The 52,687-nt window shown below is 36.7% G+C and overlaps 1 protein-coding gene across 1 annotated transcript; it reads left to right on the top strand.

Moving 5' to 3' along the window:
- Positions 1-12,058: 12,058 nt before the first annotated feature.
- On the top strand, positions 12,059-50,904 carry EBAG9 (estrogen receptor binding site associated antigen 9). The gene is made up of 7 exons (XM_036742311.1): positions 12,059-12,395; positions 34,242-34,339; positions 39,354-39,432; positions 39,547-39,705; positions 41,345-41,452; positions 43,942-44,033; positions 50,118-50,904. Exons 2-7 carry the CDS (start codon positions 34,257-34,259, stop codon positions 50,236-50,238), a joined length of 642 nt encoding a protein of 213 aa, XP_036598206.1. The 5' UTR covers positions 12,059-12,395; positions 34,242-34,256; the 3' UTR covers positions 50,239-50,904.
- Positions 50,905-52,687: the final 1,783 nt, after the last annotated feature.

Below are 52,687 nucleotides of genomic sequence, written 5' to 3'. Positions count from 1 at the left end.
AAAAGGGAAAGCAATCTGTCCAGGTTTGGGAGGTAGAGTTCATTGAAACTTTCTAGAGATTTTTCCCCCTCAACTTTTTAGGCTATATAATTGAAACAAGAATTGCATAAAGTGATATTTTGCAATGATGAATTTATATGATTTTGACCATAAAAAAGGTATTGCAAGCACAAGTGATTGTGTGCTTTTGTCAAGGAACACTGGTATACCTGGTTTGTAAAATTAAATAAACAAGTCAATAAGTTAATTTCCTCAGAAGTTGACAATTTAATATCTGCTAAGTATAACATATAATTGACATTACAGAAGAGCTTTTGAAAAATCTTCCTTCAATACATTCAATAGAAATTAAATAGGCCAAGTATTTATACTATGCTATTATAAGCATGGAAGAAAATACTTCTCTCCAATTGATTAGTATCTTCTGCTGTGCTATGGTCAGATTTCTTTTAGGAAGTTTTACCTGGGTCAAGCAAAAATAGCCAGTGAAAAGGCCAATAGGCAATCAAAGAATACTTACTGAGAACTGAATTGAATGATTCAATTTCTGCTTCATTATACTTAAATCAGAGAAATTGCAAGTGTAAGATGTAGTTTCTGACCTTAAAAACATTATCACATAGGTGACAAAATATACAACAAGTCTAGCGATGTTCATATAAGGTATAATAACCAAGTGCTAGTCTAGTGCTTAGTACAGTCCCTGTGTTGAGGGTTGGGGAGATGAGGTCCAGGAGCCCCAAGATTGGAGTTCCCAGACAGGGTAGGTGATGTGGAGTGCCCCTCAAGGGCCTGAGTACTGGAGAGGGTCGGGGCCATCCGGAATGAATTTGCGGACCCAAGCATTCTTCAAGTTAAGGTGTCAAAGATTTATTACGCTTTTCAGTGGGCAAAAGTTCTTAGGGAACCTGAAAACTTGCAGGGGTGCAGGTAAAGTTTTTATAGGATATTTGATCATAAAACATGTCAATAAGGTGTTTTGGGATGGGATTAGGGAGTGGTTAAGGGGTGGTCAGTACTTTTTTTAAAATTAATTTTTCATTTTTTAAAAAATAAATAACCAAAAGGTGTAAAGTTACAAAAAATGTCATTATAGTATAATATTTTAAACTGTGGGAAAAAAGGGAAAAAAAGACACTTCACAATCTTAAGATTAATATGGAAGAATCATATTTTTAAACATAAAAGAATATATTCTATGGATTTGTCATCCCGATAAATAAGAACAAAATTAACAAAAAAAAGCATAGTTCAGCAATAAATATGTTTTTTTGATAAGTTAAATAAGCTTTTTTTATATTGTGTGCAGTGACAAGCAAAATTTTGCTCTCCAATTTCTGAAAGTTATACAGTTAAAAACCCAGAAAAAGAAAAGCATGGCGTGAGTGCTATAACAATAGTCCTAACATAATGTACTCTAGAGCAAAAACCATTATAGCTACTTCTACTGGAAATTGTTTTACACAGAAATTGTATATGGAATGAATACCATTCACCACTCACCCCTTATACTTTTTCCTTTTTTTTTTCCTTTTATAGATGTTACATATATACTGAGGAACTTTTTAGCACCAAAATCAAAAGTCTTTCATGGTCTACCTGGCATTCCCTTCCTCCCTCCCCACTAAAAAAAAACAACACAAAATATAAAATAAAATTTTAAATCGTTAAAGCCCCACTTATGTTACAAATCTCTGTCCATTCTCAGCCTTCCTTCCTGCTGACCTGCATAGATCCAGGCAAGATTAGTCAACAAGGGGAATAGGAGGGATGGGAGGGGAAAGGATTCAAATGCTGCCAGCTTTCTACATGCAGCAGGCCTGGTGAGAATTGTCCCAGGGAGAGGAAGGGAAGGGAAGGAGGTTGGGGGGAGAGGGGGGACTGAAATAGAGGTCCAGTTTCTCCTGGCCAGTGGAGGGAGCTGCTGATTCCACTCCCCAAAGCCTTCCACCCCTCCTTCCCCTTTACATTTGAAGGGCAGAGTCAAGAAGGCCCCCTGGTGCCCTCTGCAGCTAGAGGTAATGTAGTCACAATGGAAAAAAAAAAGTTAGGTTTAAAGGCACTAAGTTGTTTTTGTAAACTATTACTGCTGACTGGGAATATCCAGGCTGCTTCCATCAATGTCTTGTTAGACAAGATAAATGTAAGGGATTATACATATGACTATGTCTGGGATACATATCAGTAAGGTCAGTAAGTAGTAAATATTGTTATGGCCCAGTGCACAGCCAATTTAACAAGTACACAGGGAATCAAAACTAATAAATTCTATAGGTGCAGCTGGCCACAATATCAGGAAGAGAGAAAAGTGTTTTGCTAGGGCATGCTGCCCTTGAACTGGAGAGGAACTGCCTGAGACAACATTTTGAGGCTAGGGGAAAATGTGATTTTAGAACTGGATGTGGTTTTGGAATTGGGGTCCAGGCACAGGCACCCAAGCAGAGGCTAAGGAGAAATGTGATGTTAGAATCAGGGTCCAAGCACAAGCACCCAAGCACCCCATCACCTGGAACATAATAGGTGTTTAGCAAATGTTGATTGAATCATGTTAAAGACAATTAGAAATAAAATAGAAATTAACACTAGAAGGCAAGAGATCTGAGGTCTAGTTTCCCCTTCACAACTTATGGCAGGTAGACAAGTCTTGTATTGGTAATGGATTCAGGTAGGGTCATTCCCCAAGAATGAATTTCTGGCATTTGGTTTGGGAAAGAGTAAGAAGGTTCCCATTGTACTCGGTGATGAATATTCCCTGATTGAACCAGCCTATCTTTTTGTGTGGTAAGGTACAGAACTGAACAGCCAAGTACGGGAACTGAGGATTTCCTTATCATTTCTCTCTGCATTTGTTTTGTTTTGCCCTGGCTGCTGAACTTTGGAGGATGGCAGTTTGGACTGTGAAAGACATGCCAGTTTCTCTCTGGTGTGTACCAGTCAAATAGAATCTTAGAATGTCTGAGCTAGATAAGACTTTAGAGATCTAATCCAACACCTTTATTTTATAGCTAAGAAAACTGGGTGTCAAGGAGATCAAGTGATTTGTTCGAGATGACATGACTCCTGTAGTTAGCAGCAGAGTCAGAATAGAATACAGGTCTCCAGACTTCCAGCCCAATAAGATTCCGTTGACTTCAAAAAATTCTTCCCTTCATTTGAAATTAACTCTGTAGCTGGCTGCTTTTGTTATTTAATAGCTTCCTCTTTTGAATACAACAGGAAGAGCAAGATGAGCCTTACAACAGAACCATTCTTCCTGGGACTACTTCTCAAAGCCCTGAAAAGCTGTGAATGAGTTGTTAATTGATTTGAACTTAGAGGCTTGAGAGTCAGTTTGTGAGAAGGAAAGAAACCAGGAGCCTTAGAAAATCAGTGTTGTGAAATAGCACAACTCCATGTATTAGGCTAGAAAGAAAAATCCATAGTGGCTTCTAAAATGTTGCTTGTCCTAAAAGCACTGATATTCTCTAGGCCTAAAAAGTAAACTTCAAGAATTCAATTCAATAAATATTTATTAGTGTGGCATTTAAAAAGGTTTAAGAGACATAATTTTGGGGTAATTTAATCATCTTATTAATAATGCCAACATCTTAGTAAAAGGATGGTCATTTGGCTGTCTCTTAGACCAAAGACATTCATGGTGGTGGGTTCACACCTAATATGCCCAATGGAAGAGGGGGTGTTCCCAGGGTGGCAATCAACTCTGATTGGTTAACAATTAATGAGAGAATGAATATTGGAATGAGGGGTTAGACCTGAACTTTGTGTCATTTACTTCCTAAATTAACTCCAACTTTAGGCAATCTATTCAAAGAATTTATCCAGATCCAAACCTGAGTAGAACACAATGGCTATCCCACCTGGGTGGGGTCTGAAGAAGAAAGTTAGTTCAATCTCATTATCAGTAATGTCCTTCAAGAGACTGAACTTTTAAAATCAGGCCTTTAGAAAAAGGGGGGAACTCAGGATCTCCCCAAATCATGGGCTATTAATAATCATTTTTCCTATTAGGAATCTATTATATGTAGTGCGATGTAAGCACTATGGTAAATAAAAGACATCCCATTCTCATGAAACTTGTAGTCTAGTACAAAGAATGACAACAATAATATTTGGGTTCTTTCCATGTTTTTCATGCTTTGTGCTTCCCCCTTGTATCTTCTAAGACATCTTTCTGAGTTTAAATCTGGACTCAGATACTTACTAGTTGTGTGATGCTGGAGAAGTCACTTAACCCTGTTTGCCTCAGTTTCCTCCTCTGTAAACTGAGCTGGAGAAGGAAATGGCAAACCACTCCAGTATCTTTGCTAAGAAAACTCCAAATGAGGTCACAAAGAATTGGATATGACTTAAAACAACTGAACAATATTTATGCACACACACACACACACACACACATATATTTCACATGTAATGTCATTTCTTACTCATGCACAATGTTACATTCATCACATGTGTGATGTCACCTATCACATGTGATAAAAAATCCTATTCTTCATCCACACCAGGACCTCCATTCCATTGATCCCTCAGTTCTCTCCTAGCCTATCTCCCCTGAACTAGCCACTTTTCTTACTGAACCAATTCAACTCTATACTGTCTCTCTCTCTTGAATACCTAGTCCCCTACCATTTCACCAATTATACCTTGCTAAGCTTCAACCTTGCCATTCATCATCTTTGCTCCTATACATATACTGCTGTGATGGCAAGCAGGGTGGGACTTATTGCCTTTGTTTTTTCTTTAGGAGTGCTTCTCAGCACTAAGACAATCAAATACCTTTGATGAGTCTTGTCTTTCAAATGCAATGACAAGCAAAGTGGGACTTTTTGTTATCTTTTGTTCTGGAATGCTTCTCAGCACAGAGGTAATCAGTCATTGGAAGAGCGGTCCTGTGGTTTAGCCACATGAGACTCTGGGTAGCCATTAACCCCCCCCCCTTTGTTCCCCCCACCTTTGAAAACCCAGATGTTGGTTATTCTCTCTAGTAACTATGTATTGTGATTTAGTCAGACAGATAGAAGTCTTTCGATGTTGATTTGTGTTATTTTGCTCTGTTTATAATTCCTGTTTGTAATTTCTGTTTGTATTTTCTCTGAAAGTTCAGGGTGCTGACTTTTTCCCCTGAACTAAGTGAATGATATATGTATATTTAAATAAAGTGAGATTGTAAACCCCTTAAAGTTGCTTTCCTTAGAAAAGCAGATCAAAGAACCTGTGCTAGCAGTCTTCCTGTATGCTGGTGTTATTGGTCTTACACAGCCACAGTAGTGGCAAGTAACATTGATGTTACAACTGCTTAAATGAGAGTGAAAAAATGGTGAAACTTTTCTGACTGGATTCACTACAAATTTATGTCATACAATCTCAACAGGGCCTTCACTGTTGCTAGGCAATCCTATACCTGCCTAATCATCTCTCTAACCCCCACTTAACAGTTGTTCTCCCAAACTTTTTAATCTCTCCTCATACTTCCTATAGTTCCTTCTCTCTGTACTTCCTCAGCTAAGAACCTTACCTTATATTTTTACAGGAAAAAAAAAATGAGGCCATTTGCTGTAAGCTCCCTCTTCCTCATCTCTCATTCAGATGCCTTCTGCCTCTAACTTCTCCTTCACTCCTGTCTCACATGATGAGGTGGGTTTACTCCTAACCCCTCTACCTGTTCAAGAGATTCCATTCCATTCCATCTTCTCTAGCAGATTGCCCTATCATCCCCACTCTTTCACTTATTTTGAATCTTTCCCTAACTACTGGTTCAATCCTTACTTCCTACAAATATTCCCATCCTCAAAAAAACCCTTACTTGACCCTTTCATTCCTGTTATTGTCCTATATCTCTTCTGCCTTAGGCAGGTAAATGTCCACAAAAAAGCCTTCTACAATAGGAGCCTCTACTTTCTTCTTAACTCATTAAAATCCAACTTCTAACCAAATCATTCCACCAAAACTGTTCCCTCCAACATTACCAGTGATTTCTTTAGTTGCTAAATCCAATGGCCTTTTCTCTATCCTCATTCTCCTTGACCTTTTGGCAGCCTTTATCATTGCTGATCTTTCTCTCCTCCTTTGATATTCTCTTCTCTCTCGGTTTTCAGGACACAACTTTCTCTTGGTTCTCCTATTTATCTGATTGCTTCTTCGCATTCTCCTTTAGTTGATGGTCATCTAGATCAGAGGTTCCCAAACTTATTTGTCCTACTACACCTTTTTAAAAAAATTACTCAGGGGGGCAGCTAGGTGGCACAGTGAGTACAGCACCAGTCCTGGAGTCAGGAGGACCTGAGTTCAAATCCAGCCTCAGAAACTTGACACACTTACTGCTGTGTGACCTTGGGCAAGTCACTTAACCCCAACTCCTTCCCCTCAAAAAAAATTTACTCAGGACCCCCCAGGAAATCTGCTTTCTCTAACCCTTCAACTTTTTTAAAATTTGCATCATTTAAAAACATATAAAATATATTTTTTAAATGATGCATCTTAAATTTAATAATTTATTGTAAATTTATGGGCTTTTTCCTGCATTGAAACTTTGATGACACAATATTGTGTCATGAAATGATATAGTATTGTATTGTAAATGAGTCATTAGGCACACATATTCCTGCCAACGAATGCTGGACTTCCTAACAATGTGGGACACACTCACCTGCCAACACTTGCTTGTTAAGACTTGTTGGCAGACTTGACCACTGATTGGTTTTAACTTTCATTTTGTATGTTTATTTGGAAAATAATGTAATCACTACGACTTTAACTCTGTTACACAACAGATGAAACATATATGAATGGTTTTTCAAAATTTTCTTCTCTTCTCTTCTTTTCTTATGCTTCCACTGTCCACTTATTTTTATTTAATGCCTCTCAATTGCACCTGAGGCTACTACTGCCCCCTTGGATCATTCCAGTGACCCCCAGGGGCAGTATCATTCACTTTGGGAACCTATGACTAGATCAAGACCTCTAACTATAACTGTCCCTCAGGGTTCCATCCTAGACCCTCTTCTCTTTTTCATCAATACTGCTTCATTGGGTGTTCTCATAAGCTCCCATGGATTTAATTACTATTTCTATGCTGATGATTCTCAGATCTATCTATTCTGCCTCAAACTCTCTGCTGGCTTCCAATCTAGCATCTCCAATTGTCTGTCCAATAGACATCTTAAACTCAACATGTCTAAAACTGAACTTGTTATCTTGTCCCCTGAAACATCCCCTTCCTGCTGTAACAGCAACCATATTGGCATACTCAGGATGGCTGCTAGCACAGGTTCTTTGATCTGCTTTTCTAAAGGAAAGCAACTTTAAAGCGGTCAACAATCTTACTTTAATTAAACACACACACATACATACATATATATATATATATATATATATATATATATATATATACACACATATACATTTACATACACACATATATAATATATATGTATATATATCATTCACTTAGTTCAGGGGAAAAGTCAGCACCCTGAACTTTAGAGAAAATACAAACAGAAATTACAAGCAGAGAAAATAGCACAGATCAACAGTCAGGGCTTCTAACTGTCTGAGAAATTAGCACAGATCAACAGACAGATCCAACTGTCTGACCACAGCAATACATACATACTTACCAGAGAGAAGCACCAACATCTGGATTTTCAAAGTCAGGGGGCTCTTTAACAGCTACCCAAAGTCTCATCTAGCAAATCACACAAACGTTCTTCCAATGATTGAGCCTCCAAAGCAAAATGCTAACCTCAGAGTATATATATACTTCTCAGAGCCAGAAGGCATCACAACCCTCCAGACCCAGTGCCTAATTAGAAATTAGCAAAAGGTATGGGCCTTCCCAGAAGCAAGCTTCCCCCTAAAGCAAGTTCCTTCCCCAGTGGGCTCCATGTGAGGCCTATTAATGGGAGAGGAAGATCTTCAAATCTCATTAACATTGCACTTGCCTTCCCTGTTACTATTGAGGGCAACACCATCTTCCCAGTCCCTCAAAATCTATCAGTCACCCTGGACTCATCATTATCTCTCATCCCTCATATCCAATCTGTTGACAAAGCCTGTATACTTCACATTTGCAAAATCTCTGCAATACTTCCCTTCTCTCCTCTGACACGGCCCTTATCACCTTATTCCTGCTGGGAGGTTTGCCTGCCTCAAGTCTTTCCCTACTTCAATTCATCCTCCATTCAGCAACTAAAGTGATTTTCCTAAAGTGAAGATCCTACCATGTCACCCCCCCATCACTCCCCTACTCAATAAACTCCAGTGGCCTCTAGGATCAAATACAAAATCCTCTGGTTTGGCATTTAAAGCCCTTCTTAAGCTAACTTCCTCCTACCTTTCCAGTCTTCTTACACCTTACTTCCAGTCATATACTCTTCAATCAGTTGGGATAGGCTGTTCTACAACCAAGATACTCCATCTTGTGCCCATGGGCATTTTCTCTGGCAGTCCCTCATGCTTGGAATGAATTCCTTCTTCAACTCTGCCTACTGACTTCCTTTAAGTTCCAAATAAAACCTTGTCTTTACAGGAAGCTTTTCCCAATAATTATACTGCCTCCCCTCTGCTATTTCCTAGCCTATACATATAGTTTGTATATATTTGTTTACATGTGTCTCCCCCATTAGATTGTAAGCTCCTTGAGGGCAGGGACTTTTGCCCCTTTTTGTATCCTCTGCACTTAGCACAGTGCCTGGCACATGGTACATGTTTAACAAATATTTATGGATTGATGTGCTTTATGGATCACATGTGTGATATGCTGCATATATGATACCACTTATCACATATATCATTCATCTCATACATTAGTCATTTGTTTTATATTAAATATATAAATGTGTATAAATGTACGTATATGTATATGGTACATACATGCACACACATATACTTATCATTCATGTGCCATTACAGAGCCAAAGGAAGGGAAGGAATATGAGTAGTGATGACATGCCATCCAGATTTGGCTCAGGAAACAAGTGCATGTCCCTCTACAATGGGTCATAACAGAGCTAAGTCAACTCAATAAGCATTCATGCCAGGCACTGTTTATCTCTGGGTGGTACAAAGTCCTGGTCATAGAAACACATATTCTTATATACAAAAATCAAGACAGTCCTTGTTCTAAAGGAATTTACATTCTAATGGAGGAATATGACACAAATAGGGGAGCCAAATAGAGCCAAGGAAGAATATGTTAGTCTGACAGGTATCAAGGACGGTAAGTGGAATCACAGGACAATTGATTAAGCTGTCCTTTCCAGGAACAGGAATGTTGATTTGATAACTGTTCCTAGAGAAAAAGGGAGAAAGAGTTTGTGGTGAACTCTCACCAATCAAGAGTTTATGCTTCCAGAGTGCTGTAGGAGTGCCAAGTTGTGTGCCTATTCTGTAGCACAGCAAAATGGTAGGTAGTAGGCCAGAAACTCAGTATTGTATATCTGGGACTTAGTAAACACAAGGGGTGATGTTGGCACAAAATAAGTATTGTTGGTCCAATTATTTTTCAACTTAAATCTTGCTTTAAAAGAAAAAAAAGACCTCCAATCTTAGAGTAGGAGAAAAGCTTTCATTTTAAAGTGGTGCTTTAATAAAAACAGTTGCCATCTTGCTAAGAGGTTGTGTTCCAAAAGCCGATCAGTTGTTGGGAATCTTAAATATATTCCCCATATGTTAAAATACTGGTTTTCTAGGCATCTCCCATATAACCTATTTCTCCTATATAACCTATTATATGTAGCCCCCATCAACTATACTTGAAATACCTACCTAGGCATATTGGCTTTAGGTAAGGCAGAATAAATACAAAGTGATCTGAAAAATTATATTCTATGGCTGAGGAGTTGGGCAGTAGTAATAGTGATATTTTGAGGAATGCCCAGTCCAGATGGGAGGGGTAGGAATTTTAGGGTTGGAGGGAACTTTTTCCTATCTCAAGGATGATTTTGTGAAAATGCCTTCCATGTAAGTGGGAATAGGGCATAAAGAAGTGTCTATTTTGCGGAGGGACACAAAATAAAGCTTTGGAAGGTACGTGAGTATGCAGAAAATGGTGGAATTTTTTTTAAAAAGAGGAACCTCTGGTCTAGAACTTTAGAGCTATTATGACAAGCTATAATCAAGAGTTGAATACCCCAGGCTTTTCTTTTCCCCTTATACTACTTCCCAGCACAGCAATAGATGACTATAATGTTGGAACTATGGAGAACACTTCCAGAAAGGTGTCTGATGAAGTGGTAGCAAATCTTCAAAGAGGATGCCAGCTGAGGATAACAGAGATCAGCAGCACAGCAGAGACCAAGTCCTTCTTTGAGATTTTCTGTAGCGACCCTATATGATGTCCCTAGAAAGCATATATACAATATGGTTTTTTAAACAAAGAGTTGCTAGTATGGTTTTTTCAAAATTTCAATAAAACAGTCTGGGATATTATGAACTATTTGTAAAAAGAGGGAGTTTTCTGCCTTTTGGGTTAATGCCTACTTGAGGGGAGGTCAAATGAAATGCCTTAGGGATTTGTCTTTGGTATTTTAACATTTTTTATCAGTGACTGGGATGATGGCATACTGATCAGATTTTCATATGACACAAAGCTAGGAATGTAATGAATGTAATGAAAATATAAAAATATATCCTGAATGGCTAATGGGCCAGATTCAATAAAATGAAATTGAATAAACATTTTTTCTAACTAAAGTTTTAATAAATGAGTTTCACAAGATGAGGGGCAAATGATCAGATAACAGTTTATGTGATAAAAGATTTAGTAGCCTACAAGGTCAATGAGTCAAGATTATGTCATCACAACAGTAAGCTGATGTAATCTTAAAAGAACACTGAGTTGATAATTGCTATTGCCCTGGTCAGACTTCATTTTGAGCATTGTTCCAATCTGGATGCCACATTTTAAGGACACTACTAATAAACTGGGGTATTCCTTAAGAATAGTGAGGAAACTTGAGATCACGTCCTAAAAAAGATTATTTTAACTGAAGATATTCGGTGAAGTTAAGCTGTCTTGAATTTCATTTGATCCAGACAACCCTGAAAGGCAGGTGTATTATAACTCTCCATTTTACAGATGAGGAAAATGAAGCTAAGAGAAGTTAAGTGACTTGCCCAAGGTAACCCAGTTAATAAAGGAGGCATATTTTAAACTCAGGTCGGCCTCATTCCAAATCCAGTACTCCATTGCAATCGACATAATGCGAAGTTGGAAGTTGCCGGGTCCTTTCAAGGTATTTTAAGAGAAAAAAATGAAAAATATGTTCAAAGTGAAATGAGGAGGCACGCAAGGGGATGGAGAATAGGGGTTAAATGCTATATTCCCCAGGTCTATGTGGTTTGGTCCCAGAGCAATCAAGGTTTTCTCGCTCGAGAGAAGCAAGGTACAATATTTAGTCAACTGTGGCCACCAATTAGTCCTATCAGGAACCTCAGAGGAAATCTCGGTGCGCCACCCAGTGATACGGAGTAGGGTGGCAGTCAGTCTTCTAAATTCAGTCTGTGGCTAGCCAATACACGAGGAGGCGGTGGGTTAAGGGTATCAGACATGTAGATTTTAGAGATCAATGAGGCTGGTTTTTACAGAAGGACCATAGGCTGGGGGAGGGAGAGATCTTGAGGAGTCTGCGATTGAGAAAGGGGATGAGGCTGCATCAGCCGGAGTGGTTAGCGACCAGCCCAGAAAATAGTTGACACCACAAGCTGGGTTTGGGTTGGCTAAAGGCAGGGTCGTGAAGCGTAAGGTTTCCGACCCAAGCCCACTCCCGGGGACAGAGCGGCCAAGCCGACGCCAGCCGGTCTCAGAAAAGGGCTTTTAGTTTCACTCTTCGTCTTCGCTTCTCCACCGTCTGTGACACCGCTGAGAAGCCTTTGAGGGGTGTGAAGGAACACAGTGTCCAGAGAAGCAGCCCGACCAGAGGACGATGCGACAGCCAACCAAGCACTGCCCAAGCCGGAGGAAGCGGCAGACGACAGGCGCAACGGTCACAAAAGCAACACGCGACAGAGCAGGCAAACGTCCCACCCCGCCGCCCAGGACCGCAGTCTTCATTGGCTCGTGGTTCTGCCGCGTGACCAGCGGACCTGAGCCAATTGGTCTAAGTGAGTCAAGGGGCGGGGTGAGGAAGTGAGGAAGACAAGGCTGTAGCTGTAGACTAGCGATCCGGGGAAGGGAACGTGGGGAGGGGTAAAGGGGGGGGCGGGAGGAGGGCTTCCCCGGAGGAGGCGGAGGGCCATGGCAGCCATTCGGCAGAGACTACGGCGGCGAGCCCGCGCGTGGCTTTGAATGAGCCGCTGAGTAAGGCCGAGGACGAGCGCACGCGCGCGTGCCTGCGTGCGCGCGGCCCGCGGCAGCTCGGAGCCTCCGCCGGGCTGGCGGGGAGGGGGAGGGGCAGGTGAGTGTGCGAACCGCGCGCGCCCGCGACTGGGGGGGTGGTCCCCCTCCCCTCAGTCCTGCGGGCTTCCCCTCCCTCTCCTTTCCCCACCATCCCCGCACGCCCCCTCCCCCAACTGTCCTTTTTCTCGGTCCTTCCCGCTCCTTTATGCCTTTTCGCCCCCTATCCCCTTTACCATCGCAAGCCTGGGGACTGGTTCCGGGTCAGGCTGACCCCCTCCCCTCCACCTTCCTCCGCCACCCCTGGGTGAGGGTGGCTATGTCCAGGTTCTCTGCGGAGAGGTGCTAGCATTTTAGCTCATTTACGCAGCCCTGGGGATGGAGGGAGGATCGTTCTTTAGGGGACACCTCACTTTGCTCCCCACCACCCCCATAACAAAACACATGCTCTGAAAAATGTGGGGCTGCTTTTCCCAAGAGCACCCGGTGTCCCAGGACTAGCTCTGTCTGTGCCCTCAGCCAACTGGTCTGGCCCCTGCCAGCTGTTTCTAGTTGTGCGTCCCCTTCTTCCCTTAGCCGGGCATTTCCCCTCCTGGTGCGTGCACGGGCATTGATTGACTTGCGTGGACCTGAAATGTCACTTTGTCTAGCTTCCCTGCTGATAAAGTAGCTACAGTAGCTCCTCAGACCCTCTGTTCTTCCCCTCACCCGCCCCTCAGTTCAAGGTGGGTTGTTGGGACTTAGGGGTTAAAGCAAGTGGAGCTCCTGGGAGTAAAGGTGTTACTAGATGTTAGGTTTATGTTTTGCAAATAACCACTTCGGAAAAGCTTGAAGTGCTCTTTGACTTTTGATTAAAGAACTCTAATGTTGAGGTCCCAGACTTAAGATCCCTGAAGTGCCATTCAGTGCCTGACTCCCAGTGTGAGTCATGGCCAGAAACGTGGCCTGGACTAGAACACAGGTCTTATGAATCTACTTCCGGGAGATTAATAAACTCAGTATTTCCCTACGTTTTTGGACTTATGTAGCCTATTTGATTTCTTTTTTTAATACTTTTTTTCAATTTTTATGATTTTCCCCTTCCTCTCTTCTCACCACCTGCTTGAAAGAAATGAAAATAATGACAGAGAAAGAGAAAAATACAGAACCCTTGTATCATAAAAACAAAGTCAGCCAAGAAATTCTCACGTTGACCATGTCCAAAAATGCGTTTCAAATTCTAATCTTAGGTAGCCTATTTAATTTCACAATATTCTACTCCCTTTTCTCCTTGAAGCTGTAGTAACGATTTTTTTTATTTTCATTTTTTGACACATAAAAGGAGGGGCATGTATGAGTGCCACAAAAGTAGAAATGGCTATGTTGTGCATGATCACATAATTTCTTTAATTTGCACAAAGATTACAAAACCATAATATTAGAAACACAGGACATAGTGTCTAATTTGTTTTATACTAAAAGTGGATTCTACTTAATGCTTCTTTAACTGAATTTTGGGTTGGTAAATGAAGATGGAAAATACTCTTTGAAGTGATATTGACAGCTTAATTCTAGTTATTTTATGTGTTTGCATTGATTTCTGCAGGCTTACCTCGTCAAAAGATAAATTTGAACCTTCAACTTGTAATGCCATTTTTTTTGTTGTTTTGGAGCTGAACTTCCTTTAGTGTTACTTTCTCTGTATAACATTCCTATTGGTTTCTTAAAAGTAGAAGTGTTAATGATTTCCTAGGTGCCTTATTACAGTAAACCCTTCAGAAATTTGATTAGTAACTTTTTTTTTTTTTTACAAAGTGGTCTAAGACAAAATAATTTAGTTGGCCTGTTTTTTGTCTCATTTTATAACTGGATTTCAAAAATTTCTGTAAAACAGTGAGCATGATTTTAAAGAGATGTGCTGATTTGAATGAGATTTAATAGTTGCATAGTTTGTGTCTGGCATTCACATGTATGAATGACATGCAGTACTTGCTGTTTATTAGGGCTATTACTTGGAAAAGAAAACAGTGCCCTCTTTAATCAAGTATATAGGACTTTGTCAAGGAAGCATATGCTTTTGATGGGTTTCAGTTTGCTTTAAATGTTGGGTTTTTCATAGAAATTACGTTAAGAAGTATCCCGGAAGAGTGAAATAGAGAACACACTAAGTAACATCTTGAGTTGTTCTTACACTTTTGTGGCCCTGATAGGTATGCTTATTGTGTGGCCCATTTAAAGGAGATAGTTAGAAAATAACCCTGTCTGTCCATGCTAGCTTCCTACAAATACCAAAGCAGCTATTGAGGGATTTTAAATCCTATGGATTTATTAGCACAATTCTGCTGCTTCTACTATAGGCAGGATGTCTGTGTACATACAAGTAGAATAAAATTTTGTTTCAGCTTAATTCAGAACATTTTATGAGTGTCAACTATATGCTTAATATCTGTTTATATATATCTTATTGATTGTGGAATGACGACAAAATTTTTCCCCTTTGTTTGCCCAGTCCTAAATTTTAGAGTTAGTGCTAAAAAGTTTTAGAGCATAAAGTTATACCATGGTATATTTTAAAGAAAATAAAATTCTGTACCTTTAACGCTAGCAAAGAAGTATGAATGGGTAGCACCAACCAGAGTTTCTTGAAAAGGTGCATTGTGCTGAAGTATTCACAGACCATATGATGCTTTTGTTATATTGCAAAATTCAGTATACCAAATATATTAGAGATAGGGACTTGATCTATGATTTCATTGACTTAGGGAATTCTTGTATCTGGAAGGAAGCTACCTTAACCAATGCAGGTCAGCAACTTTGATATGACTTTTATTTAGAGAGCTGTCTAGAGCAATGAGAGGCTAAGTGAATTTCTAGGGGTCACTTAGGCAAGACTTGAACTAAGTTGGTCTGCCTTCCAGACCAACTCTATCCACTCTGCCACGCTGCAAATATGTTATGACCAAATATAAATAATATGAAATTAGCATGGAATGAGGAAATTCTTGATAGTTCCAGAAGCAAAAGATGAGGAAAAAAAGGTACCTGTATTTTACCATCAGTAACAATTGCCATTTCCAAACTGGTTTCAGTAGGTAAATACAATTTAGTTATATGTCCACTTCACTCTGTAGTTCCAATTATTCAGTTCATCAGATATTTCTTGAATATGAACTAATAGGGAGCAGTGAAACGGTATAGTTGCAAGATCACTCAGTTTGAAGTGAGGAATGACTTTTTTTCTTATCTAATTCCATATCTAATACTCTTGTGACCTGGGCAAGTCATTTACTATCTTTGTCTTTTACTTCACAGGCTTGTTTTAAAGCAGTGCTTTTTGATTTTTGAAGTACAGAAGAAAAGAGTTGTATTTTTATTTATACGTATCAGACCTATGAAGAAGTAGGGGGTGCTTTTCATTTGTAGGGATTACCAGGATGGCTTTGTAGAGTACAGGTCATAGGATCATAGATTTAGAGGTAGAAGGTACCTTACTGTTCATCAGGTCGAATCCTCTCATTTTACAGTTGAGGAAACTGTGGTTCAAAGAGGAGAAATGAGTTGCCTTGGACTATACAGGTGGTACATGGCAGAGCTGGGTATTTGAACATATTCTCTCCAAATCCAGTGCTTTTCCTGAAATGTGATGTAACTTGTCTTTGTTATATGGCCTCTTCTATAGCCTCCTCAAAAATCATGAACATTCCCTCACCCCCTTTAATTCTTGCTACCCAAGCACCTAGTGCTCTTAATTGGCTTTCTGTTTTTTCCAAGGCTGCCCTGCTCTAGCTGTAGCCCTCTCCCTCATTCAGAATTCCATTTCTTTGTCTGGAGCTGCCTTCTGCTAGCTTTCATCAGGTGAGCAATCCCACGAAAATAGTGGATTTAAGATATGGCAGACTCTTAAGCTGTTTTTTCTTTCTTTCTTTTTTTTAAAAGCACAGAGACATTTTTTTTCCAATTCTAAATTCTCTCCCTCCCCTTCTCACTCAATGAGAAGGCAAAAGAAGTAACACCTATTACAAATATGTGTAGTCACACAAAACAGATTTCTGCATTAGCCATGTTGTTCCCCTCCCCTCCCCGCCAAAAAAATAAAGAAAGGAAGAAAAAGGAAAAAAAAATATGGTTCTATCTCACTTCTTGAGTCCATCGGTTCTTTTTCTGGAGTTTGATAACATTTCATCATGAGTCCTTTAGAATTGTAGTGGGCCATTGCATTGATCAAAATTACTCAGTTTTTCAAATTCAGTTGTTGTTACAATATTGTTATTACTGTGTAGATTGTTCTCCTGGTTCTGCTCAGTTCACTTTGCATCGGTTAATATATGTCTTCCCAGGTTTTTCTGAACTATTCCCTTCATCATTTTCTTACAACACAATAGTATTCCCTTATATGTATTTACCACAACTTGGTGGACATTGCTCAGTTTCCAATATTTTGCCACAACAAAAGGAACTTTGATATGAGAGAGAGAAGGGGAGAGAGAGAGAGAGAGAGAGAGAGAGAGAGAGAGAGAGAGAGAGAGAGAGACAGAGAATATCTCCTTTTCTTCTTTCTTTGGTCTTTTTGGGGGTGTAGCCTAAGTAGCAATATTGCTGGGTCAAAGGATATTTACAGTTTAATGGTCTTTTTGGAACTAGTACCAAATTGTTTTCCAGAATGATTGGACTGGATCACAGCTCCCCCAACAATACATTAATGTGCCTGTTTTCCCACATCCCCTCTGGTATTTGTCATTTTCCTTTTTTGTCATCTTAGCCAATCTTATGGCTGTGAGGTAGTATCTCAGAATTGCTTCAGTTTTTGTTTCTCTAATAGAGATTTGGGCAGCTAGGTGGTGCAGTGCCATACAGCATCAGAATGAGGAAGACTCATCTTTCTGAGTTCAAATCTGGCCTCAGACACTAACTGTGACCCTGGGCAAGTCACTTAACCCTGTCTGCCTCATCTATAAAATGAGCTGGAGAAAGAAATGGCAAACCACTTCACTATCTTTGCCAATAAAACCCCAAATGGTGTCACGAAGAGGTAGACACAATTGAACAACAAATAAAATTTAGAGCATTTTTTTATATGACTAATTATAGTTTTAACTTCTTTCTCTGAAGATTGCCTGTTTGACTATTTATCAGTTGTGGAATGGCTCCTGTTGTAAGTTTGACTCAGTTCCTTGTTTATCTTAGAAATTATGCATTTGTCAAAGAAATTTGCTGCAAAGATTCCCCCCCCCCTCATATTTCTGTTTTTCACTGCATTAATTTTATTAATGAAAAACTTTTAAATTTTTATCAAAATTACTCATTTTACCTTCTGTGAACTTCTCTCTTCACCTGAACTCTTCACCTAGCCATAGATCTGACAGGTAATTTCCTTTCTGCTCTGCCAATTTACTTATTTTTATCACCTTTTATGTTTAAATCATGCACCCATTTTGAGCTTATGTTTGTGTATGGTATCAGATGTTAGTCTGTTCTTATTTTCTACCAGACTACTTTTCATTTTCCCAAAAGTTTTCACATAATGAATTCTTGCCTTAATGGGTGGAATCTTGGGTTTATCACACACTAGGTTACTGAAACTCATTTGCTTTTGTATATTATGTACCTAATTTATTCTACTCATCACTTTATTTCTTATCTAGTACCAATCAATCAATAAACATTTATTAAGGACCTCCTATGTACCAGGCACTATACTAAGCCCTGGGGATACAAAAAGAGGCAAAAGACAGTCCTCATCCTCAAGGAGCTAACAATGTAATGGGAGAAACAACATGCAAACAAATATATACACAGTAAAGCTATATACACATGATAAACTGGAAATAACAGAGAAAGCACTGGAATTAAGAGAGGTTGGAGAAGGCTTCCAATAGAAAGTGAAGAGGCAATAGGAAGCCACTGGAGGTTTTACTGAGTAGGAGAGTGTGACATGAGTGTTTTGGAAAACCTCTTGAATTGTTGAGTGGAGGATGGATTGGAGTTTGGAGATACTTAAGAAAGGCAGATCCACTAGCAGGTTATTGCAATAGTCCAGGTGAGGTAATGAAGGCTTACAATGGAGTAGTTACTCTGTCAGAGGAGAGAGATGTTATGAAGATAAAATGTACAGTCCTTGGCATCAGATTGGAAATGAGGAAGGAATGAGAGATGGGTGGGGATTCTAGGATGACTCCTAGGTTGCTAGCCTGAGAGACTGGGAGGATGGTGTTGCCTTCTCCAGTAATAGGGAAGGAGGAGAGGGGAAGGGTTTAGAGGGAAAAAATGAATTGTTTTGGACATATTGTGATTCTATTGGACATCTAGTTCAAGATGTCTGAAAGGGAATTGGAGATGCAATATTGGAGGTCAGCAGAGAGTTTAGGGCAGGATGTATATATTTTGAGAATTGCCAGCTTAGAGGTATTAATTAAATCCATCAAAGCTGATGAGATCACCAAGTGAAGTGGTATAGAGGGGGAAGAGAAGAGGGCTTAGGACTGAACCTTGAGGAACACCTGTGGTTAGAAGACCTAAAGAAAAGGAGACACAGAAGGAGTAGTCAGATGGGTAGGAGAAGAACCAAGAGAGAATTTTGTCATGAAAACCTAGAGAGATAAGAGTGTCAAGAAGAGAGTAATCAACAGTGTCACAGGCTGCAGAGAGGTCAAGAAGAATGAGGATTGAGAAAAAGGCCATTGGATTTGGCAGCTAGTTAGTAATTCTAGTTAGTAACTCTGGACAGTACACTTCAGTGGAATTCTAAGGTCAGAAGCCAGATTGTAAGGGATTAAGAAGAGAGTGAGAGGACAGAAAGTAGAAACACCTATAGTAGATGGCCTTTTTTGATCGATTTATTTACAAGGGACAGAAGACAGATACAGGAGTTACAACAGATATGGAAAGGTCAAGTGAGGTTTTTTCCAGTATAGGGGAGACATGGGCATGTTTGTTGGTAGTAGGAAATGAACCAGGAGAGAGAGAGAGAGAGAAAAAGAGAGAGAGAGAGAGAGAGATTGAAAGATTGAAGTATATTAAAGAGTAGGGATGACAGTGAGGGCAGGAGATGGGGTGGAATGGGATTGCTTAAACAAGTAGAGAGATCTCTTAGTAAGTAACTAAGTAAGGATACTTCATGTGAGACTGGAGTGAAGGAGAGAGGTAGTGGCAGAAGGCATCTTAGTGATAGTTGATGAGGGGAGAAGAGGGAGTTTGTGGTGAATATCCCCAATTTTTATCCTGTAAAATATGATGCAAGATTCTCACCTGAGAGTTGGGGGGAGAAGGTTTGAGGAGGGATGAAGAGATTTGGAAGAGCTGTTCTAGCCATTGAGATAGTGAGCTAATAAGGGAGGTATAGTAACAAAATTGTTGTGGACTTATTCAGAAGAGTTTGTTTGATTTTCTCCCTTTCCTTCAGCAGCACGTATCTAGGAGCAAGGGTGAGAAATGGTGGGAGTGATCCGAGAATGGGGCTTGTTATAATTACACCTTTGTAGCATAATTTGAAATCTTATACAGCTGGGCCCCCTCCACATTTTTTCCATTGATTTCCTTGATATTCTTGTCCTTCTCTTCCTCCAGATGAATTTTGTTATTTTTTTCCTAGCTCTATAAAGTAATTCTTTGGTATGTTGATTAACTTGGCATCGAATAATAAATTAATTTGGATAGTATTGTCATTTTTATTTTGGCTTAGCTACCCCATACACAATATTTCTTCAGTTATTTAGATGTCTTAAGTTGTGTGAAGTTACCACGTGTAAATTGACAAATAGAACCCAAAGTAGTTTATATTCTCTGTAGTTATTTTAAGTAGAATTTCTCTATCTATTCTTTCTGGATTTTGTTGGTACTGTACAGAAATGGGAATGATTTTATATAGGTTTATTTTAGTCTATCTTGAATCCGTCAGCTTTGTTGAGGTTGTTAATTATTTCAATTAGTCTTAAGCTGACTCTCTAGGGTTCTCTAAATAATCTATAATATCTGCAAAAAGTGGTAGTTTAGTTTCCTTTTTGCCTTTGCTTACTCCTTAAATTTCATTTTCTTGTCTTACTGCTGTAGTTAGCATATCCAGCATAGTACTGAATAGTGATAGTGATAGTGGATAAGGCAGCTAGGTGTCATAGTAGATAAAGCAGTGTGCCTGGAGTCAAGAACACTCATCTTTTTGAGTTCAAATTTGGCCTCAGACGCTTACCAGCTGTGTGAGCATGGGGCAAGTCACTTGACCATCTTTGCTTCAGTTCTTCATCTGTAAAATGAGCAGAAAGAAATGGCAAACCGCTCCAGTATCTTTGCCAAGTATCTCCAGTATCTTTGCCAAGAAAACCCCCAAATGGTGTCACGCATAGCCAGACATGACTAAAAAAAGAGAACAACTACAAAAACGATAATGGACATCTTTGCTCCACCTTTGTTCTTATTTAAATGGCTTTTAGTTTATTCCCATTACAAACAATTCTTGCTCATAGTTTTAGAAGGATACAGCTCATTGTACTAAGAAATGTTCAGTTTATCCCTGTGCTTTTTAGTGTTTGTTTATTTTTTAAATGAGAATTAGTGTTTTTTTTTTGTCAAAAGAATTTTCTACATCTTTTGAGATACTCATGATTTTTGTTGCTTTTATTATTTATATGGTCAATAATGCATATAAGTTTCCTAATATTAGACTAACCCTGTTAGTATAAATCCAATCTGGTCATAGTTCATGATCTTTGTGTTATATCGTTGTAATCTCCTTACTAGTATTTTCTTAGAAATTTTTGCATCAGCATTCATTATGGAAATTAGTTGGTAGTTTTCTTTGTTTTAACTCTTCCCTGGTTTAGGTGTCTAAACCATATTTGTGTCATAGAAGGAATTTGGTAGAACACCTTCTTTACTTATTTTTTCAAACAGTTTATGAGTTTAAAAAAAACTTTTCATTTTTGCTAATCTCTCTTTTAATTTTCAAAATTTCTATTTTAGTTTTTAATTGGGGGGAGGGGTTAACTTGTTTTTCTAGATTTTTTTTAGGTGTATGCCCCGTTACTTGATCTACTTTTTGTCTCGTTTATTGATATAAGCATTGAGAAATATAAAATTTCCCTTAAGTCCTACTTTACCTGCATCCTACAAATTTTGGTATGTTATTTCATTGTTATCTTTATCTTTAATGAATTTGGTGATTGCCTCTATGATTTGTTCTTTGACCCACTCTTTTGAGGATTGTTACTTAGTTTCCAATTAATTTTTAGTCTATGCTTCAAAGATCCTTTATTGCATGTAATTTTTATTGTATTACATCCAGGAAAAGATTCATTTATTTAATATTTCTGCTTTTCTGCTTTTGTTGGTGAAGTTTCTGTGCCCTAATACATGACTGGTATTTATGAAAGTACCATGCATTGATTGAAAATTAAGTAAACTCCTTTCTATTGTCATTCACTATTCTTCATTGGTCTTTCATATCTTAACATTTCTAAAATTCTATTCATCTTATTAACATCTGTCCTTTTTTATTTTATGATTACATTTGTCTAGATATGAGAGAAGTAAATTAAGGCCTTCCAGTAGTATAATTTTACTTTCCACTTTATCCTGTAACTCATTTAACTTTTCCTTTAAGAATTTGGTTTCTACGCCATTTGATGCATATATGTTCAGTATTGATATTAAGTCATTATTTATGATACTTTTCAACAAAATGTCATTTCCATGTTGATCACTTTTTTATATAAATTTATTTATTTTCAATTTTCAATATTCACTTCCACAAGATTCTGAATTCCAAATTTTCTCCTCATATCTTTCCTCCCCCCACCCCAGGACAGTGTGCATTTTGATTACATTTGTCTAGATCTGAGAGAAGTAAATTAAGGCCTTCCACTAGTATAATTTTACTTTCCACTTTATCCTACAACCCATTTAACTTTTCCTTTAAGAATTAGGATGCTATGCCATTTGATGCATATGTGTTCAGTATTGATATTAAGTCATTATTGATATTAAGTCATTATTTATGATTCTTTTCAACAAAATGTCATTTCTGTGTTGATCACTTTTTTATATAAATTTATTTATTTTCAGTTTTCAATATTCATTTCCACAAGATTCTGAATTCCAAATTTTCTCCATATCTCTCCTCCCCCCACACCAGGACAGTGTGCATTTTGATTACCTCTTCCTCCAATCTGTCCTCCTTTCGATTACCCTCTACCCCCTTCTCTTATCCCTTTCCTTCTATTTTCCTGTAGGGCAAGATAGAATTCTGTGACCCATTGCCTGTATATCTTATTTCCCAGTTGCATGTAAAAACAATTTTTAACATTCATTTTTAAAACTTTGAGTTCCACATTCTCTCCCTTCCTCCCTCCCCACCCACCCTCATTGAGAAAGCAAGCAGTTTGATATAGGTTATACATGTGTTGTCATGCAAAACACTTCCATAACAGTCATGTTGTGAAAGACTAACTATGTTACCCCTCTATCCTGTCCCACCCTCAATTTATTTTATTCTCTCCTTTGACCTGTCCCTCCACAAAAGTGTTTGCTTCTGATTGTCCTTTCCCCTAATCTGCTGTCCCTTCTACTGTCTCCGCTCTCTTATCCCCTTCCCCCCTGCTTTCCTGTAGGGTAAGAGATATTTCCATACCCAACTGAGTGTGTATGTTATTGCCTCCTTAAGCCAAATCTGATGAGAGTAAGGCTCAATTTTTCCCTCTTACCCCCACCCCCATCTTTCCCCTTTGTTGTAAAAGCTCTTTCTTGCCTCTTTTATGTGAGGTGATGTAAGAACAATGTTACTTGCAGCTACTGTGGCTGTGTAAGGCCAATATTAACTAGCACATAGGAGGGCTACTAGCACAGGTTCTTTGATCTGCTTTTCTAAGGAAAGCAACTTTAAGGGGTTAACAATCTCACTTTAATTAAACATACATATAGCATTCACTTCGTTTAGGGGAAAAAGTCAGCACCCTGAACTTCAGAGAAAACATATGCAGAAATTATATAAATAGAGCATAATAACACAAATCAACAGGCTTCTAGCCATCTGACCAAGGCATTACAGACATAGTTACCAGGGAGAGAAACACCAACATCTGGGTTTTTCAAAGCTGGAGGGCTCCTTAGTGGCTACCCAGAGTCTCATCTGGTCAAATCACATGACACTCTTCCAGTGAGTGAGCCCCAAGCAGAATACTAACCTCAGAATCGATATACCCTTTTTCAGAGCCTGAGGGCTTCACACCTCTCCTGGGCATCACACCTCTCATGACCTAATTAGCAAAAGCATATGGGCCTTCCTACAAACAAAGGCAAGACACTTGATTGCCTTAGTGCTGAGAAGCACTCCAAAACAAAAGACAACAAAAAGTCCTAATTTTCTTGCCTTTACAGATGATTTACTATATTCTACCTCTCTCTCTTTTTCCCATTATATTTCTCTCAACACTTAATTTTATTTTTTAGGTATCATCCCTTCACATTCAGCTCACCCAGTGCCCTCTGTTTGCAAACACACACACACATATTTTTTATGTATACGCATATACATATGTATTTCCTCTAACTACCCTAATATTGAGAAAGGTCTCTTGAGTTGCAAATACTATCTTTCCATGTAGGAATGTAAACAGTTGAACTTTAATAAGTTCTCTTATGGCTTCTTTTTCCTGTTTACCTTTTCATGCTTCTCTTGATTCTTGTATTTGAAAGTCAGATTTTCTATTCCCAGCTCTGTTCTTTTCAACAAGAATGCTTGGAAGTCCTCTATTTCGTTGAAATTCCATTTTTTTCCTCTGAAATATTATACTCGGTTTTGCTGGATAGGTGAGTCTTGGTTTTAATTCTATCTCCTTTGTCCTCTGGAATATCATATTCCAAGCCCTTCAATCCTTTACTATAGAAGCTGCTAAATCTTGTGTTATTCTGTTAGTGTTGCCACAATACTTGGAATTGTTTCTTTCTGGCTGCTTGCAATATTTTCTCCTTGACTTGGGAACTCTGGAATTTGGCCACAATATTCCTAAGAGTTTTCCTTTTAGGGTCTTTTTCAAGAGGTGATGGTGGATTCTTTCACTTTCTATTTTACCCTCTGGTTCTAGAATATCAGAGCAGTTTTCCTTGATAATTTCTTGAAAGATGATGTCTAGGCTCTGTTTTTAATCATGGCTTTCAGGTAGGCCTTTCATTTTTAAATTATCTCTCCTGGATCTATTTTCCAGGTCATTTGCTTTTCCAATGAGATGTTTCACATTATATTATTTTTTTCATTCTTTTGGTTTTGTTTTATAATTTCTTCATTTCTCATAGAGTCATTAGCTTCCATTTGCTCCATTCTAATTTTTAAGGAATTATTTTCTTCAATGAGCCTTTGGACCTCCTTTTCCATTTGGTTGATTCTGCTTTTCAAGGCATTCTTTTCCTCGTTGGCTTTTTGGACCGCTTTTGCCATTTGGGTTAGTCTATTTTTAAAGGCATTATTTTCTTCAGCATTTTTTTGGGTCTCCTTTATAGTAAGCTGTTGATTTGTTTTTTCAAGATTTTCTTGAATTTTCTCTTCCCAATTTTTCCTCCACTCTTCCATGGCCTGAGATCATTTCACATTTTTCTTGGAGGCTTTGAATGTAGGAGCCTTGACTTTGTTGTCTTTCTCTGGAATCCTGCTCTGGTCTTCCTGGTCATTAAATGTGTAAGAAAACATCTTTTCATCGAGAAAGTAACCTTCTGTAGTCTTATTCTTTTCCCCTGTTTGCTCGTTTTCTAAGCCAGTTATTTGACTTTTGAGCTCTTTGTTAAGTGGAGGGTGTAGTGCCCAAAGTTTCAGGGGTTTTTGCAGCTGTTTTCAGAGATATCTCTAGTGACCTGTAAATTCTTAGTTTCTCCAAAGTGTTATGATCAAGAGAGAGATGTTTACTCCTTTCTTGGCCTGTGCTGTGGTCCATGTGCAACCACAAGTTCTTTTTTCTGCCCAGGAACTTCTGGAAAGGTTTATTTTCCACAGCTGCCACTAGCTCTACCACCAGCTCCACCACACCAGCGCTCCTCCTCACCCCAGGACCACCACCCATATCAGTTGCTTGGTTCTCCCACTGTCTGTAGGCCAAGAGCTCCAAAAGCAGCCATGGCTCTGGCTGTGGCTGCTGCCACCCTGGGGCTGCACCACCCTCCTCTCTCTCTCCCAAGTGAGAGAACTTTCCCACTGATCCTTGAAGCTGTCTTTGATGTTTATGGGTTGAGAAGTCTGGAAACTGCCACAGCTGCCAGTGATTCAGTGCCCTGAGGCCTGCTCCAGTCCCATCTGTGCTGGTGCTGGGCTCTGTGCCAAGCACAGCACAGTAGAACTTTCCTGTTGACCTTCTTGCTTGTCTTGGGCTGGAAATCTGCTTCATTGTGTCGTTTTGTGGCTTCTGCTGCTTGAGAATTTGTTTAGAGTCATTTTTTACAGATATTTCAAGAGGTTTGGGGTGGGGGGGAGAGCTCAATCAGGTCCCTGCTTCTACTCCACCATCTTAGCTTCACCCCCAATCACTTTTAATTAGGTATTTTTACCTTTGCTTTGAGATCATGATTGCCACTCCTTTTTTTCATTTAAATGGAAGCATGATAGATTTTGTTCTAGCTCCTTATTTTAACTTTATGTGTACCTTTCTGTTTTAAATGTGTTTCTTGTAAGTGACATATTGTTGGATCCTGATGTCTAATCCATTCTGCCATCTTCTATTTTTTTGGGTGAGTTCATTCCATTCACATTCTTATTCCTCTTGTTTTCTTATACCTCTCTTCTTTTTTATATTGTCACCTTCTCCAGAGTTTGTTATACTTCTGAGCAATGCCTCCCTTAATCTACCCTCCTTTATTCTCACTCCCCACTCCCTTTTCCTTAACACCTTTCCTTCCTATTTCTCTGTTAGGTAAGATGAGTTTCTGTACTCAGTTGTATGTGAATGTATACCCTTCCCTCGTTGAATCAGTTCAGATGAGAATGAAGTTCAAGTGTTCCCCTCACCTCTCCTGCCCACTTCCCTCTCCATTGTTTAAATTCTTCCTCATGTGTCCCATTTATGTAAGATAGTTTTCCCCAATCATCTCTTTTTGACCCTCTTCCTCACCCTTCTTCTTTTGAGATCATCCTAATATAAAATCATACTAAGGACCTCCGTTTTACTAGATTCCCTTTAACAGCCTTTATGATGATAAAGTTCTGAAGGCTTACTTGTATCTCTCGCTATAAGAACTCTAGTGGTTTCCTTTTGCATCTAGGAGCAAATACAAAATGCTTTGTTTGGCATTTTCAAACCCCTTCATAACCTAGCCACTTCCCACCTTTCTAGTCTTTTCATATCTTACTCCCCACCACCTGCTCTTCAGTCCAGTAGAACTGGCTGTTCCATGAACCAGACATTCCATCTCTTGCCTTTGAACTCTTTCTCTGGCTATCCTCAATGCCTGAAATGTTTTTTTCTCTTCCACTTTGCCTCTTGTCCCACCTCACTTCCTTTAAGTCCCAACCATCTTCCCAGAATTGACTTGCCAATTCTAATTTTTAAGGAGTTTATTTTCTTCAGTAAAGTTTTGTACCTCTTACAAAACTGTTAATTCTCTTTTCATAACTTTCCTGCACACCTTCCAAAACCTTTGTATACTGTTTCAGAAAGATGATTGACTCTGGAACAACTGTGTATCTATCACACACTATTTCTTGACTGCTTTTCTTGTTCTTTATTTTAAATAAAATACTAGCAAAAAATTATGCATGCTAGACTGTAGCTTCTGGCAGTTTATTCACCTGGCTAATTGTTTATCCTTGAACAAGCATTTTCAGGTTATTAAAGTATTTATGTAATTGGAACTTTTATAGAAGTTCTGCAGTAGATAGAGTGCTGGACTTGCAGTCATAAAGATCTTGGTTCTAACTTGTGGGTAAGTCACCTCTTTCTGAGCTTCAGTTTCATCATGTTTAAAATAGGAAGACCTTCCAGGCCTTCTGTGAGGCTCACATGTGATACTTAATAAACATTTGTTAAATACTGTATTCTAGACATAGAAAGACAAAAAGTTTAAGTAATTCAACCTCTCTATGAGTTTATGCTTTAGGATAATAATATATGTAAAGTATTTTGCAAGCCTTAAAGAACAATATAAATGTTAGCTTTAAGTCATGTAGAGTTGATTTTATTGTACCTACAAAAGCAATAGGAAACATTTTATGGGAGAGATGGAGAAATGCCGTACAGAACTCCATATAAACTTTCCACATTAAATCAACATATACTTTGATAGTTGGTGACATTGTATTGTAAAGATAGGAAAAAGTAAGTATGATGAGAAATACCTGTGTGGAGAATATGGTTTAGAAAGAAGGAATGAGCTTGCCTGAAGATTTGTAAACCATGCAAATGCTTCTATGCCTTTAAAAGCATGAACACTTTCTTTGAGGACAGAATTGGCAGATATTGGACAGGGCAATACCAAATAATATAAAATATCAGATGGGTTATTTTTAATACCCAAGAAAATTGATGTTGGAGTCTTCTGAATCAGCTTTTTGTATTCAGACATCTAGACTTTGTCAGGACCAAGATGAGAATTAGTTAGAAGGCAGAATTAATAATAATGTGAAAAAGTTATAGTGTCTTTGAAGCAACTCACTCCTGAAGTATTCAAATGACTAATTAACATAAATGTATGACAAAATGACATTTACACTAATTATAATAATTTTATACAGAAGTTTAACTGATACAAGTTTATTGCCAAAACAAGATGAAAAAAGCTTAGAAATTATCTTAATAAACATTTGACTCACTTGAAAAGTGGAGAGAAATGGCCACCAAAGTAACACTGCTTTAGTATATAAACTTGTTTTGTAAAATCTTAAGAGGTGGACAGTTCTGAGCAATAACATAAAGAAGAAAGAAGCATCAAGAAATCAACAAATTAAGCAAATATTTGAGGACCACAAAGAGAAAAAAAAATGGGGGGAAGAGCTACAAAGATTACTGTAACAAATTTTTAACCATTGAGAATATTGGAACCACAGCACTCAGACACTTAATATCACAGACCCACATGTTCTTATGATGGGCTAGAAATCGTACTAAAGAAGACATAAATGGGAAATGCATCTAGATTGAACCAAGTATATATAAAGAACCATGTTGAGAGAAAAATGTATTGGGGGGGGATAATTTAGTACCTCTGATAAAAATGCAACAGGGAATTGACTATGAAATTACCATATTTCACTGCATAATCGTCGCACTTCCCCCCTCACCTCCTAGTCCAAAAATTGATTTGTAACCTTTCATCGTGTAATTGTCACATGGTATAATTCTTTTTGACAGGCTGCTTAAATGGTAAACAGAGCAGAAAATGTATTCACTAGTGGCATATGGATACACATTTATCTCACATATTGTGAGCCCTGAGCCTAGAATTCTCAGTACATGCCCATTATCAGTATTTAATTTTAATGTATATTCACGAATATTCTATCCATCCTAATCTTGCACCAAAGACAGATTAGTAATAAATTATTTTTAAGTAATACCGGCACAATTTATTTTTAAAAGCTTCACATAATGGTTGCACCCTGCACACATACCCCTCCTAGTATGTTTTTGGTTTTGTATGTTTTTTTTTTTTTTTTGCAAAATTTGTTATAGAATCTGCAATGATTATGTGGTGAAATACAGTAAGTGGCCTTCTCACCCCTCATTAGACACATGATTAAAAGATATCTTTCAAGCATTTATTAAGTCTCTGCTGTGTGCCAGGAACTGTGATAGGTGCTGGGCATTCAGGTACAAAGAATGAAATATTCCCTTTTGGGAATCTTCTGTGTTCACAAACCTTTGTGAATACGCACTTTCAATGGCTATATAAAAAATTGTTCAAAATCACTAATAATTAGATAAATAAAAACAACCCTTTGGTAATATACCTTACATCCTTCAATATTTGGTTTTTTTTTCTGTATTTTTTGTATCCCTAAAGCCTACCACAATTTCCGACCCATAGTAAGTGTGCCCTTAATAAATGCTTGTTTGTTGATTGAAAAGATTTGAAAAACTTATTGTTGGAGAGATTATGGGAAGTCAGGACCACTAATTCATTGTTGGTAGAACTGTTCAACGATTCTGAAAATCAGTTTAGTCCTAATCATACTGTTAGCTTGTACATTGAGTCTTTGCTGGGAAGCAAGAGTTGTAACAAAACATATCAATTAAGAATACTCACACATATGTATAACTTAGTTGGCACGAGAAAGTTGATTCATATTCAGTTCAAATTATTAATGGCATACAAGGCACTGTGCTAGGTCATGATGAAAAAAAGGTTCAACAGTCTTTGCTTTCAGGCAACTTACAATTAATAGGGAATGTGAAATATATCCAAGTAATTGAATGCAAATGAAAAGTTCAAACAACAGTAGTAGGAGAAATTTGGGGACCATGATCACTTTTACATGGAGGGAGAGGAGGGCAAATTAGGAAGACTTTATGGAAGAAGTTAACTCTTGAGTTTAGCCTTGAAGAACTTAAACAGGTTCCAGGAAAACATTCTCAGCATGGGAGACTGGCCAGAGCAGAATTTGTTGATTTGATTGAATCATTAGATTGTAGTAGAATACGTGAAAGGGATGAAGTATGAGGACTCAAGAAAAGTAGGTTTGTTCCAGATGTTTTGAATAGGAAGAGTAATATTAGAGGAGGGTGCTAAGAAAACTGCTTAGCTTTTCAGTGTGAAGGATTTTGAAAAGAGAATAGACTGAAGGTATTCAGTTCACTACCATTTATTAAGCACTTCCTAATGGCCAAGACTCTGGGAATGCCCAAACAAAAGTTTAGCAGGCCCTAAACTTAATACCTAGACATTTAGCATACACACTGACAAGTACATATGAAATAAATATAACATAGTTGGCAGGGTGGGGATGTTGTGAGGTATTAGCAGTGGGATCAGGGATCTGGAAAGACCACATAAAACATAGTAGAGATGAGTTTTGAAAGAGACAAATTTTAAGAGACAGATGGAAATGAGAGAATGTCCTGTGTAGGGAACAAATAGGAGGGCAGTTTGATTGTACTATGAGAGGACATGTTGTTATTTAGTAGTATTTGATTCTTTATGACTGAACCATAAGCATGCCAATACTGTTCATGGGGTTTTCTTGGCAAAGATACTACAGTGGTTTGCCATTTCCTTCTCCAGTAGATGAAGGTATACAGAAGTTAAGTGATTTGCCCAGCTAGTAAGGTCTGAGGCCATATTTGAACTTAGGTCTTCCTGACTCCAGGCCCAGCGCTCTATCCACTGAGCCACCTAGCTGCCAAAAGGGCATGAAGGGAACGTAATGTATAAGAAACCTAGGAGTGTGGGGTTGGATCCAAGTGGTAGAGGACTTTAAAGGCCAAATAGAAGTGTTTACATTTGATCCTAGAGGGAATGAAAAACTGCTGTAGTGTGTTGTGGAGGGGACTGACTTGGTCAGAACTGTGCCTTAGGAATATTACTTAGGGGTAGAAGATGGATTGGAGAGAGGAAAGACTTGAGGCAGTGAGACCACTTTTATATGTAGTCTAGGTGTGATGTGATGAGAACTTGGACTAGGATGGTTGTGGCAATAGTAGAGAGGAGAGTGGGAGAAAGGAGGTATTGTGGAGGTAAAATTAATAAGATTTGGTAGTTGGCTCTGTTGAGTAAGGAAGAATGAGTTAAACTCCATGGTTTCAAACTTGGGTGACTGGAAGGATGGTGATACCTTTTACAGTAATAGGGAATAGAAAAGGGGAGGGTTTACTGCTGTGAGGTTGCAACTGAGATTAGAGAACATAAATTTGTCATGGCTAGTAAATATGTAATTTCCTCCAACTCCCTTTCAGCATCTTGTAAATAGAAGTGAAGGAAGTAAATGGTGGGAATAATCTAGGGTTGAGAACTTTGCAAAGAAAACTGACAAATAGCTATGCAACCCTGGGCAAATAATTTTCTAAACTTCAGTTTTGTTCTGTAAAATGAGGGGGTTGATCTTGATGACCTTTGATGTCCTTCCCAGATCTAAATCAGTGATCCTCTGGGTTCAATTTGGATATGTTGGAGGTACTAGCAGAACATTCAGATGCAGATGTATAGTAGGCCCTTAAAGATATTGGCCTAAAGGTCTAAAAAGAGAAGCTTGGGTGAAGATTAAATTTGCCTGTAATCTATCCACAGAGAGTTGATAACTTAAGGCAAAGGAGTATAAAGGAAAGAGAAGGAATACCAAGAGACCAAAAAATGTACTAAATTTTGTTTGTATATTCCCAAAAGTGTCATTTTACAAACTAAAAAATAGCTGCTATTGAAAAAAGTTTTTATTGCTTAAAAAAAGAAAAAGTCTGTCATAGTAGGATAATCTTGGTTATATGGTCAGTAACTTTTATGTTCAGTAATAACCATATATCCAGGATTACAGCAGTGTATGTATGTTCAGGGTAAAACCTTATTCTTGGTGCCTGCAAGTTTCCAGCATTGCAGCAAATCTCCCTGCAAACATATATTACATAAGAGGGAAATGTTAATGTCCTGAAGTTAGAATGGTTATTGATGTAGAGATAATGGAATGTAAAATTGTAGTAATCTGGAAAAGGACATTATACTATAATTTGTCTAATCCAGTCCCCTTATTTCATTCCCAAGGAAACTTAGGACCAGAAAAGTGACTTGCTCCAAGTCACACAACTAAGAAATGTCAGAACCACAATTTGGGCCCAATTCTTAGGACTTTTAAGTCTAGTTCTATTTCTGTTACACCACAGTATTTTAATGTTTCTGCAAAGTTATAGGATATTGCTGTAAGAAAAAGAGGATGAAAAGTTTGCTGAAGGTGAAGAAATGATTTAGATTAAAAGAAGGCTGCTTTGATTTAGTAATTTATTTGGCAGATATATAGAGGGTGTCCCAAAAGTCTTAGTGCAGTTTTAAGCTATTAGCACGAGGGGTCATGTGGCACATAGTGTGCTCTTTGTGTGAAAAATGGAAAGATGGCTTTTTTTTTTTTGTCATCAGAAGTTTGTACAAAAAAAATTCTGTAAAATGGCCCTTGAGTTAATATAAATCCAGTACTGTGTTCTAAAATACAGTGCAGCATAGTAACTGGTCGTTATGATAACCATGAATCATCACAAAATGTGTTTAATATAACTGTTTACTAATGCATTTCAGTAAGAATTTTATTTAAAAGAATTGAAACAAATAATGTTTGGATGCCTAAACAGTTTACTTACTTAGCTAGAAAAATCAATGTGATCATTACAGCAACCCTCTGAGGTAGATGCTATTATTATCCTCATTTTACACTCAGGAAATTAATGCAGACTGAGGTTAAATAACTTGCCCAGGGTCACACAGCTGCTGAGTGTCTGAGGACAGATTTGAATTCATGACTACTCTTTATGCACTGTGCCACCTAGCTGTTCCATTTAATACATATTTGTTGTATTGCATCAGACTTTTAGGCCACTTTTCATTAGACTGATTGTAAAATATTGTGGGGTAAACATAGTAGTCACTTAATGCGTATTGATTGATAAGAGATAGGTCTAGCTGTGTGTTACGTGTTAGATCACTAAATACTCATTTAATTTTAAAATTACATCTTTAGGAAGAATTACTTCAGGGAAGTCTTGAACAAAGCTTTATGCAGTGATTATATTTTCACCTTCCAGGATCTAAAGCTTTTTTGATGCAATATGTTCTCTTTATGTTTATACCTTAAGTGATCTGTATTGCCCTATGTGTTGTCCATGTAGGTAGTATCTTTGTTACCTTGATATGTACTAGAAACAGTAGTAAAAATAACATTTTATATTTAGTTTTAACCATTCTCAATTGATTTTTTAAGTTTGTGTTTATGAAATTAGATTTTATCTTACTAGATTTATCAAGTATATACATATACATATGTATATGTATACACACACATATACATGCACACACGTATATATATATATACACATATGTATATGTGTATATATATATATATATATATATATACACATATATATATACAGACAGTGGATATTCATCCATTGACCTTTCCCATCCTACACAACCCTTTTCAACTTATTTATCCTAGTCTCTGCTTAATGTTAAGGACATACTTAGATATTGAATTTTCACTTAGATGTGTCAGTAACTTTTCCCTACCCTCCTCATAGCATGACTCTACTTTACTCCAATGAGATGAGTCTTATCAAGACCCCAGCTCCTTCCATTCTTGGAACTATTCCTGAATTATGAGATACTCTTCAGTTCTGAAAGATCTTTTTTTCCTCTCACTTTCTGTATAATAGAATATTGAAACTAATATGACTTCGTAAAATAAATTTCTTCAACCTCTTGAAACTCTTTGTCCTTTTAGTAATTTGCCTAAATCCTAAAGTCTTAGGATATCTTCCCCCTTAGAACAGCAGGTAATTTATACTATCATACCTCAAAGAGATTATTCCCAGAGTACTTCCTCAATGTCCTTTTCCTGGAATTATGCATTCTTTCTGCCTTGGTACTTCTATGCATAAATAAGGTTTGTTTTCTGTTAGAATTAATCTACTGTCTCAAGTCCCATTTACATTGCTTAACTTTATACTTCAAATCATTGTGAATAGTAATCTTAAATAATCCTAATTTAATAACTTAATATATTGTAAATACCCTGTTTTATAGAGAATTTTAAAAGTTTAGGCTATTCTTTTGTTAAAAATAGGTTCTTTCTAGTTTTCCAGATGATCTTTTGACAAAGGATTTGCTTTCAAAAATATACCTTGTTATATTTGTGGTTACCAAGAAAAAATTTTAAAATGTTTTATCGCATTCTGTCAGAATTGTTCCTTTTATTAAATCTGACATTTTCAGTTTGGAGAGAAGCGTTTGGCTCATGACATATCCTTGATGCATTTGTGATATTTGTTTTTGACAGGTTCTGCTTCCCATCATGGCTATCACACAGTTCCGGTTGTTTAAAGTTTGTACCTGCCTAGCTACAGTGCTCTCCTTCATTAAGAGGTTAATATGCAGGTAAATAAGAGTTTTTATATCTTGTTTCAGCTATACTGCTCTTTATGTGTTTAAATAATACTGTTTTTTAATTGTTGTCCAGTCAAATTATGATTGTGCCAAATGCCTTATTAATATTCACTTGGAATGCAATTCTTTTAACAAGTGATATTTTCACTTGATACTTGTTTCCTTTAACTTTAACTTGTTTCTTTTAACAAGTGATATTTTCACTTGATACTAGTTTCCTAGAATTTTACTTCCTTTCTCTTTGACATACCTACCAAAACAAGAATATGTCTTCTGCTGGAAGAAACTCTTAAATGGCAGTATGACTACAGAGTGGACTATGTTCGCCTATTTTTCTCCATTCTTCTATTATTTCTTTCCTTATGAAAAACATCTATGTTTCCTAGATATACAATTTAAATAATAAATTTAATTTTAGAGAGAAAAGAATAACATTTTGTGTTGCCACTAACTTCTCAGCCTGAGTTCCTTTAGAACCCAAGGGATGAGCTCACCCACCAGTCCTCAAGACTGGTGGTCAGAGAAAGTGAGTAACCAAACTGAAAGGAAAAGAAATGTATTAACACTCTAAGGAAGACTGCTTATTCTGATAACAATGTCAGCTTCTTAAGATATAGATTGGGTTTGTGTAACTTTTTGGCCTTCTTAGAGTACACAGTCAATCAGCAGCATTCTGTAGCAATTTAGGATAAATAAAGCATTTGATACAGAAAGGATGTATAAAGGAAAGGGGAATCATTCAAGGGAGAAAAGTGGAAATGTTGGGAATGCAGTTACATGAATTCATTATCAAAAGAGGAAACATTTTCTCTACAACGAAAGAAAAAAAGAGGTGACCAAATATTCTTACAACTCTTAAAGAAGGTCTGTTTCATTTAAGACAGTATTGTTGAGGTAGCCATTAAGAGAAAGCTACAGATTCTCTTATCTAAGAACAGAAATAGTTGTGAAATAGATCATCAGCTTTACTATGTCCTTTTATAGTTGTATGTATATTTTATTTCTCCTGCACAGCCTATTATAGATTTGCTAAAATCAATTGTATAGTCCTAAGAATTTCCAAGAATGATGTAGGTGTATTTGAGGTGTAGGCATCATTGAATCACAGAATCTGAGCCTGATTAAAAAGATCCATCCAACCAGTACCTGAACAGTAGTCTAGTTCCTTCTGTAATGCTCTTGATGAGGTCAGCTAGCCACCCCTTAAAGAGAGCTGAGCAGTAGTATGTTAAATTGAATCAAACTTTTTCTTAGAGTTTTTTTTTAAATTTATGTATCAAGATTAAGATAGTCTAAAAATGTTTTACCAAAACTCTATTCAGGGAAAGTAGAGAATCATTGTTATTAGTTTCCCTTTGTTGTATTTGTTAGTATAAAGAATCCCTTTTGTTTTGTGGAATAGGTGGGTTCTAGATTTATTTGTCGACAAGCAAAAAAGCCAGTGATGAAAACTACCACTTTTTGAAGCAGACCATTCCAGTTTTGCACAGTTCTAATTGTTAGGAAGATTTTCTTCATCTCCATCTAAATCTACCTCCCTGCAACTTCCACCTATTGCTTCTAGTTTTACCTTTTCATAATAAGCAGAACAAGTTTAATCTCCTGTCAGCCCTTCAAATGCTTGAAGACAGCTGTCATGCTAACCCTAATTCTTTTTTTGAATTCCATCAGCTTATTGTTATATATCTTTGTATGGTCCAGACCACACCACTTCAGTTGAACTTGCCATCCATTGAAATTCCCAAATCTTTCACATGAACTGTTGTTGAATCACTTTTGAAGTAACTATTACCTCATAATTTTGATATTTTATAAGCAGATATAATGAGATTTTAAGTAGCAAATTAAATAGTCCATTTTTAAAAAATGTTACCTTAGGACTACTTTAAGTGAAGCAGCATGGCATATTAGAAGGTTGATCTCAGAGTCTGAAGATTTAGGTTCAAGGTCCCTCTGACATATTGAGTTCATTACAGTTAACAGGTCACTTAACTTCTCAGTGCCCCAAAGCAACTGTGTAAGGCTATATGTTGATGAAAGTAGGTGCCAGTCTCTATTTACCAGTAGAGGGACTTCCCTCTCTGAAGATTCCTGAAACTGATTCCTGATTAAATGATCATTGATATTTTTTTAAAGGCTGTTTTTATGGAAAACTCTGTGAACCTGAAGTAGAAACAACCCAAATTAATTGTATATGGCAGAGATGCTGATATTGCTCTGTAAAGACACCCAAATTTTCAATACGGTGGTATTTTTTGAAGTACTGAGGTTGCCTGAGCAACTATTAGCCTCCAATTCTTATGAATTGCTTCTCAAAACAGGACCCTATCTCTTTCCAATGATTTTATAGCATTTTATATCAATATTTTAAGAGAACTGAATGAGATTTAAAGCATATGCAAATTGTTTTGTAGGATTTTGGTTTTTTTGCCACATCTTTGTATTTTAAGTGGAGCTGTACAGTAGCATACAGAATTAAATTAAACTATTTTTTATAAAAGTTTTATATTTATTGCATTAATGTTTTACCAAAAGTCTCCAAGGAAAGCAGGTACGTTGTCATTAGTTTTCCTTCTTTATTGTATAGAATAAAGAATACCTTTTTTTTTTTGGTTATGGGACCTAGGGGTTCTAGACTATTCATAAGCAAATTTCAATGACATAAATGCTTTTTCCCCTATTTCAGATAAACAAATAATTTGGACTATTCGTGGAAAGTTATTTAGTTAAGAAGGTTAATTATCAGTGATTTGGTTGCAAAGACCTATCTTGTAGCTTTTTCAAAACTTAGAATCGCTTTTATAGACTTTGGGATTTTTCTTCTGCTATTGTTGCTTCTCATTCCTGAATCATAAGAATTCTTTCTCAGCCTAGAGAATCTGCTGGCTTCTTCATTGGGTTATAAGTGTCCTGAAGGCAGAGAAACTTTCTTTTTTGTTCTTATATCCCTAGTGCTTAGCATATAAGAACTTAATAAGTGTTTGGTTTTCATCGAATTTATGTATCTACTCCAGGAACTTAGCTACCATCTCTTTTTTGTTTCTATAATTATACAGTAGCTTGTAACAATGGTGCCATACTTAAATACAAATGGATCCCTCCAGGCTGTATGTTGACTTAGTAAACCACAAATTAGTATTGTCTGTTTTTTTTTTTCCTTTTTTTGGTAGATGTTTCCCAATTACATGTTAATCTGATTCAGGCTATACTCATGATTTGAGGGTATGAGTTTGATACCTCTGGCATATAAAACAGTTGGGTTACAACAGCACACTTTCTAGTATATGCCCACAGTGTAAGTTTTAATGTTTTGTTTATATAAAATTATTTAATTTGCTTCCTTTTCAATTACTCAAGTTTGAAATTCTGCATATTGCTTACTTGAAAAGGCATATATGTAGTCTTAATTATTTCAAAAAGGTATCATACTCATTCAATATTCTGCAAATATTTAATAAGATGTGATACATTGTACTAGTAACTAGTTGAGATGCAAAGATAAATCAGACACATTTCTGCTTACAATTGAGGAAAATGAAACATTAGAAGATACAATGGTATAGAACTCATTTCTTAACTTTTCTGGGAAGTTGGAATTTTTATTTAAATGTATTTATAAAAATATTTAATTATTTATGGTAATAAAAGTAGGAAAATCTGGTAGACATTTTGAAGGTCTTTCTTAAATGAAAAAAGATTCACTAATGTATTAAGGAGAACATTTTATGAAGTTTATAGAAGAAAATAATTGGTAAAAATTTTGCTGCTCATTTAGTTAACAAAAATATTTTTGCTTTTTTTCTATTATCTTTGTTATTTGGTTGGTAGTCAATATTTATTAATGAAGGTACAAATAAGAAACAGTACCTGCCCTCAAGGAGCTTACAATCTAATAGGGGAAGACACTATGTGGGGGATCACCAAAACTTCCCAGCAGTATGATGTTTATGGAATTGAAACCAAGCAGAGCAGCTGGTGAGAAATGAAGGTTTGGGAATTCTGAGCTTTCTATAAAGGGAAGCTTTGGAAGGAGCTTTTTATTTTGTTTTGTTTTGTTTTGTTTTGCTCTGCCCTCCAATTAGAAAAGAGAGACAACTAAGGATAGAGAGGAGGTGTTGAGTACGGTATTTGAAGCAGTCTCCATGATGATGAGATTTCTGATGATGATCTTATCCTGGGGTAAAAGCATAATGTTGCTGGAGTGGAAACCAAGCCTAGCACTGGTGGGAAATGAGAACGTCTTTAGTGTTGACTTTTGGTACTTCTAAAGTTTTTATTCCTTTATTCATTCAGTGGATTTTTATTGAGTTTCTATGTACTCTATTAGATGTTATGGGACATACAAAGAATACTGTAAGTGGTTCCTGCTTTCACAGATTATTGCGTTGATAGCAGGAAGAATGTAAAAGCAAAAAAAGACATAAAGTTGCTGTAGTTTAAACATGTATCAGAGCTTTTGAAAAATTAAGAAGTAATTTGCATGAAAGAAAGTATCTTTGGTTTGGATAACTCTTCTACAACTATCCTTCAGGTTGGTTGGAAAATGCTTTTAGTAAGATCCTCTTGTCATACATAGAATAAATTTTTACATGGATAGCAGTCAGGAGAAGAAAGCAGAAAGTTTTTCTATAATCCAAGGAACTGAATTCTTTTCTCCTGGATCTTCTAAGATATGATCAATAATTGGAAGAAAGCAAACTGCTTTTTTCTTTAGTCTCAGGAAGAAAGTGACAATTAAGTTTTCTCTTCATAACTGTTAAAATCCAAAGTATGCTAGATACTTTGTTATACCATCACTTCCTGTTTCTATTATTTTTTTTTTTAATCTTGAAAATCTTTTATTCATGTCTCTCCTTGATTTATTGGCATGTTAACCAGTAGCTGTATTAAGAAATAAGTTTGTCATTCTACTGTTCCATCTTGCAAGCCTATTTTCCCTTCCAGTAATTGATTTTGTTTGTTGTTTAGTAGTTTTGGAAAGGAATTATTCATATTTTTATTTCAGGTCGGGCAGAGGACGGAAATTAAGTGGAGATCAAATAACTTTGCCAACAACAGTGGATTATTCGCCAGTTCCTAAGCAGGTGACTTCTGCAAAGGGTTCACTTGATTTAACTAATTCTCATTTAAATAATTTTTGTTACATATAAATTTGATTTCTTTTTGTGGTTAACATCATGGTATTCAATTACATTTAGTCAGAAGTTGAAGACTGGAGCTCCTGGGATGAAGATGCACCCACAAGTATAAAGATCGAAGGAGGGAATGGAAATGGAACAGCACAACAAAATACAATGGAACAGTTGGAACCTGACTATTTTAAAGACATGGCACCAACTATAAGGAAAACACAGAAAGTATGTCTGAGGAACTCAGTGGAATTATTTGTAATTGATTAATTATATAAATATAACATGTAATATATGTAATATAACATATAATATGTAATGTAATTATATAGAAATATATAGTGTAATTATATAAAAGCATTTGTAACTGAAAACATTTTCGTATTCTGATTAGAATTGCCTAATATATAAATCATAGAAAACCCTTTTCTACTTAACCACTTGATGAATTTTTTTTGGTGGTGGTGGTGTTTGTTTTCCTTCTCTGCTAAAGTCCTATCCCAGTGCCCCATTGTGTTGTGGAGGCAACCTGTATTCTTGAAGGCTATGCTTGAGAGGTACAAGTTCTGGCAAGCCTTGTTCTAGAAAGGCTTTAAGTATGAGCCCTATCATGGGCTGTTGTCCCTTGTCGAAGGACCAGCCTACTTACGTTTTAGAGATATTCATCACCAGGTTGTCTACATGGTAATGAATTTTTTGGCTACAACTTAAAAAACCGTCTAGCTAGTAATATTGGGTTAGTATTTGCTGTTAAGTGAGACAGTAATCACAGTGAAAAAAAAGGTTGCATATGTACAAAGTAACAACTACCACAGTAACAATAACTAATGTTCATATAATGTTACATATAAATTTGATTTCTTTTTGTGGTTAACATCAGGCATAATGCACAGGTACTTCACAATTATTATATCACTTAATCTTCTAAACATCCCTGGGAGATAAGTGCTAGTATTATCCCCATTTTACCGATATGGAAATTAAGGCAAATAGAGGTTAAGTGACTTGCCCAGGGCCACACAGCTAGTGAGTGTCTGAGGCTGGATTTGAACTCAGATTGTCCTGACTCCAAGCCCAGTGCTCTATCCACTGTACCACCTACCTGCCCCTTTATATTTGCTGAAATAAATAAGCCATATTTATTTCAACATTTCTGTAGCAATATTCGCCTTTTAAATTTTGTTCTATAAAACTGTAAGTGTTGTCCATCATATTCCCAGATAACACACAGCTGACCCATTGTGAGCTAGAGTTGTGCTCTAAATTGTTAGTAGTAGTGTTAAATTTGTGCTAAATCAGCCATATTTTCTATTTTAAAGAATTATTTTTGCACAGAATTTTTTTAAAGTATGTACACTTTGGTGGGCATTTTCCGTCATCTGGTTATTTAATAAACTTTTCCCTGGATGTTAGTTTTATATTTTTGGAAAGGATTAATTTAGTTCCATATGCAGTACTAATTAAGAGAATTACTTATTTGACAGGATATGACCCAACCTGTTTGTATTTAAAGCAGAATGGTAGAGTGAGAGAATCTGTGTTTATATCCTGGTGTGGCCTTAGGAAAGCCAGCTATCTTTTTGTTTTCCTCATTTGTAAAATGAGGGGCTTATACTAGATGATTCCTGAGATCCCTTGGAGCTCTAAGTAACTGTGATCCTATAAAGCAGTGTAAACTTTTCCTACTATTTAATGGGACATTTGTGTAATTGCTCCTTAATACTTTTTGTATCTTTAAGTGACTCTTTATGTCCACATTATTAATCAAAAATTACAGTGTTTTGTGTAATTTATATGCTTTACAAGCTGGTTTATTTATAATTCAACAGATAAAAAAGTCCTGATTATCTTCAATGTTATCTTTCAGATTATTATTAAGAAGAGAGAACCATTAAATTTTGGCATCCCAGATGGTACTACAGGTTTCTCTAGTAGATTAGCAGCTACACAAGATATTCCTTTTATTCACCAATCCGTAAGTATTCTGGTATAATATTTTATGGAAAAAAAAGTAATTACTGTGATTGTTTGTGAAGACAGTTACAGCAAGAGAAATTCCATACTTACCATAGACAAATTTGGCATTTGTGTTCTACCTAGCCTTTTATAAGAATACATTTTCATAAAATATTGAGGTCTTCATTCATGCATACACATTAAAAGTGGGAGGATACTGAATGTTATATAAGAACTCTGATCTTTAAATTAGTGGTGATTAGAAAAAGATTTTTCACTTTAAAAAGTGAAGGTATATAAACAAATTAAGTTTGCATCTTTTCAAAAACATTTTGGTGTGTTAAATATAGAACTTGTACCTTTATACATATTTTCAATTTTAGAGCCTCAAATATTGCAAGATATTAGAATGTCTGAATATTCCTTTTTATCAGTAAAGCATTATTCTGTGTAACAGTGGATAAATTTGAACAATTTTAGGCTACTTCATATAAGAAAATCTAATCAGTTTTGTACTGTTACTGCCCCAGACTAGGGAACTACTTGATAAGGTATCAGAATATTCCATGTTATTTGAATTCATTATTTAGGCTTTCAGGTGTTTATGTTGGCTGTGCCACTCCATGCTGTTTCCTCAAGCAGTGACTGTTTTATTGAGCTATTTGTAGGCAGGGCCTCTTGAAATTGTGAATTAATAAAGGAGAGATGGAACGTGGTTACATTGTTGATTGAATATATTTTTCCCTTTGGGAGTCTTGGTAAGGGGTGGGATAGGATGAAGTAACCTAGGAAATAGGCAAGTAGATGCTAAAGACTTTGAAAGACTTGTCTTCCTTGCCCTCCATAAAAATATCTTCTTACCAGTTAAATATTGTTTTAGATTAAGAAATTGTTCATTTATTTTTGTTCAGTCACTTTCAGTTATATCTGACCTTTTGTGATGCTATCTGAAGTTTTCTTAGCAAAGATTTTGGAGTGGTTTGCCATTTCCTTCTCCAGCTCATTTTACAGATGAGGAAACTGAGGCAGACAGGGTTAATTTGCTTGCTCAGGGTCACACAGCTAGTAAGTGTCTGAGGCCAGATTTGAACTCAGGAAGATGAGTCTTCTGATGCCAGCCCCAGTGCTCTACTACACCACCTAGCTGCTTCCAAAAGAGAGTCTAGCAGGAACCCAGAGGCACTGAGGCCAAGCATGCCACTCACACAAGCCAAGGTTCTGGGAAACATTGGTATCAGAGTAGGAGAGGTAACTGCCAGAGCCTGGGACAACAGGGGTCATCAGGCAGCCTACAACATCCCATGATATTCTCTGGCTTGTTCTCTCATTGCCACCAATATATCCATATGTATTCATATAATCAGGTCCTACCTACTTCTGCATTCAGAGAATAGGACCTTAATTTTTTTGATGAGAAGAAAGGGTACATTCTCTTTTCTTTATTTTTTTCTTTTTTGGAGGGGGAAGGCAGGGCAGTTGGGGTTAAGTGACTTGCTCGGTGTCACACAGCTAGTACATGTGTCAAGTCTGAGGCTGGATTTGAACTCAGGTCCGCCTGACTCCAGGGCATGTGCTCTACTCACTGTGCCACCTAGATGCCCCAAAAGGATATATTTTCAAGGGCAGGACTAAGTGATATGGACTTTGGACAGTCACAGTGGGTTTCTGGAGTGCATAGGAAAGGATACCAGGAGATGAAAAATAGAGTTAGAAAGCGAGATGGGAGTATGAGAATGGTCCTAACAGTTTCTAATATGCCACTAAAAATGACTTCTGATAGCCAGAGAGAGGTATTATGATGAATTTAGAAGATTGTAAAATGCCTGCTTCACCAAATTTAATCATATTCTCACCAAAGGCTAAGTTAGTCAAGTTCCTGTATTGTATCCCTTTGCCCTTTCCCTGAAGAGTGAAGACATGAAATATAATGTACTCTACATTCTACTTTCCATCTTTTCTGCAGTATCCAATAAATGTCCTATTTTATGGCACCCTTTCACAAATGCTGAAGGGTCTGTTGTGGCTGGAATTCCTCTTGCACTGTTTTATGACGTCCTCTCTTACCTAATTAACAGGGTTGTTATGAAGAAAGGGCTTTTCAGTGGTATATAAATGTGAGTTGCAAGCACTAACTTCTTTTCTCTCTGGTAAAGGAAATAAAGGGACATTATTTACTAGTAACCATTAAGTTTTCAGGGTCTGTGTTGTAACTGATCTAGTTTTAAGTCTAAAATAATCATAGTGCTTGAACTTTCTAAGTGGAATAAAGACAAGGAAGTTGAAGTAATCGATAATATCAAATTATATATTTGTATGTAGCATGGCTGTAGCTTAAAAAGGCTACTGACCACTGCTCCATATAATAAATCACTAATTATATGTTGCCTTGAGGCATTCATATGCTCCACAGAATTATTTTAGAACCCCATATATTATCACTGATTTTTGTGGTTTTTTTCTTTTCTGTCATCTTACAGTTACTTGCTTTTTTTCTTCTTTTTACCATAGCCTGAATTAGGTGATTTGGATACCTGGCAGGAGAATACAAATGCATGGGAAGAGGAAGAAGATGCAGCTTGGCAGGCAGAGGAAGTCTTGAGGTAAAGAACATTATTGCCACTAGGCATAAAAAGTACATGAACGGGAAAAATATAAAAAGACCTGAAGAGAGGCATGTGGGAGCCCAATCATGGAGGGCTTTAAATGCTGAACTACAGGTATTATATTTTATTCTAAAGGCAAAAGGGAGCCCCTGAAGATTTTTAAGCAGGAGAGTTGATGTGATCAGATTTGTGTTTTAGGATTTTGCATTTGTCAACTGTGTTGGATTGTTTGAGAAGGAAGATACTAGAGTCAAAGAAACTCACTAGAAATTATTGCAGTAGGCCTTGCGAAAGGGGATGAGCTCTTAAACTATGAGAGTGGTTACATAAGTGGGGAAAAGGGGATGGATGTGAGATTTTGTGATGGTAGAATTGAATAGCCTTGGCAATTTATTGATTCAGAGAAGGATGAAATTTCCAATCTGTATGACTGGATGGATAATGGTAGTTTCCTCAATAGCTTACCACCATCTATCTTTGGGATATCTTTTACTCTTCCCTTTCCTTCATCTTTCATATTTAGTCAGTTACCAAATCTATTACTTCTACCTCCCCCAAATCCCTTGTATTTATTTGCTTCTCTCTCTTTCCATTGCTACCACTCTAGTCACAAGCCCTTTTAACAGCTCACCCGTACTATTGTGATATCCCATTTATATAACTTCCTATATCTATTTCCTGACCTTTCCAAGTATAGGATCATAGATCTAGAACTAAAAGGAACCTTAAAGACCTGTAGTCTAACCCCTTCATTTTAGAAATGAGGAAACTGAGACCTAGGAAATTTGACTTGCCTGAAGTCACAGAAGTAGTAAGAATCAGAGGCAGAGTTTGAACATCAGTACCTCCTGTTCCAGAATCACTGCGCCTTCCATTCAACCACGTGGCTTCACACGTCTTTTGTACCAATTGTTCTCTCTTTTAACGTTTAGTTAATGTTAACTGGCCCTCCAAACTTCACATCATCTGGAAATTTAAAAAAGACACCACCTATATTATCATATAAATAACTGATAAAACTATCAAATTAGTACCAAGGACAGCTCTTGAAGTCCTTCTCTCTCCAAGTTTATATTAAGCTGTTATTGACTACTCTTAGGATTCGTAGTCTCAGTATAATTGTCCTGTCTGCTAACTGATATCCCTCCATCTTAGCGTGAGAAGCTTGTGATGTGAATTGCCTTGCCAAAATTCAGGCAGACAATGTCTAAAACATTTTACTGCTCCATCTGTCTAGAAACTCTGTCAGAAAGGAAATAGTCTCATATAACTTGTTCTTAATGAAGCCATTCCAGCTCTTATTGATCACCACATCCTTTCCATCTACTCACAAACCATCCACTTTTGCAAGAGTTAAAACCTGCCTTGCTGGCCAATAGTGTCTAGACGTTTTTCTTTTCTAAGATGTCACTCTCTTCTCTTTACAAAAAAAAAAAAATAATATTGAATGCTTTCCTTTTCTCCGGTCCTACAATACTACTTCTGTTTGCTACAGGTTTGGACTAAGTGGCCTCTGCAGTCCTTTCTAAATCTGAAAGTTCTCTTATAGCCAGGCAAAGTGATTTTCCCATAGTAGACTTTCTCATAGTGACTTTCCCATACTTTCCTTTAATAAAGGTTCATTGGATTGAACCTGAATTATAATATTTAGTGAGAAGAGACAGAGATGCTTTGGAAATCTTAAAGCGCAGTAGAAGGGTGAGAAGACTGTTGCAGTCATTATTGCTATTTATTGAAATAGAGAAGTGAGGGAAGATGGAAAGAGATTAGGAAAGAAAGAGATGAAGAAAGTTAATAAGTTTTGTAGGTAAATGTTCTAATCTGGCAAGGTATCACTTGCCATTAGACATTTTGATGAGCTCTCCAGAAATATTAAAGCCCTTTTTTGCATTTTGAAATAACATTTCTGGTTTTATTTTCAAATTTCAAAATTTGTTTTTGAAATTAATATTTATTTTTCACAGAAGCATAAGGGTTTTGCAATTTTTGGAAGAAATGACAGGTTTTATTTTATTTTTAAGAACTTTTTTATTCTAAACTTAATTTAACAAATATCAAATAAAACGAGCATTTTCATATATAAAGTGTAACAGAAAAAAGAAGATTGTCCATGAAACTGAATTGCTGTTATGTACAACTTATTTTTTCCTTTAAGCATATAATAAATTCAGCATGACATAGGTTTTAGAAATTTATTTTGAACCTTAGTCAAAATTCCTGGAAAACTAAAGGATTGCCTTTTCTTTGTTTATTAGGAGTGTCATTTCACAGTACCAAAGAATTAAAAATTAAACTAGAATAAGGGTTACTCTGAATGACTTCTGAGCTCCCTCACAACTCTAAAAATTCTATGAGTAAATCATCAATGTACTGTGAATATTCCCATACTGAGGCGTTTGTTCAGTCTGTTTCCTACTAAAGTATAACTTTTTCATTGCACCTACCTAGATCCTACTGTTTAATGCTCTTAAGAATATTGTAAGATTGCTGTTGTATCATGATGCCCATTTTACAGATGAGGAACTTGAGGTCAGGATTTGAACCTGACCCCAGGTCTGGCCTTTTAATCTTTTGCAAAGCTATCTTGAAGACTGGGATAGATGTCTTATGGGTTTTTTTGCCCTTTATGGTCACCTAACATACACTAGGTGCTCACTGAAAATTATTAAGGAACAAAAAACTTAGAAATGTTTTCACTTGGCAATTTTAACTTCCACTCAACATGTCCCACCCTTCCCTTGAAATGTAGCTAATAATAAATACTTTACACAATTTTGTTGTGTTAGCTAATGAATTGATCAGAAAAAATCTTTAACAGAGATTTCAAAATTTTAGTACTGGATTTGAATCAGGAAATATAGCTTATAGTCCTTATTCTCTCACTAATGTGTTTTCTCACCTTGAAAAACACTTTAAGTATCTCTAGGTATCAGTTTCATCTATAAATTGATAGGATTGGGCTAGATAAATTTTCTAAATTTTACAACTCCTAAATTTTGACTTTATGATTTTTGATAAATTTGATTTATGAGAAAAAAAACTATTGAATACTAATTTTATTCTGAACTGTTTGCTTAACAGTGAACCTATCTTGTCTCCAAAACTATAGGCCAGAGTAGAATTTTAACATCTGAGAGGATCTAATGATGAGAAGGAAAGACTGGGATAGATGTCTTGTTTTTTTTTTTTTTTTGCCCTTTATGGTCACCTGCCAGAAATTGCAGTAATTTAAATTATATGAATCTTGTTCTGTAAGGACAGAAAATTAAAACTAATTTGTGTAGCCAGCAGAGGGAGCCATATAACAGCTGAAACTACTGTAGCCTTAAGAATTTAGCCCTTAGATGTAAGAATTACCCTTTTTCTTTTTAAGTACATTATTTAAAAAAAATCATACATGTTAATAACACTAAGAATTTTTAACATTTAGTCAGCAATCTGGAAGATCACATCTTAATTTAAAAAAATTAATTTGCCAGTGTAAATTGCAAATCTTACAGGATATATCATGTAAAAAGGATGACACATTTAATTTTTGTTTCAGGTTATTTATTTTTAACCTTTGGATATTATCCCAAAATTATGAGTTAAATCATCCTGAAGAAAAAACCTCAGGAATTTTACAATAAGGGTAACCCTAAAGGGATTTTTACATATGATTATGGATATATTCTAAATGTAGAAGCATCCTCTTATTGAATATAGATAATTCAAATCCTCCCTTTCCTCCTCAATTTCCCAGTATAGTTTTTAGGTTCTTCTATTAATCAATCAATAAATATTTTTAAAACTATTACTCTGTGACAAGAGAACATGAGGGTAGTTGCCAATGAATCGATCATATTTAGGTAAACATGCTGTGAGGCAAAGAGTGATAGTGATTTAAGTTGTAATGTGCCTCTGGCAGCTTAGAGGGACATTTATAAGTCCTAATGGTGTATCTCAGCCTCCTAAGGCCTTCTGGTGAGCATTAGATAGGAAAAAGAATACTATCTTTGGGTCTCAAAGGATGGAAGCTACTCATTATCTAACCCGGTCTGCACAGACAAAAACATTTAATTCAACAAGTATTAAGTACTTGCTATATACATTGTATTGCCTATGAAAATATTTATGGCTTCTGGTTCCAATAACATTTTTGTTATTGCAATTAACTGATATTGAGCTCACTGGCCTGAGAACCAGGAATACTTGAGCTCAAGACCCACACGCTGACCATGTGACCTTGAACAAGTCGCTTAACAAACCTTCAATGTTCTAGACAACTCTGTAAGACTGTAAGTTTCAGCGAAGGTTCTAACCTGCATTGGTAGAGGGAATTTCTTACTCAGGCATTCCCTATAGGAATGAAATCATAGGTCTACGTAGACCCTATGGCTATCTTTTAATTCATAATCTAGTTATCTCTTAGTTCTGAGATTTATTTTCAGTTTGCATGTATACCTATACCTTATCTTTCCCTTGGTTACCCCCTTTGAGGGGCTGTTTTGTTTTGCCTTTAGTCTCTTTCTGTGTTATTAACAATGGTCAAAGATGTCTTGAATACATATGCAGATCATTCTCATATTTTATATAGATGAGCATAGTACATAGATGAGTCAGAGGCTACTTATTTATGTCTTCTCAATAGCCTTCTTTTGGTAGTAATATTGTCCATGCATTTTAAAGTCTCCTCCTCCTCTTCCTCTTCCTCCTCCGTCCTCTTCCTTTCTTCTCTTCCTCCTTCTTTCTCCCCTTTCCCTTTCACATAATCTTGAGAATCAAATTTCAGCACTCTTAAAGTTATTCCTCCTACATGGATTTTCTTTGTGTGTACTTTCTCTGATCTGGTCATATTCCTGTTTTCATCTTCTTCAGTGTCTCTCAGTCAGCTAGCATTTATTAAGTGCCCCCTATGTGTCAGGTACTGTGCTAAATGTTGGTGATACAAAGGAAAGCAAGTCTTATCTTTTGTTCTTTTCCCCATTAAATCTTAAATTTTCTGAGATAAATACCCCCAGTTCCTTTAATCCTCATGTGGCATGGTTTTTAATTCCCTCTCCATCTTCATTGCCCTCCTTTGAACGTGATATTTCCAGTTGGCTAGTTTCCTTCCTAATATGTTGTATCCCAGACTGAACACAATACTAGAAGTATAGTCTCACAAGGTTAGGATACAGAGAAACTACAGTATCACTAACCCCTTTCTGGACATTTTATCTGCATTGATTCAGCCTAAGATCACAGCATATTTGCTGCTGTGACACCTGGTATAATTGGTAACCAGTAATACTCAGGAGACATAATTTTCATCCACATACACTGTCACTAATTATATGATGTTAGGCAAGTCACTTAAGCACCATGCCTCAGTTTCCCTTTCTGTAAAGTGGAGATTAATATGCCACTACCCCTACATTGTTGTTTTAAAGATAAAACTAAGATGTTATGAAGGTTAAAATGAGATGATGAATGTGAAATTTTGCATTACGTAGGCCAGGGCTGTCCAACCTTAGGTTATGGTAGAGCCATGTTAAAATAAAATAAGTATTTGAGGCCCGCACCCAGAATAAAAAATACAGTATACTAATAGAAAATGGGGGAATGCGTCATCAATAGCACAGGCGAAGGTGCAAAGCACAAAAGCAAACACAAAACAACAAGGCGACAACACAATAGTATAAAGGTAGGTGCATACTGACTAGTCTGCATCGTACAGACAGAACGCATCCCACAGATGGACTGAAAATTCCGTGTGATATGTTCCATCTGTAATAATGCTTAAAAACACCAAAGAAAATTAATATCAATAAGAGTATTTATTAGTGATGGAATTAAAAAATCTAATACGCATTCCATACAAATTATTATTTTATTTTTTTGCTCATGAAAATTAAAACCCACAAGCAGGCCGCATAAAATCGCACTGTGGGCTTCATGCAGCCCGCAGGCCATATTTTGGACAGCTGTGATCTAGGTGTATAGTTTATTATGGTTTTTTGACTATGGATAAAGATAACGTTTCCCCTTGAGGAATGCTTGTAGATTTAGGGGTATGTCATTTTTGAAACATGAGAAGATACATTTTTTTTTCCATTTTAGACAGCAAAAAATAGCCGACAGAGAAAAGAGAGCAGCAGAACAACAAAGGAAGAAAATGGAAAAGGAAGCACAACGACTAATGAAGAAAGAACAGAACAAAATTGGTGTGAAACTATCATAACAGATGTTTGACATTTCCATTTGAAGGATTTCGAGCTCTACAATATGAGCATCATTTGTATGGGTTTAAAAGTATTTTTAGAATACAAACAAGCTGCTTGATTTTGATGTGTTCATCAGGCCTTCCAGGATACCAGGATTCTCCTATCGCCACTTGAACTGCTGGTAGTTGGGAATTAAACAAAATGAAAAGACTTATAAGACAATATTTTTCTTCAGTATCTTCCAAACATATAAGAAAATTGATTGCTGCAGAGAAATTATTACAAATGGGATATACCAGTAACTCTTCAAGTTTCTGTTTCTAGCTTGGAAAAAATTGGGTGTAAATAATTTTCTGGTGGGAGAACCTACTCTGCCGTCTATTATGCTTTCATTCAATGTGTGTAAAAAATGAAATAAACAATTTTAAAGAATACTTTGTCTACATGGTTACTTATCCTGAATCAGATCTAAATTGCTGTTTTAACTTTCTTATTTCATTTGTTTTACAAGCTGGTATATACGTATGTTTCCTCTGTCAAAATTTCCTACAGCATTGAGGAATGTGAGAATTTTATTTTCGCTGAAAAAAAAGCCATTGAATGCTTGGTTTTCTTTTGTAGACTGTCATATAGGCTTTCCGCATCATAAAGATTTTTTTGGTAATACACGTAATATATAGCTACATTTCTTTGGACCTGTTTCCTTATTTCTAAAATGAGTGTATAAGACTATAATTTTAGAGTTTCCTGCAAGTTATAACATTTTATCAAATTTATATTGCATGGGTAACATGGACAAATAGCAAGTCAACTACAGTTGTTGTAGGCATTTGCACATCTGACTTATATATTTCAACAAATCAGGAGAATTTAGGTTTTTAGAGATAATATGTTGATTACTTTAGTCCCCTCAAATCCATCAATTTAATCTTTACAGATGCAGAAAGCCTTTAGTTCCAATATTTTGAAGCATAATAATGGGTTTTCAGTATTAACTGCATTTATTTGACATGATACAAGTTTCCTATGTTAACTATAAAAATATTATTGATTCATTAAATTATTTATGCAGTAAATCAAGATAGGAATAATTTTACCATATAGGATTTAAATATCCTTCTGAATTGACTTATTCTGAGTCCCAATTACCATTCTGATTGAAAAATTTTATTATTTTTTTTAATTAAAAAATTTGTGTGGTTACTAAAGATCCCTTGGCTTCTGTACTCAAGAGCTAAAATGTAATACCCAGGGTAATTGATCCATCCTAAAGTATCTTTGGAATTTTTCAATGTGTTTTTTCCCTCTCAGCTCTGTTTCTCACTTCCAAACATAAACAGCCTTAACAAAATATGTCAGTTTAATAAAAGTTACATTCTATAGTGTAATTGTGAGGCCACACAAAAAAATCCAATCAGAATCTGATTGGATTTTTATGGATAGAGGACCTATGTCAATGATCTGTTAAGTTTCCAACACCTATATATGTGGTTATTGGTTTTACGCAAAGTTGACTTTAAAAAATAAAATACTTTTTGTTGAAGTCCCAAAGAACACCTTCAGAAGGTCAAATTAAGTATGTGGAGAAGTTTTTCTGCCATCAAACTTCCTGTTTTAGAATCCCAGTTCTTTGCAACAATCTTTCTGTTCATTCCCCCCTCTTTAAGTCAGTTATTTCTTGGGTTGTGTACATTGCCAAAGCTTCTCTACTTTTAAGTTTTTTATTTAAATTAATCCATCAATAAATGTTTAGTGACTGGCAATGTACTATTTGTGCTAATTACAGAAAATACAAAAACAATGTCCTGTACCTTCAAGGAACTTACAGGGGAGAAAACATGCACATATGAAAAGTATATTTCAAAATAGTTATAGAGTGATGGTAAAGGTCATAGAGGTAGCATTGAGTCTTGAAAGAATCTTACCTCATTTGTTTTGTCTTTTCATCTGTTTCAGTGTATGTATCTTTGGATATCTGGGAATATTTTTTGCATGTATCTTGGTGTAATTTTGTGTTTCCAAATAATTTTCTATTGAAATCTGCATGTAGATGATAAACCCATGGGAACTGATGATAACATGAAGTGAAGTAGTGTACAATGAAAAGAGTAGAGGTTCCTGGACAGTGCCTCAGGGGACTCCCAGTTTGTGGGTATGACAGGGATGAGGACCCCACAAAGGAATCTGAGGAGTGGTTGGACAACCAGGAAAAGTTCCAAAGGGAAAGTAGCATTACAAAAAGAGGAGAGAGTATCAAGTGTCAAATGCTGCAGAAATGTCTGGAAGGGTCAGAATTAAGCAAAGGCTGTTGGATTATGCAGTTTAAAGATCACAAATAACTTTAGAGAGGGCAGTTTTATTTGAAAGAGGGTAGAAGCCAGACGTTTCAGAATAGAGTGAGAGGAAAGGAAATGAAGGTGGGGAGTAAGCTTAGGTGGCTTTTTCAAGGAGTTTAACCAGGAAAGG

This window comes from Trichosurus vulpecula, chromosome 1, assembly GCF_011100635.1.
Source record: "Trichosurus vulpecula isolate mTriVul1 chromosome 1, mTriVul1.pri, whole genome shotgun sequence".
Taxonomy (NCBI): domain Eukaryota; kingdom Metazoa; phylum Chordata; class Mammalia; order Diprotodontia; family Phalangeridae; genus Trichosurus; species Trichosurus vulpecula.
Note: the sequence above shows the minus strand (reverse complement) of the source record. Positions and strands in the feature narration are given on the sequence as shown.

Coding starts and splice junctions, on each gene's coding strand:
- EBAG9 (XM_036742311.1), top strand. CDS start 34,257: ATGGCTATCACACAGTTCCGGTTGTTTAAAGTTTGTACCTGCCTAGCT. Junction 39,433..39,546: donor ATTCGCCAGTTCCTAAGCAG/GTGACTTCTGCA, acceptor AATTACATTTAG/TCAGAAGTTGAAGACTGGAG. Junction 39,706..41,344: donor CTATAAGGAAAACACAGAAA/GTATGTCTGAGG, acceptor GTTATCTTTCAG/ATTATTATTAAGAAGAGAGA.